The sequence below is a fragment of the Pinus tabuliformis genome, chromosome 6 (assembly GCF_031772625.1).
Source record: "Pinus tabuliformis cultivar Carrire ecotype Pingquan chromosome 6, CPIR1, whole genome shotgun sequence".
In the NCBI taxonomy this organism is placed as follows: Eukaryota; Viridiplantae; Streptophyta; class Pinopsida; order Pinales; family Pinaceae; genus Pinus; species Pinus tabuliformis.
The window spans coordinates 1,233,480,941-1,233,553,029 of record NC_142292.1 but is presented as its reverse complement, the minus strand read 5'-3'; the positions used below and the strand labels follow the sequence as shown (position 1 = coordinate 1,233,553,029).

Below are 72,089 nucleotides of genomic sequence, written 5' to 3'. Positions count from 1 at the left end.
TCATATTTCCCTTGACTAGATCCACAAATTACCATGGGTAGGACATCATGCCCAAAACCATGTGCAACCCATGCACAAAACCACAGGTAGGTTTGCACACCATGTTTAGGTCTACCCCCCATCCTTTGGTTCGCCCAACTATTATTGGGTCCGCATAAAATAAAGTTAAATAAATTAAAAATTAATATATATATATATATATTCTTGGGACACTGCCCTGGACCCCATGCTATACTGCCCCCCTGCAAACCCTCTGAAAACTAATCGTGGAAAGAACATAACACATACCCAACAATTCTTATGCATTGGTATCCATAGTTTTATTCAGAAGATACATTGATGGAGTATTACTAAGATTCCTTCCTTGGGAAAGAACACCTTTGAAATCAGTAGAGAAATGCATGAAGGCATATACGGAGGGACTTTTGCTTCTATTATGATAGTTCATAAACTTCTTAGAGATGGAATTTATTGACCTAAAGTTTTTAGAGACACTCATGATTACATAAGGAAGTGTCTCTCATGTCAAAGGTTCTCAAAAAAACAAAAGAAAATTGTTATGTTTCTAAAAACTATTTTTTTATGTGCTCCTTTCACTCAGTGGGGATTGGATTTTATTGGTCCAATCAATCCCACATTAATAATTGCTCATATTTACATCATAATAGAAACTTATTAATTTAATAAGTGGTCAGAAGTGTTATCCTTAAAGCAAGCTAAGACAAAGCACATGATGCAACTCCTAGAAGAAAGCATCCTTGCAAGATTTGGTATGCCAGAGAAGTTTATCACAGATAATGGATCTATATTTATTGGGTCCAAATTTATAGAATTTTGTGGAAATTATGGAATAATTATAGGACAATATTCTAATTAGTACACACAAGGTAATGGTTTGGCTAAATCAACAAACAAAATTGTGATTGATATTTAAAAAAAATGGTAGTAGAAAATCAAATGAATTGGCACAAAAAGTTGTTAAATGCTTTGTGGGCTTGCAGAGTTATTCCAAAAGTAAACATCAACCAAAAAACATTTGTTTAGTATATGGGAAGGATGCAAGGCTACCTATACATGCATAAATCAATGAACTAACCATATCATAAGATATGTAGGATTAAGTCGGAATCACACCTATCCAAGTAAGGCGTCATCAACTAACTCAACTGGAAGAACAAATAGAACAAGACTGCAGAAATATTCAGAGTATACAAGAGGCTATAACCAAAAATTTCAATTAAAGGGAAACATGAAAAAAATTCTCAACGAGCCAACTATTTCTATTCTGGAATAAATCCAAGGAAAATCCCTTATTCCATAAGAAGTTTTATGCCTTATGGATTGTGTTAGGTCCCTATAATATTGTTCTTGTTGTGCCCCATATAAGCCCATTATTTTTATTGTTGTGCCCTTACATTATTATTGTTATGTAGGCCCTAATTATATAATGACCCTTTAGACTCCTATATATACCAAGGAGGTATTTCCATTTGAATCATACAAGAATTATTCATTTATGTGATTTAAAAGGAGGTTTCCCCCTTGAATAGGCTTATTTTCAAGTCGTTTATCTAGCTTTTCTTTTGTTTTTGTTATCTTGTTACATAACATTTCGTATTAGAGATTTGGATCCTAGGGTATTGTTGTTTCAAACAAGATATCTTGGAATTTTAGCTATAACTTTTTTTTAAAGGATTCGGAAACTAAAAATGTTACCATGTCGATTTGAAATATTTTTAAACTTTGAATAAAAAATTTAGATCTTGTTTCAATATATTTTCAGAGATATGGTCCAAGGAATTTAGAGTTTTTGCATGCTCGAGAATTAAGTCTCCAACAAGTGACCTAGGGAAAATTGTCATAACTTTCTTTTTCGTTGATAGAATTTGAATTGTAGAAAAAGTAGTTTATAATGTACAGACTACAGTTCCTTAGGGATGATTTTTAGGGCCAAAAGTGAAAACAACGACACATGGTAGTCTGTACAAGTTTGTTATATTAAACTTATCCATAATCAAGTCATCGTGGGAGATTTGGTGTAACTTTTTCGTGAAGAATCCATTTCAGCCTAACTTGTGAGGTTGGAAATAAGACACAGAAAGCTACCTCAGGAAAAAAATTCAAACTTTGGGACGTTGAAATTATAGAGATACAACACATTCAAGATCGAACTCCTAAAAACAAGAAAAAGGTGTGTATTATTTTTTAAATTATAACTTTTGTTTGAACAATTGGTTTGAATTGATTCAAATGGCATATTGAAACATAGATATCATTATTGGGTACTAAAATGCCTCAAAACAAAACAAAACAAAAAAGGATGCACCCAGTAAGACAACTAAAATATATACTATGACGCATGAAGAAGAGGAAGAAATGCAACATGATATATCAAAATTATGAGACCAAGTGCAACAAATTTCGCTCTCGCAAAGATTAACCAAATATAAATTGGAAGTGATGATGAATGTTAATATGGATATTTTAAAAGCAAAAACAAATAGGGACACATTTGTTTTGAATTATGGTTTAAAAGCATACATGGAAGAAATGATGAATGTCAAGATGGAAGGGTTGAAGGAAGGTTTGAAAAATTTGTTGCAAGAAATCCTTCCCAGTGGTGAAAATGTATTCCATGAAAATAAGGATGAGGACAAAAGGAATATGAATTATGATTTTAGAGACTTCAATAATGGGTTGAAGACTAACCACCTTTCAAAGATCAATATGAGGATGTTTGATGGCAAGGATCTAATAACATAGATACTATAGATAGAGCAGTTCTTTGATCTACACGATGTGAAACACACACAAAAGGTATGCATTGCATATTTATCTTTAGAACCCAATCAATTTGTATGGTATCGATGGATTTTTTCTCATAAAGCACTATTCACTTGGACCATTTTTACAGATGAATTGATAACACATTATGAGGATACAAAGAGAAATACATTCTTTAGCCAATTAATAAATCTCAAACAAAATGGTTCAGTTGGGGAGCACATTGAGGACTTCCAGATATTGAATATTAAGGTAAATGATATTCCAGAGGAGCATCTAATTGATTTCTTCATAGGGACTTTAAAGAATAGCATCCAACATGAGTTTCACCTTTGGGAACCTAAGTCATTGGAGAATGCATTCAGGGTGGCAAGAAAAGTTGAAAGCAAATTATGGAAACAAGGAGGTCTACCACTCACAACTATAAAGATGGAAGTGTTGTTGTTCCTAGATTCCCACAACCTACAAGGTTGACACCACAATAACTAGAGGAAAAAAGAGCAAAAGGGATTTGTTACAGTTGTGATAGAAAATACACTAAAGGTCATAAGTGTGCTAAGAAGAAATTATTTTGCATAGATTGTGAAGAGGAGGAAGAAAAGGAAAAAGAAACATCAAAAGAAAAATATATACACCGGGAATCAACCCTAGGGGCCAAAAAGGAAGAAATGGATCCAGCCATATCTTGTAATGGATTGGCGGGAATTACTAATCCTCAAACTCTCAATATAGAAGGATATATCAAGAAGAAAAAATTAATAGTGTTGATTGATTCAAGTAGTACTCATAATTTTATTCATTTTAAGATATCCAAGGATTTTAATTTCTTTCTCTACCCAACACTAGAGTGTCAAGTGATGGTTGCAAATGGAGGAACTATAAATTGATCAAGGAAGTTCCATAATATAAATCTAACCATGGGGGGATATGTATTAAACAATCCAATGCTTTCCATTCCAATGGGTGGTGTGGATGTTGTATTAGGAGTCCAATAGTTACAATCTTTGGGGACGATAGCTTTTAATTTTCAATAACTATTTTTTATTTTTTTCTCGGATGTAAAGGAACTTGAATTAAGGGGTATCGCAGGGAAACCTAGGAAGATAATTAACTCTAATGTCATGACAGATATTTTGAAGAATGAACAATGGGGGGTAATTGCAAAATTATGTTCACTAGATGTTCAAAAGTCTAACTCACCCATTTATCTATATCTCCAAAGAGTCCTTGACAATCATTCCAAGGTATTTGAGACTCCCAAAGGCCTCCCACCTATTTGTGATCATAATCATGCTATTCACTTGATTCCATGAAGTGTTCCTCCAAACATTATACCTTACAGATATATTTATGCTAAGAAGAGTGAAGTTGAACATATGGTTGTAGAAATTCTAGAGAAAGGTATAATTCAACCTAGCCAAAATTATTTCTCTTCCCCATTAGTATTGGTGCACAATAAGGATGGATCATGGCATATGTGTCTAAATTATAGAGAGCCCAACAAGATCAATATTAAAGATAAGTTTCCAATTCTTGTCACTGATGAATTGTTGGATGAACTACATGGAGAAATTTGCTTCATGAAGTTGGATCTTCGTTTAGGATATCATCAAATTAGAATGAAGATAGAAGACATTCTGAAAACAACATTTAGAACTCATAAAGGTCATTATGATTTTTTGGTCATGCCTTTTGGACTTACTACTACACCTTCCACATTTCAAGGTTTGATGAATTCCACTTTGAAACCCTTGCTTAGAAAATTTGCGTTAGTATTTTTTTATGATATACTAATCTATAGCAAGTCCTAGAAAGGTCATGTTCAACATGTTTATAGGGTGCAAACTATTGGAGGAAAAACAATTGTCTAGAAAATCCTCCAAATGTTCTTTGAAGCACATGAAGTGGAATATTTGGATCATATTATATGCCATGAGGGTGTTAAGGTAGACCTTAACAAAATTAAAGCCATCAAAGAATGGAAAATCCCAACAACCTTAAGGCATTTTCGAGGATTTCTCGAGTTGACAGGGTATTATCGTAAATTTGTTAAGAATTATGGGAAGATAGTAGAACCTATAACAACATTAATGAAGAAAGATGCATTTTTTTGGACTCTGAAAGCAACGAAGGCCTTTGAACATCTTAAAGAGGCAATGTGTCGAGATTTGGTATTAGCTACACCAAACTTCACAAAATCCTTTATTGTGGAATGTGATGCTTTAGGAAATGGAATTGGTGTTATTTTAATGCAAGAAGGAAGACCCATTGCATTTGAAATTCATCCAATTAAGGGACAGTATTTACATAAACCTATTTATGAGAAGGAAATGATGGCAAGACTACATGCACTAAATAAATGGTGCCCTTACCTAATGGGAAGACACTTCAAGGTAAAAACAGATCATAATAGTCTTAAAAACTTCTTGGAACAAATATTTATTCTGAAGAGCGCAAAAATGGGTCACAAAGATGGTTATGACTTTGAAATCATCTACAAATAAGGGAAGCAAACTTTTGTTGCAGATGCATTCTCAAGGAGAGATGAGGATGTAGAAGTATAACTAATTGGATAACTAAAGCAAGGGATGAATGGAAGAATGATGAAGAGGTACGGACACTCATTCAAAAATCGTAGCAAGATCCCAGTGCCTCTGATTCATTTATTTGGAAAAATGATTCATTGTGGTACAAATATCACTTATATCTATGTAAGAACTTCCAACTTAAACAAAAGGCTCTTTTCGAATTGAACAATTCTCCTATAGGAGGCACTCGATTTTTTTTAGAACTTACCATGGGGTCAAGAAGGAATTTTTTTGGGATAGACTTAAATATGATATCCAGAATTTTGTGGTGAATTGTTTGGTTTCCAACAAAATAAATTTGAGATAGTGAAGACCCCAAGTCTTTTACAACCATTAGTATTTCCAACTCAGCATTGAGAAGAGGTCTCAATGGATTTTATCGTAGTTTTAACCATGTCTAAAGGAAAGAGTGGCATCATGGTCATATTCCATAAACTTACCAAGTATGCACACCTTTGTGCACTATCTTATCCTTTCAAAACCAATACAGTCATCACTACATTTATGGAAACAATTCAAAATCTACATGGAAACCCAAAGATAATTATAAGTGATGAAGATCCCATTTTCACAAGAAATTTTTGGAAAAATTATTTGCTTTTCTTGGTACTCAATTAGCTTATATCTCATCTTATCATTCTCAATCTGATGGGAAAAATGAGATAGTGAACAGATGTTTGGAAGGATATGTTCGTTATAAACAAACACAATGGATCAAGTGGTTACTCCTGGCAGAATGGTGGTATAACACTTCCTTCCATGCCGCAGCAAAAATGACCCAATTTATGGTGCTTTATGGATATCATCCACCATTCATCACATTGTCTTTAAGAGACAATGGTAAGGTTCAAACAATGGAAGATCACATTGAACATCAACAACAAGTTCTTCAACTCATAAAGGATAACCTGAATCTGGTGAAAAATCGAATGAAACAAAAAGCATATTTTCATTGCAGTAAAAGAAGTTTTGATGTGGGCAATGGGGTATTTTTATGACTACAATCATAAAAAAAAATGCCCCTCAAGCAAGATAAGAAGGATAACAAATTACCACACAAGTACTATGGCCCATACAATGTGTTTCAAATGATTGGTATTATTGCCTTTACAAGGTGTTGCAAATGATTGGTATTATGGCCCTTACAAGGCATTGCAAATGATTGGTATTATGGCATACAAATCGGAGCTTTTTGCATCTTCGTGAGTACACCCAACTTTCCATGTTTCATGCTTAAATAAGGATATTGGTGACAAACTTCTAGTTCAATATATATTTCTAGAACTTGACAAGGAAGGAAAAATCCTATTGGAGCCTGAATCAATCATAGATAGAAGAATCAGGCAACTATGGAACAGATCAATTTCAGTGTGTCTCATTAAGTGGAATAACTTACCTATTGAAGACTCCACATGGGAGGATGATTATTTTATTCAAAAGCATTTAGAACTACTCAAGCGTTGAGGACAACACTTTTTTGAAGGAAAGGGGCATGTTAGGTCCCTATAATACTAGTGTAGCCCCCATATATTTTTTGTTGTACCCCATGGAAGACCACTATTGTTATTGATGTGCCCTTACATTATTATTGTTATGTTGGACCTAATTATATTGTGACCCCTTAGACTCCTATATATACCAAGGAAGTATTGTCATTTGAATCATCCAAGAATTGTTCATTTACATGATGTAAAAGAGGTTTACCCCTCAAAGAGGCTTATTTTCAAGTCATTGATATATATTTTCTTCTATTTTTATAATCTGGTTCCATAACAGATTGTATCATACATCATTGAAAAAAGTAATGGTTTAAATTCATATATTTTGAAGGGAATTGATAATCAAGTGTTGATAGCACCTTTTAATAGGAAACATATCAAACATTTATTTTCCTAGAGGTCTTGAAACATCTTCTTGTATATATAAGTGTATAATCTTGTACATATTCGCCTTGTTTCTAGTTTCATCCACTTGTAGGTTTTCACTTCATAGCCCAACGGAAGAGGCTACTTGTCATGTTTAGGGTTCTAAGTAATTTGTAGAGTATCACTATCCATAGTAGGATCCAAATGTTGATCAAAATTTTATGCATTATAGTGAAACTCCATACTTAGTCATTTCCTATGCCCCTGTGTGGAGAAACAGTGCATAAGTTTTTAGCCACGCAAGTTTTCACTCCACACACACCTTCTCTGCACTCTTCATACTTAGCCAATTTTTTGTGTGTGGAAGTATTTTTCTATTGATTTTCCCCACACAATTAGGCCTTTTCACATCTTTAGCTCCTCACAACCTTTTCTTTCACACAATGCAACTTTCCAAACACCCATTCCTTCAGCATACATTGACTCCCATGCATGATAATTCTCTATACTTGACATTTCAAGAGGCCACCTCATTGAATTTACTTCCATCGTTTAAATAAATATTCCATTTTCTAATTTTGAGCTTAAGTGAAATCTCATTGGAGGAAATCTAATCCTTGAGGTAAAGGAAGCACTTTATATGGTACTGTGTGAATCTCTCTTCAAGTGTTTGATATTGTACTACGTGAATTACTCTCTATCACCTTAGTTAGAGAGTGGCCATAAACATTGAATTCCCATTATTGTTTCATATGGCCTAGTGGAAGTGGTATAAAAGAAGGTAAAATCTTATTAATTACACTAAAGAACAGGGATTTAACAGCTAAGCTCCACTAAAGCTTCATTGATCTTTCATGCATCTCTAAGTACATTGAAAAAATGTCCACCAAAAGAACGAAAGAGATAGTTTGAGATGATATAGCTAATTCACCTACTCACCAAGGAAAGAGTTTTAATTAGTTTAATGCATACAAATGGTATTTGAATCTAAACCTAGAAGAAAGAAAAAGCAACAAAATTTGGACCATAGCACTAGCAAATACTAGGTAGATCAAGTTGTCTAAAGCCAATACTTTTCTCGATTCTTAGCACAATCTTTACACACAAATGACCCATGCGCTTTGTGTGGTACATACACATATTATTCCCATCATTGTCCTCAGCTCGACTATTTTCATGATTCCCTTTTAGTTTTTTGTGAAATGGATGTCACTCATAGTGACCCTTCTCCTTTTCTACGTGTGGACCCTGGCACCAATTTTTTGCCAAGGTATGAGGCTACTCAATCCACTATCGTGATTCCTCCTCCTGATGTTGAAATGACAAACAACTCGGTACCCATTCTTTGCATGGCATTATCCATGGGTTCGACTTCTTCAAACTCCTTGGGAGCTTCTAAATGTGTTTCTTTAGATCCATCCTCTAAAGACTCTTCAGTCTCAACATTGGTGGATTTTGCATCCACTTTTCATCCATCTCCCCTTCCAGACGATGTATATGTGAACCTTGTCTCCTATGGTAATGCTTTAGGTGCTTTTCCATCAACATCATCTAGTGGCTTATCTTCCTCTCACCCTCCCCTTTTCCATTCTAATGAATACATCATGGAAGCCATGACCATGCCTAATTATCCATGGGACGATATGCATCATGGATCATATTTATTCCCGCAACAAACTCATGATCAATATGTTGTGAGTCGAAATACTTTATTCATGGTCAAGTAGATTGGTTCAAGAATCCTATCCCTGTGCTAGATGCTTTCGAAGAGGGTCACATGGCTAACATTTTACGTACCATTGAGATTAACATTTAAAATAAACTATATTTCAAAGAAAACACCATGTTTGAGGCACATTTCACCCCTAACGAAGTAGATTCTTACATTGAGTTGTTTAAAGAATTTCATGATATTTTCACCTAGTATTATTCTAAAATGACCGAACTTGATCCAGCCATTGTTGAACACCATATCTACACATGGCCAGATTCCATTCCTGTCTTCCATAAACAACAACCTATTCACCCTTCCAAACATGATGTCATTAAGGTTGAAATCGATAAGTTGAAATAAGCAAGATTCATTTAGCCTATCGAGTACACTTCCTGGGTCTCTAACCCAGCTCCCATTTTGAAGAAACAAGGCACCATTCATGTCTAAATGGAATTTCAAAATTTGAACAAAGCTCGTCGTAAGGACTATTTCACCTCACATTTTATTGATTAGATTATTGACAAGTGTGCAAGACATGAAGTCCTTTCATTTATGGATGGATTTTCTAGATACAACCAAATTAGTATCTACTTTGCAGATCAACATAACACTGCTTTTCCTAGTTTGTGGGGAACTTTCACTTATAGGGTCATGCCTTTCGATTTAAAAAATTTGGGGCCACTTTTCAGCACACCATGTCTTATTGTTTTCATGACTTGGCCCACATTATTCTTATGTAGCCAGATGATCTCACCACTCATTGAAATTACGGTTGTAACACCTTAACTATCTATGTACCATGTTTTTACAATGTTGCAAGTATAACATACAACTTAATCCCCTTAAGTGTGTATTTTGCATTCATTTCAATCTTGTTTTGGGCTTCATCATATCCAAATTTGGGATCTCTATCGATCCTCTTACAGTTCAATCATTTCTCAAACCCCCCCACTCACAACCTATGCCAATTACAAAGCCTTCAATGGAAATCCAACGTTTTGCATAGATACGTTCTTGACTATTCTACCACTTCTCATGGGTTCCTTTGTCTCCTACGATCTAACATTCCTTTCATTTGAGACGATATATATTAGCAGTATTTCAATGCTCTTAAGCGTGCTCTCACATCTGATCCTTTGGTTATCCCACCTAAATTTGAGAAGGATTTCACCTTGTACATTTCAGCCTCCACCTATGCGGTGTTTGGGGTCTTAATACAGGAAGACGGAGTTGGAAATGAACATGCCATTTACTACGTGAGAAAGAAACTCAATGGAACTGTTGTGTCATATTCCCATGAGAAAAAGTTGGCTTTGGTTGTTGTGTTCTCCATTCAGAAACTTTTCCATTATATCCTAATGCGTACCACCAAGGTTGTAACTAATTCCAACCCCATGGATTTCTTGTTGAATCATCGGGTCATCAATGGGAAATATGCCCATTGGATTGTCATCCTCTAGGAATTTGACTTGGAATTTCTAACACCAAAATGTAAGAAAGGATTGTCTCTTGTCGATTTCATCTATGACTTTCCTATTGGTACGCAAGACTCACCTTTGAATGATGATTTTACTGATGAACATTTGTTTTCCATATCATCTAACGATCCATGGTATGATGACATCCTCACTTGCTTGTGAACCCAAAAATTCACCCCCTATCTCACTCATAATGATCGACAACAGATTCACTACTAAGCCCCTCATTACCTTCTTATAGGGAATGATATTTATCGTTGTGTTGTCAATAACGTTTCGTTTCGTTGTCTCACCCATGCTAAATTTGAGCAAGTCCTCAATGCTTGTCATGGTGATTCTTTTAATGGCCATATTTTTGGAATGATCGCTACCTATAAAATCATGTGTGCCATTTATTTTTGGCCTTCTCTATTTAGCAATTGCATTGAGGTAGTCAAACATTATCCCAATTGCCAATTGTTTGTCCCTAAGGCTAGAGATCCACTTGCTCCTTTTCACCCCATTATCATAGTCAACCCTTTCTACAAATGGGTTATTTATTTCATGGAGTGTAAACCCACATCCTCCAATGGTCATAATTACATTATTTTGGTTTTTTATTATTTCACCAAATGCCCTGAAGCCATGCCTACGTTCAATAACATCGTCCTTATTAAAGTCTTCTTCTTCTTTAACCATGTCATCGCTCATTTTATGGTTCTAAAACAATTGGTCTTTGACCATGGAGGACACTTTGAAGATGATATTTGGCATCATTTTTAGGTTTTATACACCAATATTCATAGTCTTATTACCCCCAAGGGAATGGACAAATTGAAGTCGTCAACAAGATCCTCAAGACTATGCTTCAATGGATGGTGAATAAACACAAGACCATTCTGCACATAATTCTCTTCTCTACATTATGGGCCTACAAAAATTTTGTCAAGACCACTAGTAGGTTCACTCCTTTCCACCTTGTGCATGGAGAGGAGGCAGTCTTACCAATCGAGTGTCAAACTCCTTCCCTTCACCTTGTCGTCGAACTCCTCCTGAATACTCAACCTCTCAAATAAAGGCTCATTATGCTGGAGCACACCAATTAAGACTATTATGTTGCTTTAAAAACCTTTGAAGTGGACAAAAAGTGCACCAAATCCTAGTATAACCGTAGGGTCCACCCTCGTACTTATCACAAAGGTGATTTAGTCATCATCTATGATCAGGCTCATGATATCATGGGGGATGGAAAATTCAAACCATTATGGCATGGCCCTTACATCATCCATAAATGTTTGGGAAAATGGGCATATCTTTAGAGGGTCCTGATGGATACCTTCTCCCCAACCCTCATAATGCACTCTATCTAAAGAAATTTCACCCCTAGGATTCCCTCTTTGAATGTATATCTTTGTTTCTTTTTGCATTCCTTAGGTAGGTTGCATCCTTCATCGTATCATCATTTGTCTTCTTGTGCCTTCCAGATGGATTCATCATCCACACTATATATCGGTTATGCCTATGATGCCAGTTGCTTCTCCGAGAATCTAGCCTCGACAACTTGGGCCATTTTTACCCCTTGGCATTTGTTTGTTCACTCCAATAGCATATGCATTGGATCTTCCACCAATAAGTAGGTTGAATATGATGTCATGATAGGTTTGTTAGCTAATTCCATTTCTCATCGCATCCTTCACCTTCATGTTTTTCTTGATTCCATGTTTCTCATCATGTGATTGAATGGAGTCTATCATGTGTGTAACCCTATCCTATTTAGAAAGTATCTACGAGTTAATCTTTTGGCACGTGAATTTGAATCCATTACATTCAACCATATTCCTAGAGCTCAAAATAGCTATGTAGATACCATTGAAAATAGCATTCTAGATTGGAATTTATCACGTGCATCTATAAGCATACAATCATAATCATAAATGGCAACATCACAATAACATTCATAATCATATTATGTATCAAAATATCCATAGCAAGTGTTTAGAGTCCATTATTCTAAATACATCTAGCATGTCCATAGCATATTTTAACCATACATACAAAAATGGGGGGCACCTATGCCCCTACATCTACTCATCATCCTTTGGAGGATCTCATGCCAGTGGGACCACTCCCCTAACCTCTAGGTCTCTAACAGCCTGATCGACCATATAAGCACACCTCAAAATAGCCCACCAATCAGAGGGAAGATTTGTGCACACATCCATGTACTGATTTTCCAACTCATTCCACCCATGCTAATTCACCGCACTCAGTGCTACGTCCATCCTATGCCTAATGCCCTCCATAAACTCATTTATCTCTCGCTTCCCCTAAGATGAGAGCCTTTTTTAATATAAAATGATAATTGTTTCCTTTAAAAACAAATTACATAACCAAGTGTCGCTAAGGTGCACAAGTATAGAATTTGAAATCCCTTTTAGAGAAAAATGGAAAAAATAGATGTCCTAAATAGGCATAGATACAAAAACTAAGAAACCTTTGTCAAAGTCGACAGTCAAAAAGAAAACATATCAGCGATTGTTTGAAAATCATGTATTTTCTATCTAAAAATCATATACAGTCGATATACTATCATAGTGCTATAGTATTCATAAAAAATTTAGATCATATATTAGAAGAGATATTTCCATGGGGAGCGAATATGCTCAATACAACGACCCTCTTTTGTTTCTTTAAGTTGCCAGCTTCCTTTTTCCATGTCCAGACCCAACTTGGAGAGGCCATCTGCTATTTGATTTTTATTCCTATAAACATGATTAAAAGAGATATAGGTGGAAGAATCCAAAAGATAAAATGCTTAAAAAAGATGGAACAACTAATGCTACCTCAATCAATGAATGCCCCTCATCCAATTGATAACAAGAAGAGAGTAACCATAAATATGAATCTGAGATATGTTTTGCTTGTGTGCATGAGTCACCACAAAAATTAGATTATAAACACAATAAGAAATAATATTTTATATTTATAAACCTATGTTCCATTACCCAAATTTCACCCACTTTTTGGAACAAGGAATTCACCGTAGTGTACCAACCCTTACAAGTATTGAGTTTCAAATAGGTGGACATAAGAAGCTTCTTACAATAAGAAGGAAAAACAGGGAAATATATTATTTGGTGAACTAGAAATATGTTCAAGATTTAATAGACAAGGGAGAATTAACCATCCACAATCCCCGCCTCATGAATCAAGTCCTTCAAGCGAAAATTCTATGGTGGATGATATTTGAATGTTTGGAAATGTGGAAGGAAGTTATTCACAAAAAATATGAGTCAAAATCGACTTGAAACCTTGGATAGACCACTTCCTCATACATCAAGCTCCTTTGTTTTGATACACTATTTAATCTTATTACTTTAAAAGTAACGCACATCATACATTTAGTTATATCAAATTAGAAACCAACATCTACAATGAAATCAATGCATCTAGTGCAAGCAATCAAATAGGATTAGAAATCGACATATAAATTGAAATCATTGCATCTAGTGCATCTAGTGCATTAGAAATAAAAATCTACATTGAAATCAATGCATCTAGTGCAATCAATCAAATAGGATTAGAAATCAAGATCTACACTAAAAATAAATGCATCTAGTGTAAGCAACCAAATAGGATTAGAAATTAACAACTACATTGAAATCAATGCATCCAGTGCAATCAATCAAATAGGATCAGGAGTCAACATCTACATTGAAATCAATGCATCTACTTCATTAAAAAACCAAAATATCCATGCCTTTCTAAATCCAACTTCTTTTACCTTTTGTATAAACCTTACTTCCTCTTTCTCTATGGTTAATAATGTTCAATATCATATAATACTATATAATATATGTATTTGTTTGTGCTTCTCTTTCTTCTTCCCTCTTTCTCTCCCCTCCATCTTTGTGTCTATCTCCCTCCCTTTCTCCTCTCTCTCCCTTACCCTCCCCCCCTCTCTCTCTTCTTCCCTCTCTCTACCCCTACCATCTATGTTTATGTCTCCCTCCCAAATCTCCTTTGTATCTCTATAGCAACCCCCCAAATATACACTCTCTCTCTACATACATATTTATCTCTCCCTCCCTCTCTCTATCTCTCTCTTTTTCCCTCCCCCCTCCATCTATATATCTATCTCCCTTTGTCTCTCTATCTCACCTCCCAAACATGCACACTCTCTCTCCATATCTATCTATCTCTCTCTCCCTCCCTCTTCCTCTCCCTCTCTCTATCTTCCCCTTCTCTCTCTCTCTCTCTCTCTCTCTCTCTCTCTCTCTCTCTCTCTCTTTCCCTCACTCTCTCTCCATCTCTCCCTTGTCACCCTTTCTCTCTCTCTACCTTTCTCTCTTTATGTATTTTTTCTTCCCTCTCTCTCCCCCCCTCCAACTCCGTCTCTCTTTACATCCCTCTCTCATTCTCTCTCTCAAGTCCTCTCTCTCTCTTACTTCCTCTCTCTCCCTTTCTCTCCCACCTCCCTCTGTCTCGCCCCCCCCCCCCCCCCATTTCTCTCGAACTCTCGAACTCTACCCTCGAACTCTATCATTATTTTCCTCCCTCTTGTTCTCTATCTCCCCCTCTCTCCCACCTCCATCTCTATGTCTCCCTCTCTCTCTTCTCCTTCTCTCTATCTTCCCTCCTTTCCTCTCCCTCTCTCTTCATCTCTCCCTTGTCATTCATTCTCTCTACATCTATCTATCTATGTCTTTGTTCTTCCCTCCCTCTCTCTCCACCCTACATCTCTATCACTATCTCCCTTCCTCTCTCTTTATCCCCCCCCCCCCCCCCACCCTCTCTCTCCATGTATATGATCAAGAATTGTCACTTTGTGTAATCAATGATATATGTAAGGTCTAACATATTTTACATTTTAATTTTTTATTGTGAAATGAGTTATGGTTTTGGGCATGTGGTATTGATAAGCCATGGTATTGACCCAAAATATTGTAACAAAACCTATTTATAAGTTAATAATATCCATGGTAAAGTGGGGGTGAGTATCCATCATCAAGAGTCATGTTATATTGTAATTTTATTGTAAGTATTAATTTTTTATTTTATTTTAAGTATTAATTTTTTATGTGGTTATTCATTAAATTTAAATATGATTATTTAATCATTATTAGTCCTTGCCAAGGCCGGACTCTAACAATCAATTTGTTTGTTGATCACTATTAGTTTAGCTTTGATCAATGCAAAATATAATGTTAACTTTGAAAAAAAACAAATATTTTTCAATATTAAAAAAACAAATTTTCAAACATTTGATTAGATCATAATTTTAAGGTCTTATTGCAGCGTTTGCATAATATAATTTCATGTGGATAAACTATCTTACATATTTCATGCCATAATTTATGGATATCGTTGCAATATTCATGCATGATTTTTAGATTTTTTATGGTGATCTTTTATTCTTAAGCTTTGGAGGAAGACCATCTAAAAATAAAATCCTTGAAAATAGATTATACTCAAGTAAATAACATATTTACCATGTGTTAACATAATTTAAGCAAGTATTTCATAAAAAAGTAAACAAATATACTTATCATGAGCAGGGGTTAAATTTGATGGGTGACTCTACCTGTCAAGGAATTTTTTTATGACGTTTTTATTTTTAAACTGCCCATCATATGACTTTTAATATTTATTTGTACAAGCTTCATCTAATTCCAAATTGTACTCATAATTGTTGCAAATTTTCCATTCTCTATTTTACCATTCGGCTCAAGTCTCATTGCTACACTTTGTTTTGAGACCTGTTGATCAAACTTTTTTGCAAATTTTCCAGATTGTTGAAATGTTCTAAGTTTTTTTTTTTAAGATGGAAATAGTGATAAAATAGATGGGAAATATATATAGAAACAACAAAAAATAATATTATCAAGTGAAAAAATATATATTCATAATTACTCTCACATGAAAATAATGAATGTTAATATTGTTGCAACAAATTTGACAAAAATAATTCACTCACACATACCATGTTTTCCATTTAAGTCACTACCATGGTAATCCCATTAAAAGAACAATGGTTGTGAAATAATTTTCAAACCAAAAACATAATGTGCATGAACTATGTAAATGTTCAAAAATTAGATTCAATATCATCATGTACACAAACTAAATTATGGATAGTTTCACCAAAAGAGGTAATTGTCAAAACGCCACCATTACAAACATAAAAATAAAAGCAAAAACTTCAAATATTTAAGATTCTTCTTTCTTTAGCATCTTTCCAGATGTCAAATACCCTATCTCATTCCACCATCGATGAATCAAGCCCTGTTAGAGACACCCGCATCAAGGCATCCAATGCAACTACTGATAGCTTTGTTCTTTGGACATCCTTTATTATGTTTTGTCTTGAGAATCCTCTCTCACAAGCAACTGTACTTGCAGGAATAGTAAGTATTGCTTGCCATAATTCTGACATGTTAGGAAAATTTGTATGCAACCTTGTAACATAAAAAATCCTCCATGCATCTTTCATGGATGATCCCTCGCAATTAACACGAAGAGTGTCAACAAATGGATGCAACTCTTTCAAACAAGCCTCAAAATCAAATGTAGTTGTTTTCTTCGCTTTGATAATAAGGATGTTGTAAGTGTTGAAAAATCTTTTCAAGCCAACGCTTTGAATTTCGTTCTCTGCCATGAACATCCTCTAAATAATGGCAAGGGATAAACAACCTTGCTGAGTTGAAAAATGCAAGATCAGAGAATATTCCGTTCAAATTCTCTATGAGAGCTTGAACATAATCTTTTGCAAGTTGTTTGCAACTTTCTATTGAACCTTCAATACACGGTTTCCATGATTTTTTTTGTATATCAACACAATCAACATATGCATGTGGAATTGCTACAAATTGTAAAACATGCTTGTGAACAAGCCCCTCCTTATCACAAATTTCTAGAAAGCCAAATTTAGAGGCATCTATAAATTTAGATAAATAACATGTGCCATCTGCAAATGTGTCGCTTCTTAAGAACCACTTTTTCAAAGTGTTTACCGTGACATCTATAGCTGCCCCTAAAGCGCTGACATCAATGTACTCTTCTTGGAATTGCTTGTTCAACTTGTTTAATTCACACATTATATCTACAAGCATATGTAAACAAAATTGTACTGAAAAGATTCTTGCCTTATCATACCATGAGTCTTTTCTTTCATTTTTCCACAATGTTAATATGGGAGGCATAAGTACAACAAGTCTTTCAATGACTTGTCCCCTTGAAAGCCATCTAACTCCATGGATTTGAAGAGCTTGAAGAGTTTCAAGTTGCATAAGTTCCTGTAGAGCAATAAGTTGACTATTTTTTTCGAAGAATTTTGCACCCAAGAATATACCTTATTTGCTAATTTCTCAACAAATAATAATTCAGGTATTTTTTTTGAAGCATCTGATGCAGCTAAGGCTTCACGATGAGCAATGCAATGAACACCTACAAGATTAGGTACATCTTTCTTCAAGAAAGTGATAAAACCATTTTCATTACTAACCATTGAAGAAGCGCCATCTGTGGAAACTCCTATCAATCTTTCTATTGAAAGGCCCCTTAATTCCATTAAATGTTTGATTGCATCATAAGTTGTTTTCCCTCTTCTATCGCAAACATTTATGAGTTTTAAAAACTATGAAATTGGTGGACCCAATCCTTTTGAGTTTAAAAACATGGTATAAACCACAATATGTTTTTCTAAACTACGGTCTGTACTTTCATCTAACATCAATGAAAGAAAAGGTCTATCTAGAATTTTGGAAATTTGTAGCTCTTCAAGATACTGAGATATAGCAAAAAGGAATTCTTTTGCAGCCATGTGATTTGTATATGATGTATAATCTTTGTTCTTTGGCATATTTGGCGTGTGTAAAGATATTGTAAACAAACAAAGAGATTCATATTTTGAGAGTGGTAGATCCTCTTGCACCATCCAATATACTAATTTCATAGTAGTGATGACTCTTTCTTTGTTCATATCATCAATGCATGCAATGTGTTCTGTAATAGACTTCGCCTTCTTCTCATTTCCACATATCCACTTTGCCTGTGAGAGTTTATGAATGCTTGAATTAGCATGAATAATTAGAAAATCATGATGCAATGTAGAGCAACCAGTCCCAATTCCCCATGACCCCATTGCCTTATGCATTTCACAATATATGCATTTCATAATTGTTTTTCCTTCATGCTTTGCCTCTCTCAACCACTTATACTTAGTTTTCCACTAATCACGAAACTCTCTTTTTACTTTCATTTTTCTTTTCTTTTGGGTGCTAGGTTCTCCGTGGTGAAATTCTTCATCACTTTCTTCATTATGCTCCAAGATATCATATTCTTCATTATGCCCCAAGACATCTAAATCTTCATTTAGATCAAAATCATGATCTTCTTTATCGGGCAATGAAGCTTGAGATGTAGTAGACCATCCAAAGAATTTTTTGATAGAAAGTTGATTCCCTTTTTTTGAAGACATTTTTGATATATAATACCTATATAATAAAAATAAAGTATTTAGTATATATGAATTTCATTTCATCAACTAAAACCATATTAAAAAAATAATCTTGCAGTGATTCAAGAAATGATATTAACCAGGGAATATACCTATTTATTCTTTATAATATTTAAAAATATACCTGTTAATTCTTTATAATATTTAATAATTTCTCAAGAGTAGCTTTCACAGATGAGGACTGAAACTTCCACGGTGGCCAGAATAAACTTGGACCTTAAAACTCCGAAATTATAAGACAAATTAGCTACCCGAAAAAATGGGAAGAAATTGGAAATATCAGGAAAAATCAAAGATATCTCCAACACTAATTAGTATATTTCTGTATATGAATGAAACTAAAAGCAATTTCTCTTTTTCGCGTTGTGTAAAACTCCATTTCGAATCTGTGAAACGCTATTGAACAGAGATTTCTTCTTGTTGTAACAGTTCGCCTCTGTATTTTATTTCCTGTGTCTGCACTAGATTCTTTGCCTGTGTTTGGAATGCTCTTCTTTTATCATAACAGTATCAAGTTATATGATCAAAGCAATTACTTACCAAAGTATGATTTATTGAATATAAAAATGCCCCTGCTGGAAAATTTAAGTAAGCAACTGTCATGGTTGTTGCGATATGAACGTAACATTTACAGGATAGAAACATTACAATTAATCCCTAGTTGGAGATATTTATCAATAATAACAATAGGTGTCAGTCCATGTTTCAGAAGGCATTACAATAAGCACTAAGAAACTTTATTCTATTTCAATCTGTTGGGGGGTTGCCTCTTCTTCAGATTTCAGTTTGGGGTCTTGTTCTTCACCTAAACCTGCAGCTTCAGTAGTCCTCGCAACCCATTCTCTTAGAGGATCCTCCTTCAAGTCAAGCCTTAATAATCCCACAAACACCCCTCCAAAAAAGGCAATTGGCTCTTGTTTATCACCAAATTATACACATGTATCCTTCAATAAATATTAAATCTATACACACACATACCCATGTCAATGGATGAATATTACTTCAATAGGTCATATGACCCACCTGATGAATCCAGCTATGTGTATGTAGGTAAGATATACCATTATCAAGTTTATTAGCTACACCCAAATGCTTTATACATGTGCAGATGAATGAAAATTCACACAAGCTAATAGATACATACAGATTTATATATGTTTATGTTTCCTTTTATGTTCTTTCATACCTAACTGGTTGCACCAAGAGAAGCAAGGTGCTTTACAACCCTGGCAGGTGAAGATTTTTGTATCTATCTTTCTGTGTGAGAGATATTAAAAATACACTAGCATCGAAAAACACTTTACATACACAGATGCACATGTCTGTAGATGCGTTTGCAGACACTACTAGTATAGGTCCACTTTAACACTGAATTGATTAATACTAACATAGATCCACCTTAATCCTAAATTAATTAAGTAACAAAAGGTTTGCACATAAAAAAAAAATATCTTTCTCAATACTAATAATTAATAAAACATTTTAGAAACAACACATGCCCCTCTCACTTGCACTTCTAAAGAAAATTAATTGAACCTCTCCCACACACCTCTCTCTAACACAACGTGTGAGAGAGAGTATTTAAGCACACTCACAGACAACACACAGGCCGTCAAACAGAAACCTTGAGCCATAAGTAATCATTCATCCATCTCAGTATACTTAATTATGGAATTGGACCATATCACACATTCACAGAGAGAAGGCTCAGCAGGAAGGGTGAAGCATACCCTTGCATTCATCAACTGAGTCTTACTGTTAATAAGTTGTAATAGTTACAGTCATAATCAATTATAATCAGTTTCACCCAAATGATTTATATCTATGTAGTCTAAGCACAACATTCACAGACACAGATACACAGGGGATAATAGGGAAGGTTGAACCACGGCTTATCATTCTTTCATATCAATATAGATAGTAATGGATTTGAACTGGATACATACAGAAGGTTCATTACAAAGGCTGAATTAAATCAATCCTGTCATCATATGGATTTTACTTGATTATGGGCCAGAATAGTTACAATACATAGCCAAGTATACACAGCAACATCCGAATGTATGTTTAATGAATATACTTCAGTCTTCCTGATGATCCTACCATTATACACAAAGATTCACATTGTAGGTTTATCAGCCAGGCTGAAGTGTGTATATATATAAATAAATTGGGTATAGTTGATTATGGTTTGGGATCTAACCTTGATAGCTTTTTGCACAATGGGATCATCAGGGGGATTGAAGAAGGCATTTATCCGGTGTCGTCCTCCTGCTACTCTGACTGAAACCCCTGATTGTGGATATGGTGGTTTTGATATCCCTCTCAAATGCCTATTTGACCCATTTACACCGATTCTCTGCACAAAAGAAAGGGAAAAATCGAATCTTTGTAAAGAATGACAAAAAATGATACAGTTAAAAAGTTGCAGAGGAAGTTCCACCAATCAAAATACAAAAAGCCAAGTAAAGATAGAGAAAAATTCAATTTATTAAAAATTAAAAAACAAAACACTACTACCTCATAAAGATATCTAGCTACTAACTAGCATGCATAGAAAAACGAATACAGATATATCCAACAAGCATGCATAGAAAAATGAATAGAGCAGAGCATCTCTCAAATATAAGTAGTGTGAAACACTATCTATGGCTAATAGGCTATCACTTACTAGTTACTTGGTCGGCTAAGTTCTGGTTTTGTAGCATTCGAAGTTCCAGACTTTGCAGAGTTTTTCTTGTGCCCTGCTCCTCACCAGAGTCACCACATTCAACAATGAATAACTTACAGATTGTTGTTGATTAGAATTTGATACGAATTGGAAGTTGCAACTTGCAAACGAATCACCATAAATTAGTAACATAACTCGGCAGTGGGTAGCTGGGAATTAATTACCAATAATACCATACCATTTACCTATTGAAAATTAGAAATTGATATTTATGAGTTAGTCCAGAATCCGGATAGTGGTCACTTGGGAAATTGCGATATGGGTGGATTATTAAATTAGATATTAATAATGTTAATGAATCACTATTCACAATGATTCACTCTCCATTCGCAAGGTTAAATAAAAAAAATTAAATAATAATAAAATTTCATTTTTAAATATGCCCATCATATTGACGTTCTTAAAAATTATTGACAAGTTACACATGATGTGGAGATTTGGAACTAGAAAGTATTTTACGTGTAAAAAGGCCAAATACGGGTATACAGACGTCAAATTTAACCCCTAATCATGAGTTACTTCCCACCATTATTTATGTTTTTCTCAACACTTATGTAGGAGTAAAGCTGTAGTGACTACTATCCACCAAAATTTATGCAAGTTTTTCACATAATTTCTGCCAAAGAAAGAATATAGGATGATTTTTCTATCGATCACTATTAATTTATTATTGACCTATGTAAATTATAATTATTTACACTATTTTCCAAATCATAATTTCCAACTTGAAGTGAAAGGACTAAGTTACGCTATAAAACAAAATTACAATATAACAACTTGAATTTTATTACTTTTATTAATTTTAACTTTTTATTATTAATTGAGTCAACATTTAAATGTTGCTCATTTACAGACACTACATCTCCCCTATATTTTGTGTTTACAAATATTTACACCTATACATATCCCCCTATATTGGGCTATAAAGCACCTCTGGCGCAATAAGACAACTAAATTCACCCATTTTTGCATTAATGAAAATTTTGTTTTATTTAATTTTATATTCATAATAGTAGTAATTTTTTGTTGTTGGTGAGAGGTAGTGGACTTTTGCGACTAGGGTTTCAAGATTTCTGAATACGACATCCTATATATGGAGGCGTGGGTAGGAGTTTTAGCGCTAACATGTTTAGATCAAGGTATAGCCAATAAGCCAAATAGACTGATCCGCTCCATGAATGGCCCCTTGGGAAGGGGAAACCCCCTCTTATCACAACGTAGCAACCAGTTCATTAAAGAAGCCAAATGGTGCAACAAGTTCATCCAAAGGAAATGAAGGGCTCAATGGAAAGCCAGCCAAAAAGGGAAATGCCGGAAACCTCAAATCCTAAATTTGTCACAATGGGTTAGAGAAATCTAGGTAGTTTATGAAGGAGCATGCACTAATATGCAAGTTCATGGGAATTTTGTCCAAGGAATAGGATACTGTAAAGTGGATATATCTAAAATGGCAACCAAACAGATTAGTGGAGCTGAGTTTGAGGACCAAGGGTTTTTTTCATTGTTATTTTTCATGATCTGGAAAACAAGAAGAAAGCCTTTGAAAATGGCCCCTACTTCATGAATAATGCAGGTCTTTTTATGAGATTCTAGGAGGAATGTTACAATCAAGAGAGAGAAATTTCTAGCAGTTCCAATTTGGGTTCAGCTTTTCTCTCTATTGGATGACTTATAGGAGCCAAATATCTTGGAGGGAATGGGCAATGTCATTGGGGAATTTGTAAAAATATCGGATATTACGAAAAAGAGAAGGCATCCCTCTTATGCCAACATTTGTGTATACATGAATATTTCAAAGCCCCTATAAAAATCGATAGATCTTAAATACTATGATGAAATAGGTACAAAACCTCTAGACTATGAGCATGTCTCTTTTAAGTTGCATCAATGCTATGAATATGGGCACTTGATAAGGGATTGTCCACTAATAATAATCTAAAATACAAACTGTAAAATTGCAAAAATCATCCCAAAAAAAAAAGAAAAAAACAAAACAAAACAAAACTTTCAAGAGTTTCAGAAAAGAAAGGGAGATCAAATTGGCCTAAGCAGGGAAAACCCTGGCAAGACAAAGGGGGGGCTGCTAACCAAGTGGACCCTGATATAAATTTGTTCGCGATTCTGAATCAGGAGAACCTTGTCAGTGAAGCCATGAAGCAAGAGGGAGACAAAACATTAGAATGGCCTATGGACGTGGAGGATCCAATGGGATTGAAAAGGGATAAACAATCGAAACGCAAGCCAATGGATGAATCGATCAATAACTCTGATCTCAAAGTATTGGCCATCACGACCTTAATTCTAGGAGATAAGCTCAGGGCGGAAGATCGACAGGAAAATCTAAATGTAGATGAAGAGAGAATGATTGAGTTCTTCGCAGTTGGGCACGTACAGAGGCAAAAGAAATATTGATTGAACAACTTCAACACTTCCTACATATATCCATCCGGACGAAGGTCCCCCATCGTCGCATGTAGCAAAGAAGAGGTCGTCTGAATTGCATAAATCCAAAGAATAAACCACAAATGATTGGAATAGGAAGGGGCAAAAGACTTTGTTAAGAGAAATTATGTGGGAAGCAGGGGAATTCCTATTGAACTCAAGCCAAGTTAATAGGATTACGGAGTATCTTCTCCAATTATCTACCAGTGCACCATGAAAATAGTCTCTTGGAATGTTAGAGGGCTAAATAGTATGGGTAAACAAATATATTTGAGATCCATTATTAAGAAAGAGAGACCAGAGATCGTATTACTTCAAGAAACAAAAGTATCGGGCTCGAAGCTAGCAGACATCATGGGTAGATGTTGAAAGGGAAGCGTAATTGTGGCATTAGACTCGAGGGGTAGTGTTGGGGTCTCGCGATGATCTAAGATCCTCGTTGGATCTCATTCTAGAATTGGATTGTCAGTTCTAATATCTTGACTAAACTTTTCAAATGCTTAGGTTCTGAGGAAGTAGTGTGGCTATCGGCAATTTATGGGCCCTCAATCCTAGGGAGAAAAGAAGGTTTTCTTAAAGAATTGTGGGACTTCCGGAAATATCTTCAGGGGGGTTGTTGGATTCTCGGACGATACTTCAACTTGATCCAGAGTCTCGAGGAAAAGAAAGGTGGGATAGAGAGGTTGGAATCGGCAGCGATGTTATTATAGGAATAGATCCAGGAGCCAAGGATGGTCGATGTGGACAGAGTCAACGGATTGTAAACATGGAACAAATGACATGGCGTCCAATTTTTCCTCTCTGGATCATTGATGGCTACATATCTATTTGGGAAGTAGCCATTTTTCCCAGCATGGGTCTGATCACTGACATGTTAGGCTATAAATTTATTTGCCTCATAATAGGCCATTCAGATTTGAGAATGTTTAGCTCAAAATAAAGATTTGTTGTCAAAGTTGGAAGTGTGGTGGAGATTTCGAGATAAGGAGATAGTCAAATGCAAGCATTTTAGATTAAATTAAAAGAATTAAAACTTCGAATTAAACATTGGAATGGAGAGGAATTTGGTAATATTTTTCCAGAGAAGCGTAAACTAGCGGAACACATGGAGGAAATTTAGGCTATTATTATTAAGGAAGGTCGGACTTTTTGTTGAAGAGGAAGAGAAATTGATTCATAGCGTTAAGACAAGAAGGAAACAAGAGGAAATTCATTGCTGCAAAATATCACGTATTCAATGGTTGCAGGAGGGCGATAAAAATATGATATTCTTCCATAAAGCTTTAATAAATCCCAGACAACATAACAAGATCTTCTCTCTGGATTCAAGAGATGGATCTAGGTTAATCGAGAATGAATACATAGAGGAAGAATTTCTCTCTTATTATAAAGATCTCCTTTTAAAGGATAAGTTGAATAAAGAAGAGGCCATCTCGAGGATCTTGAGGCATAGGGCTACAATTGATAAGCCCTCAACAAAATGTCATCCTCAACAAAATGTTCTCCTTCCATTGCAAATTAGGTGGAGGAAGTGTAAAAAAAATTCCTAGCAATAAAGCACCCAGCCTTGATGGCTTCACTTCTAATTTATTCAAAGCTTTTCAGCCATTCATCGACAACTGGATGTTCATGCGATGGTGGAAGAATTGAGGCACCTCTATCAGGTATGGTCTAGCCTTGATGCTACCTTTATTACTTTAATCCCCAAGACCAACAACTCTTGTTCTTCCAATGGTTTTAGACGCATTTCTTTATGCAATGTAATCTATAAGATTATCTCCTTGGTTATAGTGAGAAGACTCGAACCTTTGCTAAAGAACCTCATAGCACTGGGACAAACTGGCTTTGTGGAGGGTAGACAGATCCTGGATGGGAATATCATAGTCCATGAGGTTGTTCATTCTCTCAGGAAGAGAAAGAAGCCAAGGATGGTCATCAAACTTGATCTCTCCAAGGGCTATGACAGGTTAAACCATAGCTACTTGCTTAGAATATCCGTGGCCTTCGGATTTTCTTCTAATTGGATACATTAGATCCACTCTCTAATCTCTACCCCTTTTTTCTCCATTTTGGTGAATGGATCACCCTCTCGTACCTTTAGAGTGTCAAGGGGTCTCCGGTAGGGGGATACCCTCTCACCATTTCTCTTTATTCTTATCGTAGAAGGTCTAGGGAGATATATCAAGGTTGCATTTGATCAAAGTCTTTGCAAAGGCTTAAGACTATGGGGTCAATACTTTCCCATCACCCATCAATAGTTCATGGATGACATCATGTTATTTGCGGAACCAACTATTTAGGAGATCAAAGCTTTAGAACATATCCTCTCGGATTTTCAAAAGGCCTCTAGCATGAGGATCAACGGTGAGAAATCTAGTATGTTCTTTTTTAACACAAACACGCTGGTGCAAAGGAATCTTGTGAGAAATCTTCGTGTTCAAATTAGATCCCTGCCAGTGAAATATCTTGGTATCCCCCTTGTGGCTAACTCTTTGTGGGTTTCCTATTGGACAAAGATCAAAGAGAATATTTCTAAGAAGTTGGGAAATTGGATATTTAGAGCATTGAACCTACCCTGTCACATTACCTTACTTAAGATTGTTCTACAAGTGCTCTTGATCTACCAATTATTTGTGCTTCGAGCACCAAAAGGAGTATACAAGGACATTGTCTCTTGCTTTCGCAAATTCTTATGGAAGGGGGTGCAACAAACCCAGAAGTGGACCCTCGTGTCCTAGGAGAAAGTGTATTTGTCAAAATGAGGAGGCGATCTAAGCTTAAGGGACCCAAAAATTATCAATAAAACTATGGGCACCAAGCTATGGTAGAGATGGTTACAGGGAGGTCAAGAGTTATGGAAATGAATATGGACAAAGAAATATATCTTGGTTAGCACATAGGTGGAGAAGGTGAGGTAGGAAGAATATCCATTGGGATCATCAATATGGAATCTTGCAATGGAACAAATATCTCATATATGAGCACACGTTCTAGGAAATTAGAGATGGTGCAACAGTGAAATTTTGAGAAGAATCCTAGCAACAACTGCCAAGGTTGGAGAGCAAGAAAGAGATTAGGAATATAAAATAATACACCACGGGGATGGGAGCGATAGTGGTCATTGATTTCTAAACAAATACATCATATCATAATCAATGGAAAAAGTGGAAGATGCAAGAGCACTGGAATGAGGGGTGGTTCTCCCAAGAATGGCAGATCTTAAATACCCAACTAAAACACAAAAAAATCAAGTAGTAAGAGGAGACAAGTTGAGATGGGGACGTCAATCCCAATGTATGTTCACTATCAAAGAGGCTTATGGTATTATGGAAAATCATTTAGAACTCACTAAGGAGCCTTTTTGGAGCAAGGTTTGGAAAGGAAAGCTCTAGCCAAAGGTGGCAAGTTTCTTATGGTTAATTAGAAAGCAGACACTGCTAACATGGGATCTCTTGCGAAAAAAAGGATATGTTGGCCCATCATGATGCCTTATCTATTAGCATCATGAGGAAAGTTGTGAACATCTACTTAACAGTTGTATGAACATGGAGAACCTTTGGACCAGGATCAATAGCCTTTTTGGTCACCTCGACCGATTTCTTGTCAGTATGACGAAGACTATTAAATCTTGGCACCCTACACCATTCAAAAGTCTGATTGTCAATGGGGCCTAAGGATTGGTTTTAGACTCCTATTGAATGTCTAGAAAGAACAAAATCAAATAATATTTAAAGATACAAAGGGTTCAAAAGATTATATCTAGTAGACTACAAAGCTTAATATTAAAGAATCGATTCTAGCAGAGAAATGGGTTGAAGAGGATTGGAAAGTGGAAGTCGAGGAACCCTGCATTTGACAATTATTGGAGGTCTCCTATAATGGAGAACACTTTTTGATCCAATGATACTATCTCATCTTTGAATTTTGTTTCCTTCCCTCCCCAAGGATTTATTAAGCTCAACTTCGAGAGGCAATCAAAGGAAACCTAGAATCGATCGGGTATATAGGCCTATTCCACGATGACCAAGGTAATCTACTTCATTTCTTTGATGGATATTGTTGTCACAACAACAACAATGTGGTTGAATTTAAGGCCAAAGAAATAGGCTTATCCCTAGCGCATGAAGCAAGTTACACCAAGTTATAAGTGGGTGGAGACTCGCAACTAGCTATAAATGTGGTCAAGAAATTGATCAATGGATCCCCAATTCGAAAGGTAGTTAAGAGTTGGCGCATTGATATATTGATAAACATAATCCAATCACTGGTTCTCTCCTTTCCATAAGTCATAACAACACACTCTAGAAGAGCAAGGACTAAAGCTCGAGATTTGTTGGCCAATTGGGGTAGTCAGTGTCCTAAGCTAGAAACCATGCAAATCTAGACACAGCGAAACCCCAATAACTGGACAAAGCAATTGAGTAGCATCATTGAGAGGGAAAAAGTAACCCCGATGGAGATGGATGAAAGGAATGATGAGGGGAATGACAGCGTGCACTACCTCCTCCTTGAGAACTGAACCTAGGTACAAATGGCATGTGCCATACATGCAAACACAACATGGTAGTTTCGTGATGAATGGAGTTAAATTATATGTGCAAAGGTAGGTGAGTGGATATTGTTAGCAATTCTTGGCATGGGCAATTGTGAAGGTGGCAGAGAGAACAAAGTGTTTATGCAAGTGGGCCAACCTAGGCAAACTTATTTGCGCGTGGCTCTCAACGATACAAGTTGATGTTTGTAAGGAAGGATTATTGTTGGAGGCTACCAGTGACAAGTCTAGGACCCTGGAGAGGAAGATAACTTGAGGCTATGTTGTGGAAGGGATAGAGGGATGCAAGAGCCAAATTCACACAATTGGTTTATGTGAGTAGTGTCACAGAGCTAGTTTTTGCATTCAAACACCCTGGTAAGTCCACCAAATGTGTATCTCATCTTTCATAGTGTGATTTTGCATCATTTCTAGGGGGACGTGTTTAGCAATTGCTTTGGTCTTTAGATTTATCCACTCCTTGCTAAAGGCAACCTAGGCTTTCAAGTTGGCCACGCATATTGTAGTAGCGTTGGTGGTTTTGTTGTTTTTATCTAGAATTTGGGGTTAGTAAATTTGGAGGGGGAGGAGGATCGGAGTCCTCAAGGCCTTGTCTTTGTGACCGACAATAGAGGGGGGTATGATATCCAATGTGATGTCCCCATCTTTTTTTATGGTATATTTTTGCATAAGGGTTGTTGTTGGGAGCAGGTTCCCAACAAATTGGGGTTGATGAGGTGTCCCTAGGTACCAAGAACCCAAATGGGTGGCGAGTGGCAAAATTGTTAAAAGAAAGTCAAGGTGGTTTTTCAGTGAGAGGAAGGAAATAAGGCTAAGCGAGGGCCCTTGCTAGAGGTAGTCACCCACAAAGGTGGTGCGAAACTTGCAACCCTAGAATTTTATAGTTAAGTACCAGAGGGTGGTGAATTACTCGATTTGTGGTGCAGCAAAGGAGACTTGGAGCTAGGTTCAGTGGTCGGGAAGGGTGGCGATGATGTTTAGACAAATGGGTAGAGTGAGAAGAGGGATTGGATCGTGGGGGCAAGGGGCAAAACATGGTGGTGAAGCAGTCGCAATGAAGGGATAAGGGGTCCATGATACAGAGCTTGATGAGGTGGTGGCCCATATAACCCTGATCAACCGCCCAATCATGTCATTCTCCCTACCTCTTTAGATTCCCTCGAAGCACAAATGCAATAAGTCAAAGCACCCCTGGAACAGCCAAGTCAAAATAAGCACAATGATTGCAATGAAATGATAAACTTCATGAATGCCTTGCAACGCAATGAATGGAACATGTGAGATCGACTAATGTCACTCTGACAACACCAAAAGACACTAGTTGAACATATGGAGCATCTGGAGGGGCATCTAACTCATGTTGAATTTCATGTTCATGGAGAACTTGGACATCCAAACTCTTCGAATAATGGTCTAGATCATCCTCCTTTTCATTGATACATCCTCCTTTTCATTGATACGTGTGGGTTGTGTTTTTATCTTCGGAGTCTTTTGGGCATTTTGGTCTTTCCACTTCTCAGTTTCGAGAAGCATTTGGCATTTTGCAAATAGTTGTTGTGTTGTTCTTTTGGCCAATAAATCTAATCAAAATGAGGCAAGAAGAACAAAGAATTTTGGAGAACTTATAACATTTTGACGAATTAATAGAAACTTTTGATCGATAAAAAAATGACATTCCTAATTCATTTTTTTAAATTAATATGTTACAATTTACTTTTATTTTTATTATTTTGAATAAAACTGTACATATATTTAAATAAAAATTTATATATTACCAGTTCAAAACTCCCATGGGTGCTTAGGTTAGTCTTAACTAAACAAACAAATAAACAAAAAATTATATATATATATATATATCAATTGGGGTTATTCCAAATGGCTGGGAGAAAGGAATAGAATCCTCACTGCCTAGGTTCAATTCAATTTTTGCAAGTGATGTTAATAATATTAACCATATATGTATATTTCTCATGGAATGTACAACAAACCTCGGTGATTTTATATTTTAAAATAACATAACTTAAAATTAATAAATAATTGTCTTTCAAAATTTACCTAAAATATATTAAAATCTTGTAATATATTTTACATTTTTTAATCAAACAAGTAATTAAGGGTTTCAGGTGAAAAAGTAAGAAGAACTAGCTTGCATTGAGAAACAACCCTGTAATAAATCAAATCCTACACCTGCAATCAATGGAGACACTCTATGCACCATTGATATTTCCATGTCTTTTTGATGGTTTCAATTTTCAACTTTACTTGCAATTTATTAATATTGTAATATTATGACATAATGTCTTGCATAATGAACCCTTGGTCAGTAAACTTTTTTATCTAATTAGTGTACAGACATTTGGGACAAAAGACATTAACTTTTTTCATTGATCCGATTTTCAGTGTAGCACACCATCTTTAAGAAATTTGATATTATGTAATCTGATTTCAGTTGTTTTTTTAGTTTAAGAAAGCTTTAAAAAAACATTAAGATATTTTAATATTATGTAATCTGATTTCAGTTTAATAAAATGAAGTGTTTTTTTAGTTTAAGAAAGCTTTAAAAAAGCATGAAAGAAAAGAAAAAGTGTTTTTACCGATTTAAATTACAGCTGATAAGAATATGCATCCCTCTCTATCCACTACATTTGTAAGTATCTTTCAAACACGTGCATGTACATATGCATGGTTGGTGCATCCCTCCCGCGCTATCATTGTCAAAGACCATTATTGCCTCTTGACCTTTGAAAAAAAACTAAAGCAAGGAAAAGTGACCTACTTAACCCTACCATGGAACTGTTAAAATAAAAATCCACGGCAGCAAAATAAAAAAATTTGGGATCAAACATTGTTATTATTACTGGTGAGAATATTCTCGGTCTAAGACCTCGTGACAATTTTAAGGGGGAGCGAGAACAAATGACCTTAGCCATTACATCTTTCCAACGTCCAATAGAGTGGATAGTAACACAACTCAATCTCCCCACCTACAGTAAAGGCATCTCCTCGACCTAATAGAATGAATAGCTAGACCATATTGTTGCCGTAACCTATACAAGCTGTCGGAGCCTCGCTTGACCACTCTACTGTCTCTACTACTGTGGCTATAGAGCATGAAAACTCAACAACACGTGGTTGTGAACATCAATACTTTTTTTAGCTAAATTAATTTTTTATTTCTTGCTTTTATACACTAGTTTTTGGCTAGTGTGATATAATTTTTAAGATGTATTGTCATTTGTCAATGAAGTCATTTTATTTTATGTGGATGCTTGACATTCTCCATTTTACCAGGAAAAGCAAGTGTGAAATAAATTTAATGACTTAAATAGATATGTCAATATAAAAAATTTACTCTGTTACAACGCTTTGCTCGGCACAAGGAAAAGAGCAAAAGATTCAATAATACCCATGTGATTCTGCAACCACTATTGGACAAAACTTCTAATTATGTTTTGAATGGAAAATTTGTAACACAATACTGAAGGGAAAGGCCTTCATGCTTGCTTTCAATTTGTCTTCATGCTTACCTCCCCTTTCAGTGCAGTTTGTCCACGACGCTCTTTTAATACAAACACCTAACCGTTACTGTGAAAAATGGGTGAAGCATCTTTTGGAGTGTTCCCAATGGCATTTAACCTAATACCCAAAAAATATTTGCAATTTCATGTGCCTTAACATTCCACTATTACCACACCTTCCAATTTTTGACCTTACACTTCCTGCTCCACAGAAAGCATTAACACAAACTGATTATTAAACATTCTACTTCATTCAAACTACTGACTTGTAATTTGCATTCCCTTCTTAACCAGATGCAATGCAACTTAGCAACAAAGGGCAGATCATTACTCCTGAACTTCTACCAGGGATTATATTTGGGTTTCAAGAAAGAATTGAATCAGGATTGACGGTATATGCAAGATCCTACATGTTAGGATGCCTCGCACATACAGAACTGGAGAAAAAATTTGCATCGTCACCTTTGACCGAGCACATAAGCAAACTTTCGCATAGACTATTATACAGCTAGGAGATATTTACAAACCAGTTCACATGCTAAATAAGAAGTATAAGGGCAATTTGTTTACCGCTGCTTTCAATCAAGAAACAATACATCTTATCAACCAATGTTTTTCAGAAACTAGATCAATTAAAGATTAAGGTACAGCTAAGCATCACTCCATATTATCAATAACAAGTTTAGCATTGAACATGCATAATAGCAGTCTCAAATAGAATGGCTATCATAATCAAATAGCAGCGCTTGACACTGCAATCATAGATATTTCAGGTATACTGTAGAATAAAACTTCCAAAATCTACACAAGCAGATTTGTTTTAATGTGCATTGACTATGCCCTAACAGATGCCACTCCCATGCTCAACCCCAAAACTGACACAGAGTTAGCCTCCACAACAGGAGCCACAAGCAGGAGCAGAATCTGTAAAATTCAATTTTAGTGTTAGATTCATCATTAAAGCTTTTGAGCGAGATTACCAAATAAATTTACTGCAGTTAAAAGACTCACTGTGATCGATCCCTCGAACATTATCCAAGCCACGAGGTGGTCGACGAGGACCACTTCCATAGGGGCCCCCACCAGAACCTCCACCCCCTCCAGGACCACTATCCCAGCCACCACCACGAGATCCAGACTTCTTCTTATATGACTCTGTTGCCTCCATCTACACAACAAATTGAACAAAATGACACAACCCAAAACATGACATCGTGTCCTTGGCAAACAGCAATTAAAATAAGGGTTTTTCATTTTGATACATCTCATCATTATTTAAGATGAACATACTGATAAAAGTACGGCAGCCAAAACAAACTTGAACTTCTGAGAAGGCCCATTAGAAGTTCATTTCTACATCTTCTATGTGCGTTCATATGTAAAGCCATTTCCTAAATCATACTATCTTTGGATAGATTAGTCATAAACGAGGAAACTTGAAAGAGTAACCGGGGTGCAATCCCCGGCACCTTCCCCGCCATATATTCATTTTCCAAAACAGTTCCGAGAATGCAGTATTTCCATTATATCAATTAAACTTGCGACTTTCATAAGATGACACTCACAAGAGTGTGGTCTATCCTGCAAACAAAAATCTAAAATTGATTTTCCTGGATGTGAGAATCAGCCAAATACACACTTGAATTTAAGATAACACTAATACTGCTAATAAAAGACCAATTAACCTGATGTAATCAACTTGCTGATGATTCTCCCTTCCCTATACTCAAAAGACTAAAATAGATTTTACTGAGCCATGGGGATCAAAGGCCTCAATAATATTGACTTTTCATAGTTATCTTTTCTAATTATGTCAAATACTTTCCACTTGCAAAATCAAACGCACTGATATGTTTTCTTTCCTTCTTGGTTCTACATATCTACTTATGTGATAAGAACAGTTCACTCTAAAATTTATCCACGGAATTCAAACAAAAAATATATGTATTCTTTAGGATGCATCCTATAGACGTTCAGAGATCACACTTTTGTTTCCCCTTTTTCCCTCTTTCATTAGCTACATTCACGAGGGAATTGCCCGTTTCATTGGTGAATGCAAAGAAAATAGCAAATAAAGAAATAAAGAAACAAGAAGTTGACACCTACCGAGAACATTGTTCTAATGAAATTTGCTATGAGATTCACTACAGCCCAAAAGAGTTCAACAATAAAACTCAACCTCCACATAGAACGCTTTGCTTTCACTGTCCCTGATGGCAATCAAACATCCAGTCCAGGTTAGTGATCTTGGACATAATCGATTAAAGGCCCCACTAGAATCCAAATTATCATCCCAACTTTAGTGATTCAGAAAAAAATAATATAAAAGTGAATGTTAAGTGACCGTCAAAATCTGTCTAACAAAAGCTAAAAGGCACAAATCAGACCTTTTTACAATTCAGGTTCCAACTTAGCAAATTAAAATGATCTATATCTTGTATAATATAACATTTGGTGCAAACTGTCCCTTCCGCACAAGGCAATACTTTAGCAGAACTCAATAACCTCAATATGGTCACGAAGAGAGTTACAGAAACAAAAAAGAACATCCAAGGTGTTAAAATATTTAATGTCTATTTGTGTAGAGATCAGAATAAAATTAGTTGTTGTTTATGTGCTTTAAAAAAAACAGATGTTAAAGGTTCTGTACATGCAAGTAAACCTAGAAAACTTAAATGCTATTTTATGACAGGACTGTTTCTGAGGACATATTTTTATCTTCAGTCACAAATTCTAAAACAATCTTGTTAGTTATATATATATATATATATATGCATCTTGATGGGGTGGCAGGAGAGGGAGGGATTCTCATTAATCCCGAAGGAATCATTGAATTTAGTTATGCTTGGGGGCTATGCCAAAAGACCAATAACCAAGCTGAAGCTTATGGAATGCCACTGGGACTAATCCTAACACATAGAAATGGGATAAAAAAGATTCAGGTGTTAGGAGACTCCATGATAGTTATAAGGCATATTATTAACACTTCAAATGCTAAGATCTCTAACCTGAATCAAATCATTATGAGAGCCCAGAACTTAATCATTGCTTTCGACCGGTGACTTTCTATCATGTCTTGAGGGGAAATAATCATGATGCTGACAGACAAGCCAATAAGGCAAGCCATCTAGAGGAGGAAAAATGTGTAATCAACGATGTCATGAGCATGACAAAAATTCCTTAATAAATTGAAGAGTATCATATGTAGGCTAGAAATAAAGCCTCAGTGGATAGATATGGAGGTGGAAAAGTTGCAACTATCATTCCATAATGAAATGAAGCCCCACCCTTCTCCCCCTAGCTCTCTCCTGTCATCTTCCCCCCCATCCTCCCCCTTCCTATCCTTTCCCCCATCCCCCCCGCCTCCCTTCCCCTTTCTCCCATTCCCCCTCCCCTTCCTCATTTCCCTCCCCTTCCCCCTTCCCTGTGGCCCCTCCCCTTTCTAACCTCCACCTTTGTGTTATAACCTCTGCCCTAGGCTCCTCCTCCCCCTGTCACATCACCCTCTACAAGCTCCTGCCAGCCATGCGGACTCGTGGCAAGCCAGACACCCAGACTCACTCGAAATGTGGCGTCCCATGGAAATTTTGTACCACACCTATTTCAAGAATAAGTCACAGCGTGCGGCCTCATCGTTTCGGCCCTAGTTCTTGGAGAATTGGGTGGCGCAACACCTCGGGTGCCTGCAAGGATTTGAGTTTTACGGAGCAAAATTTAATTCAAGACCTCAGTGAAGTTGGGCTCGTTCGTGGGAGAATTGTGGGAATGACTGATAAAGATCAGGAGCTTGGTGGGAAATTAATGGAGGGTGGATTTATGATGGAGTACTCATGGGATCTTGATTGCAGCAATCTCCTCGCTCATCTCTACATCACCTTCAAGTCAAATAGCAAGTATAAAGTGCAAACAAATATGTGGATTTTGTATGTTCTAAGGTTTGAGAGTGGGACGGTGGCCTCTACGAAACCCTAGTGGCTAGAGCCAAGGCTGCTGTGTATTAGTTTTTGTGTCACAGAGGTTGGGCGTTATGTTGTGAAGAGTCATAATGAGGGAAGGAAGGTTTGTCTGTCTGAGGTTTTGAAGAAAAATCAAGAAATTCTTAGCATAATTGGAAGGTTGCAAGTGTTGGGCTTGGGTTGTCTAGAGTGTTTGCAGTCGGACTGGATTTGGGACACCGGGTGGGTTAGTAATTCTCTCTAGAAGAGGGAGGAGAATTGGAGTCGGAGTGAGGTTGGACAATGCATTCTCGCCGAGGAGCAATGTAGTTTGTTGTGGGCGCGAGAGGGTGCCTGGCTATGGGAGATCGGGGAAAACAGTGCCAATTTCTAGAGATCGATAAAAAGTGCGGTTTTGGAAGCCAACATGCAGGGTTCTAAAGACAGTTCTTGGTTGGGCATGTGGGGAAGCCACAAGCCAAGGTCTGGTGGGCTGAGAGCCAGTTCCTCAGTGCAAGGTGGCAGATACAAACCCTCCTATCTCACTTATGTTCAAGATCATTGGGACCTGCGGGAAGCATTGTCAAAACTCCAACGCAACATGCATCAGCAAATGCATGAGAATATGACCATGCAAGAAAGGGAAATTGAGAAAAAGGAATGTATCAAGCAACTTGAGGACGCACTGCGTCATCAGCTGGAAAATTTGAAGCTCAAAGTGGATGCAAAAGAGGGTGGTTTGGAGGCAAATGTGGAGGGTGTGACAGACCAAGAGAATTCCAAAGACTCAGAAGAGGCCTCCCCGAGACTGGATCTAAACAGCCCAGCCCCTATGGATATCTGACCATCTCTGCATCGGTTTTGTTTTTGTTTTATCAAAACGATGAACTGTAAATGTATCTATCTCTTATTTCAATTCTATCAAAGTTATAGTTGTAGCCATCCCAAAATGGGAAATTTTTGTAAGCAGGATAGACATAGCTACTGCAATAGTCTAGATGGACCAAGAAATTTTTATCAGCTTGTTGAAGCAGTGATAAATCAATGTAAAGACCCGATTTTGTTGCGAATGGGCGCGACTTTTTTAATATAAACTATACTCATTCCAGTTAAAAGATATATATATATATGCATCTTGTTCAATAGGAAATCATGAAATTGAGGGAGATTCTTTTTTCAATCTGGAGCTTTATCCTATGCATGTATGCTCTGATATAATCCAACAATGGTATCAAAGTCATCATCAAGGCTAGGCTTGTCAAGAAGGTGAATTTCAGGCTGGGACGGGGGCGGTGCAGAGTCCAGACCAACAGTTGGAGAACACCAAACCTGCTCAGAAACATAAGAAAATCATTATATGTTGCAGGATAGAGAATTTTTTAGCATCACAACTGAGTTTCCAAGTGTTTGAGCTTAAAACCTACATTTTACAGGCCCAATAATCGGGTTTTGATGACTGTCTTGGTTTTCATGCTCAACCAATTGCCATAAAAGCTAGTTTTGTGTTTCTGAAGGCCAGTGATAAGACACTGATGTCTGACTTTACGTTGGAGAATACTAATGTTAAGTTATCAGTGTCTGACTTTGAGTCGCAAAGGTTTAACCAGGCGCTGAGCCGTGTTCTAATGGACCTTCTGATGTTACAAAATGCTGAGTTTGATACCCAACAATCTATTGGAGGGCTGATTTCATGTCCAGTAGAACTTTTGGAAAGCTTATTTTATGTCCAATATTGTTATAGAGGGCGATATTGTGCCCATCATATGTCCTGATTTTGTGTACCTTAGAAATATTTTCCAGAGTTTATTATCAGTCACTTCCTTGGGAATTTATATTATATGGCCGGAATTGTTCAAGGAATTGGTGTAAAATTGAATACACACAAGCTTTATGGCAAGAACTATGTTGTTTGAACTTTGCAGTCAAAGTCAAAAAACAAGGGTGTTGGGAGCGGAAGCCAAGTGCAAAGTGGAAGTGCCAATTTTCAAAAGACTTTCTCTTGCGAGCACTTTTATATCATATATGTCTTAATATATTTTGATGCCATATTCCAAAAAAGCATGCAGTATGTCAAATTCGTTGCAAAAAATATAACATAGATTTTGCATTACATGTAGAAAATTACTACATTTAAAAGAAGCTGCAAATGTAATCCATGGTAGATGAACAATAATCATTAAATCCTCAACCATCTAGCAGTTATAACTTACTACATTGTCATCAATTAATCAACAATGACATCAACCTTCACTGTTTCAAGTTTCAACAAATAACATTTTCATCAATAAACTGTAACAAATAGCATCAATCATGAAATGAAACATGGTCGCATCATCATGATCAACAGTTCAAACTAAGGCTATCATATAACATTGACAATGTATGCCATAATAAAGACCAATGATTCCAAGTTCTAGAACCTAAACTCAAAAAGACAAGTAATTCTCCTATCTACTAAAGTGTCCTCTTGCAGCTTGCCACAAGCAACTTCAAATTTCTTTTCCTGTAGGAAGCGGTTGTGAAACACCTGGGACAAGGTAGACAGCCCCCACACATCAGTGGAAGTTGTGAAGCTAACGCTTTTACATTCGGAATCCTGCTAGTGCCAACAATGGTAGTGGATGGAGATGGTAGCTCTGCTGCATGATCAACACTATGAGCTCCATTAGCCAAAGTTCAGCATCCAAGATCTCTAATACAATGTCTCCATCATCCAAATCATCCTCCTCTAAATTGTTGTTCCAAGCTGTACATGTTCTATCATTCTTCGCCACCTCATAAGAATGGGACAACAACCTCAAGTTGTGGTGCACATTAACCAAGCTTTCTGCCCGATTTACATTCGAGTTATTTCTCTTCACTATAGATACCCCAACACCTATCTGCAGAAGTGTCATTCACAACCAGTGGCTTTCTCCCAGCCAATTTATTCAATTCTGTGGTAGAAGTCGGAACCTCCATACGTGCTCCACCATTCTACAGGATTCTAATTTCTATTCTATTTTAATCTTTAACTGCATGAAAACTGGCAGACTCCAAGGCATTGACTTACAATTATAAACTCAATTCACCTCTTACTTGATCACATTCAACCTCATCGTAAACTAAATTGTCTAATGCTGTTATATACCATTTCTAATCCTCCAGATCCATGTGTGATTTTCTCCTAACCACACCTGCAGGCACTGATTTTCTCCTTTAAGGGAATCTTTTTGGGCATTAACAATATCATGTCAATAGGCTGAATGCAGAACATTGAATGGCATGGCACATACATAAAGAAACCTGCACATTTTTGCATCCACATTTGTCCTTGCTATTATGGTCAAGAAAATCTGCTATTGTTATATGCCATGTAGGGCAAGGATCCACTAGCATAGGGGAATGGGGATTGACCACCAAACATGCTACATGGAGCATCAAAATGAACCTTTGGTTATTTTTGTTTATTTTGTGCTTCCAATTCTTGTTTGTCTATCTTCCTTTGGTAATTTGGCATAGGTTGCAATTTGTAGATGCTTGGTTTCATCACCTGAAAATAACCCACAAAGATGCTTCCTCGGATGGGTATATGAACATATAAAAGCTATCTTACAATGGGAGCATGTAAATTTAGTGGTTCCACCTCCTTTCCCTCCCTCATGCTTTGCCACATACTGCCACAAGGTTGTTAAACTATATTTGTTTTTATTTTCGACATCCTTTTAGCATCATCATATCCTTCAACTTCTTTCTCCTCTCCACAGCCTGGGACATTCACCATGAAGATTCTCCTCTTCTTCCTCATCACTAGTGTTTCTCGTCAACACCATCATAACAAAAAGCAAAAGCATACACACCAGACCCATCATGCTTTTCGAGAAACCTTTAATAGTATGAAGGACAAGCAATAAGAAAGACTAGGAGATGAGAACATTCACCATCAAAAACATACAACACAAAGGGATTAAAAAAAACAAACTTAAAGCTTACCTCTTCAACTCCCTAAGAGAGGTTGAATGTCACTACGGCGATCTCCAAGCTCTCACAAATCCACTCCTCAACAAATAACAAGAATCCCACTCAAACCCTTGGCAAAGACGAGTAAAATGATTGATGGAATGAGACTGAATGGAGTGAAATAAGATTTTTATTCATCCATAAACCATAGCAATGAGTTTTGATGTCTATTGGGACATTCCCATGGGGGGCCCCACATGCAATAAAAATTTTGAAAAAAAAAATTATATGGGAGCATTCACTGAGCACAAGAACACTTTGAGGGAATTTTGATTTTTTAACGGCAAGTGTAAGTTCACTTAAGGAGCCTTCAAATATGTTGTGGAATCACTTCAAGAGCGCTTGGGAAAAATAATTCTAGGATCACTTTCAATAGAAACCCAGAGTGTCCTATTCTTTGTTGAAGCATGCTTTGGGTAATTTAGATCATGGAGCACACTCCCAAAGGCAATTCAAAGGCACCCCTACCTAAAGAGGACTTCAAAAGCAAGGATATGAGGGGGCACTTCAATATAGCTTTCATCAATATATTTGACACAAAAGGTAACTATAGAGTATTGGTGATAAAAAGGAACAACAACCTAAAAACATGGGTGAAGAAGAAGACTATATTGACAATGATAGATATGATATTTTAATCATTGGGATGTCAGCTTCAAACACCATCATTCCACAGCTGTCATAGAAAGAATGATATCTGGTAATGCTGAAGACTAGGTTCTAGTACAAAATAAGGCAAGTCAAAGCCCTTTTTGGACTCTACTCTGAATGAATTGCCTATTTCAATTTTTGTCACACAATAAGTCAATGACAAAAAAGATTAGACAAGATAGTGTCACCCAACACAAAAAGAAAACAAAAAGCATAGAAAACTACAAATGACATTAATACATTTATAATTTACAAAGTCATCACCGTCAATCTTAAAGGCTTTTAAGAGCTTATTCAATTTGCAAGACAAGGATTTTAAAGTCCAAGATTCTTCTAACAAAATTGAAGAATCTAACTCTATTTCTAAAATGAAAGTTATGAACCTAACTTGAGATATGATCAATAATTCTAACATACAAGACCTGACGAATGCAATCCAGATCTAATTCAATGCATAAAATTGTCAAATATCTAAAGATTGGTTAAAGATATTTATATGATCAAAGCATATGATTGATTGTGAATGCCTCCTTCCTGTTAGTGTCAGGTATTTATAGTTGGAAATATATAACTAAATCAAATGCATGTCACATCAACAACTTGGATCTATGGCTATCATAATCACTCCCTGTGCCAGTCTAAATCGTAGGCTCACCTTCTTCATATTTATAGTTGGAAATATATAACTAAATTAAATACATGTCACATCAACAACTTGTTGGCTCCCTTACGCCAGTCTAAATCATAGACTCACCTTCTTCATATAGCATTATTGTTGCAATCAATAAGAATACCAACGAATGGATGTCACTTATTAGGTTAGAAAGAGATCATGCCTCCACCCTTTATTAGAGATGATGACCCCTATCATCTCTATTGCTTCACTCAATCAACTCGACACTAACCTTGTTATCAAGTTGACTAAGTTGCACTAGTATTGACATGAGGATGGATCAAGCCACTCTGTTTTCAATATGATGACCCTCCATCATCTCATCCCTAAAATGTGGATAATATATCTTTGGGGTTATTCTTCTAACAATCATCTGCTATTCTAGAGTAGTTCACCTTTTCAGCCAAACATGATACAAAATTCAAATATCTTGATCTATTTATCATTTGCTTCTCTTGGCCCTAGAAGAGTGCTTTTCTCCAAAGATTCATCATTTCAGGCATCTAATTTATTATGGCTAGCTTCTTGATAGATTCTCTTGTCTTTCCTTCATCATCTAGCATATAGGCTTAAAAATCTTAACCTCTCTGCATAGAGCACAAGGTGTATACCCAACTAACTTGCATGGAAACTGATCCAAGTACAAATCTTCCATCTTTTTTTAAGTCAAGATCTTAAAGCAAACTAGCATGCTAATCCAAACCAATCCACACCTAAACACCCCAACATACCAATTGCCCTAATATGTCATTTCAACCCAAACTAATATCCAACCACGAAATAAAAGCAAAATTTGTAATAGATTGTCATATTAAGTTCTTAAAGTAATAACAGTGCTCCTTTATGTTTCCTTTGCCATACTTTCACTTAAATTTTGAACATTGCCATGTATAATTCTAGAATGTTTGACAGTGATTCCAACATCATTGAACTTCATAAGGAAAAAGTAGAATTCCAGATCCTTATTCAAAATTCAGTAAATTCACAATTTCAACATTTCAACATGTCAAGACTAGCAACATTGAAACATCTCAAGACTAGATTTCTGAGGGTATGGAATTGGCATTTAATCAAGACCACCATCACCTCTATGTACCTCAATGTTTGTTGTGTTGATTGAACTAATTTGTCATGACCTTAGTAAACACGTACCCTTCACTCGAGAAATTAGGCATGTTAAGCTTTCTAACATATTTTAACACTTGGATTAGCCAATTCATCAGAAGTGGAGGGTATTGACTTTTGGATAGGCAGATCCATAAGTAGCACAGCACTAATATTGATGTCCTTGGACGATCACGGCAAGGCTAAAGGAGGCAGGGAGTGCTTCTAATGATGAGAATCCCATATATGGGATGATTTTGACGATATGTATGTCTTTATTGTAGCATGATGTTTTTGGACTCTAGAGGCTACTTAGAGCCATGATGTTTGTGTATTTCATTTCATTAATGTATCACACCCGATGCCATTTTTCTAGATTCACCCTTACATGAAAAATTATTGGATATTTGGCGTCTAAAGGTTTGGATTTATACTGCTGTAAATGGATATATATGTATATGGTAAATTTTGAATATCTTATGCATTTTTTAGTAGATATGGTGACTCCAAAAATGTGTAACTTCCAAGTTCCAACCACTGACCCATATAGGACAGAACCTATGAACTATAGATGTTGTTAGTCATTAGACAAGCAGTTAGACACTTGGAAGAAGAATTAGAGAATGGCAAGGAAGTGTGTGTTGATAGATAGCTTCAACACCTTGTTATTATACAGGTTTCAGTCTGACATGTACAACGCCTGAGTTGGCTACTCAGTGAATGTACACCAAACAGCTTAATAGAAATCAGTAACCTGCAACTATACTAAGTCCCCTTCAAACCATTTATCAACAGTACCTTTTACTGAAGTTTACCAGACCTGGAGACAAGCATACATGGAGTTTTAACTCAAGTAACTCTTGGCATTTTGTTTGAGTATATTCTACTTTGACCCCTGAAAATGTCATAATGACACCTTTTCATAAGATGGGATCAAGCATGCCATTATAGAATTCACTGTTATTCACAAAGTGGTTGTAACCACCAAATTATCCTTGCGGATGCAGGTAGAGTTAGCCACCTGATCATAGAGGCAAATCTCAGCACCAACCCAACAATATCTATTCCTGTGTATCCATCTCCCCATCCTAGAAGGTCAGCAACCGCAGCAAGAAGTGGAAACAAGATGGGGCTCCCAAGATGGGGAAACAAGATGAAGTCCCAAGGATTTAGATTTCATTGATAATCACAAAGTGATTGTAACCACCAACTTCTCCTTGCAGATACAGGCTCAGCCACTCAGGTCAAGAATCAGGTCAACCATGTGGCCACCAAGTTGACCTAGCATGCAACGAGGGAAGGCACAGTTGGCCCCTGATTGTAAAGACGAATCCCAGCACCAAGCCAACAACAATATGTTCCCGTTTATCCCACGAGCCATCCTAGAAGGAAAGTGACCGCAGCAAGAGGTGGAAACAAGATGGAGCCCCCTACAGCCAGATGAACCTCCCAAGGATATTGGTTGGCCCATGAAAGAAAATGATGAGCCACCAACTTCTGCAGCCATGGTTGTTCCCAGTACCTGAGTTAGCAGACGTTTGGTCCTGTTTTATTGCAGTCTTCTAAGCTTTTTTGTGGGCAGTTTATCAAAATTGCTTGCCCTTCGAAAAAAATTAGGACTTTATAACACTAATTTTATAATGGCATTGGTGTTACTTTTATATGATGTGTGCATTAATCAAAATTTAGGCTTAGAGGATTGTAATTAATTAACCCAATTTTCACTCCTCTGTTATTTTCGCAACATGCTTTCTAAATTACTACATATTGTTCCATTAATATAAAATAAAAGCATGATAACCACGTGCAAACCTCTCATTTTCCATGGGAAGAAGTTAAGAACTTGTTACTCCATAGAACATTAGTGATCAAAGTGCATGTTATAGTCCAATATTTACTTGTACTTGAAATGTAGTATTTGAATAACGTAAATGTCAAGAGAGAAGACAAAGCTAAGAGCTCACACTTTTTATCTTGCGGTTAGTTCTATTTTGTTTCCTTATTGCATAAAGTTCACACTTATAGGGACTCTGCATCCCACAGAGATGGGTATCCCTACCTATCAATTTGTTATTATGAGGCCATCACATCAACGAGCACCTCAAAGCATCCTTGTGTGTGGTACTTAGAGGCGTGTCAACTTCTCCAAAAGGCATGCATCTCCCCAGCCATCTAGCCCCTTTCAAGTGATCTGTAGATGTGTCAAGCCCACTCTTGTCATCTAAGTAGGAACTAAAACAAACCATTTGAGAAGACATCTAGGGCACCTAAACTACACTGTTGAAGAGCATCAACCTGAAGATGTCTTCTATATATCACAAGTCTTGGAGTTACAGGATGGCATCATGCACACAAAAACACTAGATGAATGCTCTTAGGATTTCCCTAGGACAATTTCAAGTGAGCTCCCACAAACTTTGGAGAGAGATTGATCATCATCTATCATAACCAAACATGACCAATCAATTTTGCCAAAGAAAAAAAAAAGCATCAAATCTGCAGATGCCCTCTTTACTACAATATCAGAAGTCATTACTACCACCTTTACCAAGACTCAGTGGCTCCTCCACTTTCTTCCACTACTCCGATTAAAGATGCCTTGCAGTCTTCATGGGAGAGGTGCTCAAACACAAATCGCGGTGGTTGACTACCCATCTTGGCCGGAAACTCTAAAGAGGATTACTTCTTACTTCTAAGTTAACCCATTAGATCAAGGCAACAAGCAACAGGAAAAGGCCTAGCACGCTTTAGTGTTATACTTATCATGAAAACACATGAAGAGCAATCACTCTAGGATAGAAATTATGCATAGTAACCAAACTGACAGGCATACCAAATTGACATAGACCCGCAACTAGGCTTCTCTTGAGTTATTGAACAACCTCCCGATAAAGTTTCTTTCCCTCTACCTTGGATGGTGGGAGACCAAAGCTTCTCCCCGCTCTCCCCAAGGTCGTACAACTGAGTGCACTCATTCCTAGTCACTCACAAGAGATACCATCTGCCATGAAATCGCCTGATTCATAGTGATCGCTGACTCTCATAGTGAGCCCACATCTCAACCACCATCAAAACCAACATGTTTTGGCATCACCACTCCCTCTGTGGTATAGATACAAAATATTAAGTCTTGATAGCTATAATTGTATCATATCGTCCACATTATCTTATATTGTTGTTTCTGTTGCACTATTAGTTTATAACTTTATCCCTCTTAGCCTAGTTCTTACCTCCTTTAGCTTCTTTCTTTCCACATTGTTATAGAAGTTGCTTTTGCAATCCCACATTGCATTTGCACAAGATTACCTTTTAGTCGCCATGACCAAATTTTGTGGTAACTTTTTGGACATTAATGAGATTATCTGATCTTATTTTATCTTACCTCTCATATTTTGCGTCTGTTGCCCAATTTCATTGTTTGGCCTAAACTATCATATCGCAAAAGGCTTCTTAAATATGTACCGACTCATTGTATCCTCGAATTAAAATTATATATGTTGCCATTGTTTGCAGATCTTATATATCATAAATATATCTACATATATTAATGTTCAACTGTGCCTACAAAATAGCAAAGAATTTCCTGACACAGAAGATACGTCTAATCTTTTTCTTTTCGTCTAATGGATAGATTCAACATAGTGATCACCATTCAATTGCCTAATTTACGAGGTTAACATATCTCCAAAGCTTGTTCGATATTTGAACCTCCATTTGAAGTCAAACCTAATGCGTACACGTAACCATATCCTATCATATTATGCTAATCTATTTCTGCAATTGACTACATATAATATATAAAAATGGAAAACCAAAAGGACTGCAAATGAAATGAACATGCACGCGTATTCATTAAAACATCTGTTAGCTTATTGCTAAATTTTTCTCACAAAATAAAACATATTTCATTATGTTTTAGAAAGATACATATACAAGCCAGAATACAATCTAAAACTCTCCCCTGGAAAGCATACTCTTCAGCCCGCCAGTGCCACTGGCAGGGAAGGAGTTTATCATTAGCGAGGCATTTTTTTATTCAACAAACAATATGCTTCCATAAACTCGTGAGAAAAGATAGGCATCTTTAGTACGAGAAAGCTGCCAGAAAAATTCCCATAGTGTGCAAAATAATTTCATTTACAACAAACATTTCACCCCAATTGTCTAAGGGATCTTGGTTAGTTGCTGAAACAGGGGTTGTTTCAAACGTCAAAGTGATAATAAGTACAAGAAGTATTTTGTCTCATTAAAAAGCAAACTGAAACTTTGCCCAAACATCTAAGGGCTTTGCTTGAATTCAATAAGGGTTTGTACAAGCACCCTATAGAAGAAAACGGCCTAAATAGAAGGGAGAAGCAGCCACAACAACAATTTCTAAACTGGTTCAAAACCAAGGTATTTATCCCCAGATCGTGACAATTCAAAGTCATAAATCCCGTCTATGTACCAAAACAATTCAAATTCATGGAAGAAAAAGATCGTCACGAAAACAGGAACCCAGTTAGCGGGATCGTAGCGGCGATCGGATCTCCAAAAGACCAAAAACCATGTAATTCATACACATTTCTTTAATTCGATGACAGAGAAGAATTCAATATCCTTTTCGAATTTAACCCAGGAAACACAGAAAACTGCTGATGTATTCCCAGAAAAACCCAGATATGCAGAGATATACAGACAATTACGCAGGGCGTGAATGTTACCATTCTCGATATACGCCATGCCTAGCAGACGGTAATCCCACGCTTGTCTTCCTCCTATTCCTCGACAGAAAGAAAAGAAAGTCTGAAATAATAAATGGAAACGCCAGAAAACTAAAGAAAATAATGAATGGAAGCACCAGAAAAATCCAGAATAGTCCCAACGTAAACGGGATAGGAGGACGACTGGCCGTGCAAGTCACGCTGATTATTATAAATTATTTTTTGCCAACACATCTAACGACTGGGAAGAGTTTAGCTCCTTGTAAGGGTCCCCATTACCTTTTCTGAGCGTGTTCCATTTTTAAACCGATGGAAAGATTTAGTTTAACACCTCTTCAAAAGGTTTATGTGGTGTCAATATTTTCATTGCCTAATTCATATTTTGGGTAAAACTTTGGTCTCCATGGTGGATTTCATTAAGGGGAGGAAAAATTTTATAGATAGTTTTTTTTATATTTTTTTATTTATTTACTATTTAATAAAAATTTGGTGGTTAATTGTGAATTTTTGTATATTATACGACTGAATTTTGATTAATCGATGAAAAAAAAAGTAAAGATAGGTTTTTTTCATTTTTATACTTAATTACTAGCGTTTTTTAATTAAAATTTTAATTAAATAAATAAATATTTTTTAAATTGTGAAACCCTTTATGTTTACAAGTGTCAATGATGAGGCATTGGGAAGTATGGTAAAGGCTCTTCGTGACATGTATTACACAATTGTCAGCCAAGTGGATTACATGTGGAAAGTTTTGAAGAGTCATTTTAGTTTGTATTGTAGATTGATAACATTAACAACAACATAAATAATTGTGCTTTGGAAACCTGGTTGGAGGCTCAAGTGACGACAGTTGGGTACTTTGTGGCATTTATGTTACGATGGTAGTCAGGATTATTATGGATTTCACCTTAGAGTGGCTCCCCTTGTTATTGAGCTCGAGTCTGAGTAAGCTGGGAGATTTTGCGGCAATGGGTTGTGAGGTTATTCGTAAACTAGAGAAGTTGTGTGGTGATCACGGTAGGGTGGTGCGGGATAATGTTAGCCTTGGTGTGTGGGCATCGTTTGTGGCAGTCTTGTGGGTAATTCATACTTGACTTAAACTATTTGGCTCTAGTTACTTCTTTACTCTTGTTGTTTGGATTTTGTGGTGGGTCTGGACAAAGAGGTGTGGGATTTTAGTTTTGAGGATTGTAGGGCAGTGTCATAGCATGCTCTTGTCGCAGAATTCACAGAATTGTTGTGGTTTTGCATGGTTAAGGATGATTTCTAGATTGGTTATGTAGCAAGAGGTCGCTTTTTTCTAGTGGATATAGGGACTTGCCTTCCTGGACTCCTTTCTTCTTTTGTGGGAGGCACAATGGCGGTCTAATATTAGAGGAGTTTGAAGTGGCACAAGGCTATAATGTCTCATATTTGATTCCTGGCATGGACTCCCCAGTAACAACTTATCGAATTTGTTGTGAAATGGCAACAAGAAATTCCAGTTTAATTTGACCTTGAATTAAATTATGAATTAAATTTGGATTCTATCCTCATAGCAACTTAAAATAGTTAAATTAAGTTTATTAAACTTACTTAACTTAGGAAATTCGAGTTGGAAGTATTTTGAAAGTCATGTATATGTTCTCCCTACTTTGTAGGAGTCGAGTGTGAGTTAATTGTGAATTGTAAAATAGAAGACTCAGTTTCAAGAGTCAGTTCAGTTAAATTAGTTCTCGAACTGATTGAGAGAACTAACAGTGGGTTAACAATCAATGGTGACACTAATGAACTCCACCAGTGCTACTCTAGTTAACTAAATATTTACTCATCAGGGACTCATGCATGTTGATTTTGAGAAAGACCCAGTTGAGACTAGAGTGCAGGGACAGTGTACTATTTGTTTTATATTTTTCTAAGTTGCACTGATAGTGCATGCAATCGGGAACTGATCCTTGAGGAATTGCACTATTTTTAGAGGCTTTATTTCCCTTTAAATACAAGCTATCCTTCATAGGAATTACATTGGAATATAGACTTGGAGAGCGTGTTAATAGGCTGAGCTTTGGCCTTGAGCTTGCTTATGAGTTGGAGATTGAATTTGTTGAGTGTTGGGATTGTTCCAGAGAGAACACGCATTGTTATTTCATCTTGATTTTTCGGATTAATACAAAACAGATAGTGGGGTTTTGAGTTGTGGCTTTCCCCGGATATTTATTATGTTATGTGCCATTGATTCTCTTCCTCTATTGATTATTGTTTGCTCAATGTTTATGAACTTTTGCTATAAAGAGTAGAATGTCTCTTGCTTTAGCAAATTGCATTAGCTTGTGAATCTACAAGATTTTCTACATTGTATCGAAGCAAGATTTTTTTTGGGTCGAGAGTTTGCAGAGAAGATCTGAGAATTTATGTACAAATTTTTCAGAGGAAAATAAATAAATATTACAGATCTAGATTCCTTGGGAAAAGATACCCAAATTCAAAAAAAAATCAACCAAATCGGAGTTCGGATGAGGGAGATATTGCTGATTTAAAATCAACTCTTTAGAGGATATTTCGAAGTTTTGAGTTTTTGGGTTACGGGTGAAAATCGAATTTGCAATACATACTTCAAGATTGGCAGATGACATTCCATGGGTTGAGGTTGGAGTATGCCTTCAAAAGCAACTTGAATTTCATAGCCTGGAGGGACTGGACGGAGGTTGTGCTAGAATACAATGGCTTGAAGGAATTTGTTGAACAAGCAATTCCTAGGCCAGCAGCTACTGATGCACAGAACTTGGCCAAGTGGAAGAAGTGTGTGGCGAAGACAAGGAGGATAATCCTTGAGGGAGTTAGAGATCATATTGTCTTGAGTCTCCATGGAAAGGAAACCTTGTGTGCTATGTGGAAAACATTGACAAACTTGTATCAGGATAGCAGTGATCAAAGGAAGTTGGCATTGAAGGATAAACTTCATAAAATCAATATGGAGAAAGGCAAGACAATTCCAAATTCTTGACCAAGTTCACTCAATGTCAGGATGAACTTGGAAGTGGTGGAATCACAGTTGCCGAGGAGGATATGGTGAGTCTTTCTCTTCTTGGACTCCCAAAGAGTTGGCATAGTTATCAGGACTCTGTCAATGGTCGGGAGAAGCTGCTAGATTGGGAACAATTATGGTCGGATTTGATGCAGGATGAGATCAGGAGGAACACCAGGGATGGCTCTTCATCAAAGACTGATGATGAAGAGAATTGTGCCTTAGTGATTAAGGCGAGGAAGGGGAAAGGTAAAATTTCCCATTCCAAATCAGATTCTTATCATGGAGGTAAGAAGAAGGACATGACGAAAGTTAAATGCTTTCATTGTCACAAGATGGGTCACTTTGCTACAAATTGTCCATTGAAGAAGTCCAAGGAGAAGTCCTCGGGAGGAGCAGCGGGTGAGGCTTTGGCCTCCCAATTCGAATTGGACTTTTCCCTCATTGCATGCATGGTGTCTTCAATGATGGGAAGTGTTTGGTACTTAGACAGTGGAGCTTCTTTCCACATGACTGGCGACAAAGAGTTATTCAGTGAACTGGAGGAGAAAGATCTCAAGATGCATATCGAGATGGGTGATGACAGTAAGTATAGTGTTACTAGTGTGGGCACTATTACTTTTCAAAGGGAGCATGCGACTCCACTCACCTTGAAGAATGTTATGCATGTATCCGGACTGATGAATAACTTGGTATCCATTGCCATGCTTGAGGATAGAGGCTATGATGTGATCTTTTTGAAAGGAAAGGCATTCCTTCGACACATAGCCACGGGTCAAGTAAAGAAGATAAGGGTTCGAGTTCAGAATCTCTATAAGATAGAGGTAGCCGATTGTGCTACTTTGAGTTCAAAAGCGGAAAAGATGTTGAGCTGAGACATCGATGAGTTGTGGTATAGGCGATTGGGGCACTTGCATCATGGGGCTTTGAAGATATTGTAGCAAATCTCTATTGGTCTTCCCAAAGGTACACTTGATCAAGTTGATACATGATCCAAATGGATCCTAGAAAACCCTTTAAATCTTCAAAACCCAAAAACTTTCGCATAAGAAGAAGTGTTAGAACAGTCAAATAACACTATCAGGAGGCAAAAACATAAAGAAATCCTTGAAAAACAGAGTATCGGCAGTTTAAAGCAACTTTGAATTGGAGCCGTCGGATCTGGCCAATCAACGGTCTAGATTCGATCGGCAAATCGCAATCAGCGGTGGCAAAGGGAGGCTATCGGCGGAGACCACAAAGAATGCGCAACAGCGATCAGCAGGGTCAATGAGGACCATCAATCAAGCGCACAAATCGATGGCCCAAGTTGCATCGTAGTATCGCTATTGGCAAATGCAAAGGAGCACTTACAACGGCCCGGGGTATGTGCAATATGCGATTACGATCAGTCTCATCGCAATATCGCATCGGTACATTTCAATGGAGCAGGGTTGATAATAATGATGACAGCGATAGCTGGACCTGATAAAACTATGGACGATATTTGATAATATTTCAAGTCCGGAAATAATGATTTTTCAGTGTAAAACACATTTTCGTTAAACAAACAAAATACAAGGGATAAAGCGTCGATGCAATATTACGGACCCGAAAGGGTTTATTAATGTTTTTGAATACTATTTCAAGTCTGATATGAGTGGGATTTCAGCGTTTAATGTATTTTTTAATACAAAGGAAACAGGCAAGATTTCGGGTAGGCCGTGGGCGGTAAATGGTTTGGGTCAGGCTCCGCCCGATCCCATACAATAGCTGCCACGTGTCCAGGCTGAGGAGAGAGAAAACCACCCTCATCGGGTGGTTAACCCCCGTACGAAAGGGCCGCCTGAAATGAACCACAACCGTTGGATCTGGATCTCCCAGATTAACGGTGGAGATGCGATGAGCGGTATAAAGACAGACCCAATAGGAGTATAAGGTGGATTTATGGATATTTGAAGTCCGATAAACAACGTTTGGCGGACTTTTCCTGTGTTTGAACGTATTTCTCTGTGTAAACAGAGAATGGCGATTTCGAAGGATTTCAAAGGCCCGATGACCATTCTGTTATAGTACAAGTGGCCACCATCCCTGGAAGCATTTAGCAATGATTGCTAACACTCAGAAAGGGATCTGAGCGGACAGAGGTCGGGAAGCCAGAGAGCCCGAGAAGGTGAAATGAATAGACAACGCCGATTGGATTTAAAGCCACAGACAGAGAGCAAACAAGGACAAACAGTGCTGAGACAGAGTAACAGAGACAGAGAGTCAATGAGGAGAGTCTATGTACTCATAAGAGACTTGGGGGATCCAAGTAAAGCTTTATTGCTTTTGTATCTATTGTGTGAGACTCAAATTGAGCTCACTATTGTAAAACTCTGTTTTGAAGACATAATAGAGAGGTCACCACTGAAGGCTGGACCAGGAGACGTAGCCCAGGAGTGTTGAGTGAACTACTTATTAAACTTGTTGTGTTTAAGTGCGTTGTCTAGTATGTTTCTTTTACTGCTTCATTGTCTATGTATTTCACAATCTTATCGATCCATTGCACAAAATAACATAGGCATATCCAAGCACATGAGTCTATAATACCTTAATAATTGTCTAAGATCTCATTATCAGATCAAGTGGTATCAGAGCTTTAGGTTTGCTAAGGTTAGACAAGCTTGTGCTGGATTGTTGAATGCTAACTAGGTCAAAGCTCAAATTAGGAGAAGGAGAACTGGTTGAGACTAACTTAGAAATAGGAAGAGTCTATCCTAGGAGGAAAATGGCAAAGGAAATTCCCTTGGAATCAAACTCTCAATCCATGGATAGTTTCATGACCATGAGAGCCATGGTAGAAGAGATGTGTCGAGAATTCAAGAAAGGTCGAAGTGAAGATACTTCAACCTCCAAACAAGACAAAGGAATAGAGGAACCTCTTCCAGATGGCCATTCAGAAGGCAAAGGGAAAGGAAAAGAGCCTCCTCTATCAACACCTCCTTCTAGCCCTTTGATTAAATTAGATGTAAAATTTGATTTGCCAATATATGATGGAGAATTAAATGAGGAAAACCTAGATAATTGGATTATACAGATTTATGTATATTGCAGGGTGCAGAACATTGATTCAGAAAGGAGAAAGATTCAGCTGGCCAACCTTCGCCTTGGAGGAACTACCCTAGTGTGGTGGGAAGGAAGGACACAAGCTAATTTGAAGAAGCATGGTAAAATTCTTTCTACTTGGAGTGAATTTGTTTCTGCCATTAAAAAACAATTCTATCCACTAGCTTATATGTAGCAAGCAATGATGAGTTGGCAAACTCTTCGCCAGCTAAAAGGGCAAAGTGTACAAAGCTATACCCAGGAATTTAGAAAAAGAGCTTTAATTCTAGGCATTTCTCTAGACTCACCTAAAACTTTGTTGAAGTATATAGGTGGTCTACACAGCTATTTGAGGCACACCATTCTCATGTTTAACCCTACTAGCATAGATGAGGTATCCGTTCAGGCTACACATCTAGAGGCTAGAGGCAAGAATGTGAACCCAGAGATTAGGGAATCATCAAAACCCACTACAAGAAAGAACAAGGAAAAGAGGAAGCAAAAATGGAAGGAGAGGAAGACAGATACTGTACAGAAAGGCAAACCTTCATGCACTCACTGCAAGAAGGTTGGACATGATGATGAACACTACTGGTCTTTGCATCCGGAGCTGAAACCCAAGAAGTTCGAGGGCAAGAAGAAGAAGATTGTTGTTGCTATTCAGAAAGATTTGGGGCCAGACTCAGGTGATGAAACAACAGTCATAGCCACAGGTATAAAAGGTAAAAATTCTGAAGCATCTACTAGTAATTCTGCACAATCTATTGATAATGAAGAAAATGAGAGGAAACGACATGAGCTTTTTCATATTAGAGTTATTTCCAAGCATCAAAAGATTGATAATTTATTTGATAGTGGCTCACAAGTAAACTTGATTTCTGAAGCAATTGTAAAGAATTTGGGACTACTAACCACACCTCACAAGAAGCCATATCCATTAGGTTGGGTATGTGATAAAGCAAAGCTACAAGTGACTAGACAATGTAAACTTAGGTTTACTTGGGTCAACTTTTGTAGATGAGGTTGAGTTAGATATAATTCCTTTGGATATATGTGGTATTGTTTTAGAAAGTCCTTACTTGTATGATAGAAAATTCATTTTCTATAGAACTGAAAATAAGTATCAACTCACAAAAGATGGGATAGAATATATTGTAAGAGCTCATCAGCTCAAAAATAACTACACTCTCATTAACTCAGGGTAGATGAAAAGAATTGTAAATTCATGCAAGCAATGTTTACTAATGGTTGTAAAGGAAAAGAAACCCAATAAAACCAATGTATTTGAAGGCTGTGATGCTAAACAGAAAGTTGATTTAGAAAAAGTTGTTTCAGAATATGATTTCCTATTTCAAGAACCTAAAGGTCTGCCACCCAAAAGGGAAATTGTACATGATATTCATTTGCAGCAAGATGCTCCATTGCCTAACATCGAAATGTATAGGTTATTCGCTTTAGAGAATGCAGAGATCAAGAAGCAGGTACAGGAGCTGCTCGAAAAAGGGTTCATAAGGCCAAGCACATCACCATGTGGATCTCCAATCATATTGGTGAGAAAGAAAGATGGTTCGTGGAGGATGTGCATTGATTATAGAGCACTGAATAAAATAACGATCAAGAATCGATATCCTCTTCCTCGCATAGATGATCTATTAGATTAATTGAAAGAAGTTGTTTACTTTTCCAAATTGGATTTGCGTAGTGGCTACCATCAGGTTAGAGTAGCAGAACAAGATACATGGAAGACTGCTTTCGAAACAAAGAAAGGGCTGTATGAATGGCTAGTTGTGCCTTTTGGCTTAACTAATGCTCCTGCCACTTTCATGAGAGTAATGAATGATGTACTCAGGCCTTTTATTGATGATTTTATAATTGTATATTTAGATGACATTCTTGTTTTCAGTAAAACATGGGAAGAACATTTGAAGCATGTAAAGCAAACTCTAGATGTTTTAAAAAAAAGAAAATCTCTATGTTAAATTATCAACATGTGAATTTGGTAAAACATCTTTGAATTATTTGGGTCATATTGTAGGAGGTGGTGAATTGAAGATAAATCCCTCTAAGTTGAATTCATTGTGAACTGGCCTAAACCCAAATCTGTTACAAAAGTTAGGAGCAACACAATATTGGAAAAAGTTTATTGCTAACTTTTCCTTGATTGCAACTCCCTTACATGCTTTAACAGGATTGAACAAGGTGTTTCAGTGGGGAGGCAAACAGCAGAAAGCCTTCAACACCTTGAAAAAAAAGATTAGTACAGCACCAGTACTAGCATTGCCAGATCTTCAAAGACCATTTGAGATTGAAACAGATGCCAGTGACTATGCCATGGGAGCAGTGTTGATGCAACATGGTAAACCCATATGTTATCATTCTGAGACATTTAATTCTGCAGTAGTTAATTATCCCACATATGATAAAGAATTGTATGCATTAGTACAGAGTGTGAAAAAGTGGAAACATTACCTATTGGGCAAAGAAACAATTATACATACTGATCATCAACCACTTCAATATTTGCACTCACAAACTAAATTGCAGCAATCAAGACACTATATGTGGATGGGTTTTCTACAACAGTTTCATCTTGTCATCAGATATAAGAAAGGCATACACAATAAGGTTGCAGATATGTTATCCAGACCAATTATAAATGCATCTACTATACTTAAGCATAATTCAGTATTGCATGAAAGCTACATTGAACAATATGCTCAAGATGTAGATTTTAAAGATGTATATGCAACTTTAAGTCATGGAAAACAAGTAGAAGAATTGGATTATCATGTTAAGGACCAACTCTTGTATCATTTGGGAAAGTTATGCATTCCTCAAATTGAAAGAGTTAACATAATTCGAGAAGCACATACTTCTCTAATATCAGGTCATTTTGGTGTAAGTAAAACAGTTGCACAACTGCAAAGATTCTGTTATTGGCCAAGAATGCATGAAACAGTTTCTAGATATATTAAATGGTGTACCATGTGTGCTAAAAGTAAGCCCAGCAATAGAAAACTAGGCTTGTACACTCCACTTCCAGTTCCTTCTCATCCTTGGGAAAGTGTTTACATGGATTTTGTTGGGGGATTGCCAAAGTCTAGAAAAGGTCATGACTATTTATATGTTATTATGGACAGGTTCAGCAAAATGTGTATTTTAATACCTTGTAACAAGCAGATTACAGTTGAACAAATAGCAAAGTTTTTCTTTCAACGTGTATGGGTTCATTTTGGATTACCCACTTCTATTGTCTCCGATCGGGATTCCCGATTTGTTGGGAAGTTTTGGTCAAGTCTATGGGAGTTAATGGACACCAGATTGAAGAAGAGCACAACATTTCATCCACAAACAAATGGTCAAACAGAGGTGGTCAACAGGACAGTGATCCAATTGCTCAGGGGCTATTACACCAAGAACCCCAAGCTTTGGGATGAACATTTATGTTATGTGCAACATGCTTACAACCATGCTAAACACTCTTCTACACAAAGATCTCCTTTTGAGACTTGTTTTGGTTTCACACCAAGGTCTCCCTTGGATTTTGTCTTTAATAAAGACATAGTAGTTGATGGACACAATGATGTGGACAAAGCAACCAAGTTCATTGAACAGATCCAAGAAATTCAGCAGGCGGTGTAGGAACAACTGGAAAGGAGCCAAGCCAAGTACAAGGCAAGGCATGATAAGCATCGAATTAAGCATAGCTTCCAAGTTGGTGATCAAGTCTGGTTGTACATCAGCAAAGACAGAATACAAGGTGAAGGTAAGAAGTTGAAGCCAATAAGGTATGGGCCTTTCAAGATACTTGAGAAAATTGGTGAGAACACTTTTCGCCTTGATTTGCCAGCTTACATGCACATCTTTCAATAGTTAATGCAAAGAACTTGAGACTATTTGAACCTTCATTGGTTGAAGATCCCGAAGAGCAGAGTCAGTTGCCTTCTATTGATGGTCTGTTGCCTGAATATCTCAATGAGTTGCAGGAAGATACAGTTCTGGATAGGAAGGTGAGAACTACGCGCAGAGGGGATGTTGAGTACCTCTCAAAGGTTCAAAGCAGTGCAAGATGGATAGAGATTGGACAAGTGAGGAAGCTGTATCCTCACTTGATTGATGCTTAAAACCCAACTTTTGGTGGTCCAAAATCCTTTTTAGTGGGAAGGCATGATCCAAATGGATCCTAGAAAACCCTCTAAGTCTTCAAAACCCAAAAACTTTCACATAAGAAAAAGTGTTAGAACAGTCGGATAACACTATTGGGAGGAGAAAACAAAGGAATCCTTGAAAAACAGAGTATCGGCAGTTTAAAGAAACTTTGAAATGGAGCCATCGGATCTAGCCAATCAACAGTCCAGATCTGATCGGCAAGTCGAAATCGGTGGTGGCAAAGGGAGGGTATCGGCGAAGATCACAAGGAATGCACGACAGCGATTAGCGGGGTCAACGAGGACCGTTGATCAAGCGCACAGATCGACGACCCAAGTTGCATCGCAGTATCGATATTGGCAAATGCAAAGGAGTGCTTACAACGGCCCGGGGTATGTGCGATATGTGATTGCGATCAATCGCATCACAATATTGCGTCGGCACATTTCAATGAAGCAGGGCCGATAATAACGATGACAACGATAGTCGAACCCGATAAAACTATGGATGACATTTGATAATATTTCAAGTCTGGAAACAATGCTTTTTCAGTGTAAATCACATTTTCGTTAAACAAACGAAATACAAGGGATAAAGCACTGACGCGATATTACGGACTCCAAAGGGTTCATTAATGTTGTTGAATACTATTTCAAGTCCGATATGAGTGGGATTTCAGCGTTGAATGTATTTTTTTAATACAAAGGAAACAGGCAGGATTTCAGTTAGGTCGTGGGTGGTAAATGGTTTGGGTCGGGCTCCGCCAGGTCCCATACAATGGCTGCCATGTGTCCAGGCTGAGGAGAGAGAAAACCACCCTCATCTGGTGGTTAACCCCTGTACAAAAGGGCCGCTTGAAATGAACCACAGCCGTTAGATCTGGATCTCCCAGATCAACGGTGGAGATGCGATGAGCGGTATAAAGACGGACCTGATAGGAGTATAAGGCAGATTTATGGATATTTGAAGTCCAATAAACAACGTTTGGCAGACTTTTCCTATGTTTGAACGTATTTCTCTATGTAAACAGAGAATGACGATTTTGAAGGATTTCAAAGGCCCGATGACCATTCCGTTACAATACAGGTGGCCACCATCCCTGGAAGCGTTTAGCAACGATTGTTAATGCTCAAAAAGGGATCTGAGAGGACAGAGGTCGGGAAACCAGAGAGCCCGAGAAGGTGAAATGAATAGAAAATGATGATTGGATTTAAAGCCACAGATAGAGAGCAAACAGGGACAAGCAGTGCTGAGATAGAGCAACAAAGACAGAGAGTCAGTGAGGAGAGTCTGTGTACTCAAAAGAGACTTGGAGGATCCAAGTAAAGCCTTATTGTTTTTGTATCTGTTGTGTGAGACTCAAATTGAGCTCATTGTTGTAAAACTCTATTTTGAAGACATAATAGAGAGGTCACAGCTGAAGTCTAGACCAGGAGACGTAGCCCAAGAGTGTTGGGTGAACTCCTTATTAAACTTGTTGTGTTTAAGTGTGTTGTCTATTATGTTTCTTTTACTGCTTCATTCTCTACGTATTTTGCAATCTTATCGATCCATTGCACAAAATAACATAGGCATATCCAAGCACATGAGTCTGTAATACCTTAATAATTGTCTAAGATCTCATTATCAGATCAATACATGCAAGGGTTGTACTTTGGGAAAATACACCAAGTCTTCCTTTGGAGACAAAGACAGTCGAGCATAGTCTATTATGGAGAGAGTCCATTCAAAGGTGTGTGGACCATTCTTGACAGCATGCATGTCCAAACACAGGTATTATGTTATATTTGTTGATGACTATTCTCGTAAATGATGAGTATTTTTTATGCAAAAAAAGGATCAAACTTTCACAAAGTTTTGTGAGTTCAAAGCATTGGTAGAGAAAGATTCTGGTAAGAAGGTTAAAGCTCTACAGAGTGATAATGGTGGTGAGCATGTCTCCAATGAGTTTAAGAACTTTTGTGTGGTGGAAGGGATTAAACGAGAGTTGACGACACCCCATAACCCTCAACAAAATGGGGTTTCCAAGAGGAAAAACAAGCGCATAGTAGGGGTAGCAAGGGCGATATTGCATGATCAGGGCCTACCACTACACTTATAGGTTGAGGCATGCAACACAACGGTGTATGTTCAGAATCATAGCCCATATCAGATACTTAAGATGAAGACACCAGAGGAGGCTTATTCCAGTAAGAGGCTAGATGTTGGTCACTTCAGGATTTTTGGGTCATCAGTTTATTGCCATGTGACCAAAGATGCACGAAAGAAGCTTGAGCCAACAACAGAGTTGGGGATCTTTGCGGGGTACATTGATACACCCCACAACTATCAGGTGTACATGCTGACTAGTCAGAAGATAATGGTTCGTAGGGATATTAGGTTCAATGAGGAGAAGGCCATGCGAGTATCCCTTGAGAGGGAGCTTGAGCTACAGGCATATGAGGAATTTTTAGCTCCTAAGGTTGAGGGACCTTGGATTGATGTGGAGCAACCACATGTAGAGGTTTAGAGAATGGAGACATCCACTCAGGTAGAGTCTTCTAGAGAGGGAAGAAAGCGCACTAGAGAGGCTGACAAATTGTTGGATGATGCACGGGAGAATGTGGGAGCACCCTCTTCTCAGCGCAAACAGAGGAGGTCACCAGATAGGTACACTGGATACATGGAACTTATGGGTGCATGTGTTGTGACAAAGCCATCTTCCTTTCAGGAAGCAATGCAGCAGTCGGTTTGGATTGATGCGATGGTGGAGGAGTATGACTCCATAGTTCGAAACAGTGTTTGGGATGTCGTCCCGAGAGTGGAGGACAAGTCAGTGGTGAGCTCCTGTTGGCTTTACAATGTAAAGCAAGTTGTAGATGGCAGTGTGGAGAAGCATAAGGTTAGATTTGTGGCCTGTGGATTTTCACAGGTAGAGGGGATTAACTATGATGAGACCTTTTCTCCTGTTGCAAGGTACTCATCAATCAGATCTATTTTGGCACTATCAGCACAGATGGATTGGAAGATCCATCAGATGGATGTGAAGGTTTCCTTCCTTAATGGCATGATTGAGGAAGAGGTGTACATAGAGCAGGCCAAAGCTTTTGAAACCTTGGACTATGAGTTACATGTGTACCGACTCAAGAGAGCGTTGTATGGGTTGAAGCAAGCACCTTGTGCTTGGTACACTAGGATAGATAGCTACTTCACTAGGTTGGGCTTCACAAAGAGTGAAGCAGATGTGAACCTGTATCACATAGTGGTGGAAGGTAAGTTGTTGATAATTGTACTTTATGTAGATGATCTTATACTGACAGGTGATGAGAAGCTCATCAAATATTGCAAGGAGGACCATGCAAGAGAGTTTGAGATGAAGGACATGGGGCTCATGCATTACTTTCTTTGCATGGAGGCATGGCAGGGAGATGGGGAATTGTTTGTATCTCAGGGAAAGTATGCCAATGAGATACTTAGGAGATTCCGCATGGAGAGCGGTAAAACCATGGAGACTCCTCTAGCTTGTAACTGGAGGAAGGAGGATGCTACTTTAGGGGAAGTAGTGGAAGCTATTGTTTACATGAAACTTATGGGTTCACTCATGTACTTGGTGAACACACGACCGGATATGTGCTATGCAGCTAACCATCTTAGTCAATCAACGGTTAGGCCTACCAAGCTGTATTGGAAGGCGACAAAGCATGTATTGAGATACCTCATAGGCGCTACTCAGTTTGGGTTATGGTACAGATGGACAGAGGGAGTAAAGCTTCAAGGCTTCACCGATGCAGATTGGGTAGGGAGTCCATCTGACAGGAAGAGCACATCGGGAGGGATTTTTAATATTAGTTCAGCGACAGTTTCTGGGTACTGTTGGACACAGATTGTCATTGATGTCAATATGGCAATTTTCAAGAGGAGGAGACAAAGCATATCGGAGCCAAGAGGAGCAGACCATATCGGAGGAGCCACATATATCAGAGCAAGAGGAGCCATATCGGAGGAGTGCCAGAGCAAGAGGAGCCATCGGAGGAGCTATTGGAGCATATCGGAGCAAGAGGAGCCATCGAAGGAGCAAATGAAGCAAACAGAGCCATATATGCCTCATATAACATTATCGGGAGCTGTTCGGGCAATCAAAACCCATATATGCCTTCATTAATACTATCGGGAGTTGTTCGGGAAATGGAAACCCACATATGCATGTATTAATGCTATCGGGAGTGTTTGAGCGCCAAAAATCTACATATATGCATTTATAATAATCAAAGGCCTTTTTCCTTTTTGGTGGAAACAACACAAGTTAAATGTGTTTCGGCACATATGGACCCGATGGCATATATATATATATATATATATATATATATATATATATATATATATATATATATATATATATATATATATATATATATATATATATATATATATATTTCGCCAAATCGGCGATCGGGGAATGGAGAATGGAGGATGCGATATGCGATGGACGCGATATGCGATTTAGCGCTGACCGTCCGATCTGAAGGAATAATGGACGGCGGAGATCTAATCGGCAATCGGCATATATATGCGCATCGGAGGAGTGGAGCCTTTCGGAACCGCCGAAGTGAAAGCTCCGAATTAACGGAGCCGAAATATTATGAAGCCAGTATAAAGTAGATCGGGTCTGGAAAGGGCCTTCAGCAGTGCAAAGTTCCGACTTCCGGAGCCGAGTCCCTTATCAAGTGGAGTGTAAAATCATATCGGGTCCGCAGAACTCTTGTATCGCATCGGAGCAGCGGAGGTAGCGATCGCCGAAATCATCCGGAGCCGAAATCATATTAGAGAGCAGCCTAAAGGGAGATCGGGTCTGCTAAACCTTCGCGTTACAAATCCGCCGAAGTGAACCTGCCGATATCCCGGACCCGAATTCAATATAGAGACGGGAGTATAAGAAGGCGTCGGGTCCGCGTTCCGTCGGAGGATCGGGACTATTGTTTACAGCGAGTGCCGATATACATCGGACCCGAAACCAACATAGAAGGGAGTCTAAAAGGGCATCGGGTCCGCACCTCGTCGGAGGTCAGGACTTAAGAGTTATTGCGACCGCCGAAATCCGGACCCGCCGATAATTGTAAAGGCGGGTGCATAATAATTGAAGTCCGGCATTTGAATTAGAGCGGGGGTTTATAATGTTTTCCGTGTATTATATGATACATGGCCGCGGGGTTAAGGTATATATTAAAGCCTGTGTGATGGTTGATTAATGGCTCGGGTGGTGGCTTCCGATGGTTGATTATTGATAGAAAGCGCCGAATAAAAGGTGGCTTCCGATAGTCGATTAAAGCACTCGGTGATGGTTGATTAAAGCGCTCGGTGATGGTTGATTAAAGGCTTGATTGGTGGCTTCCAATGGTTGATAAAACGCTCGGGTGGTGGCTTCCGATGGGTGATTAAAACGCTCGGGTGGTGGCTTCCGATGGTTGATTAAAACGCTCGGTGGTGGCTTCCGATGGGTGATTAAACGCTTCCGATAAAGCCTGTAAGGTATTAACCACAGGTCAAGGGCCGAGTTTTATTTAAGAAAGGGGAGTTTGGGTTTTTCTACTCAGATTTTGGAACACTTGTATAGACAGAAGAAGCAAAGGAATGGAAGCCGAAGTATCAAAGCAATCAAGTGAGGAGGAAGCCAAAGAGCCAGCATGTAAGAGGAAACGAATAGACAGGGGCATGGAGCATATAAAAGCAGCAAAAACAGAGAACTGTAGTTATTTTTTTGTGGACGGTATAACCTGAGCATGAGATAGTGGAAGCAGCAGAAGAAAAGGGGGCAGCAAAAGCAGTGGAAGCTGAAAAGAGCGCAGCAGCACACCAGTGTATACCAAAGAGGTTGGAGCCTCAGAATTGAAAAGGATTGAAGTCCTTGGGAGTTGGTGCTCCTAAGTCCAAGATTAGTGTCCTGGCAAAATAGAGTTGGTGCTCAGGAGGTTGGAGCCTCACCAAAGTCCAAGTTGGAGCTTGGCAACCAATTGTGACAATCTATTTATTGTATTTATTTTACTGCACAGTTATATTAATAAAATCATTTATTCCTGCTATTCATTTTGTGTTCTGAACATATATGTTTTAACTAGTAAAACAATAGTGAGAAAAAGAAATACTGATTCACCCCCCTCTCCGTATTTCCAACAATTGGTATCAGAGCAGGCTTCTTCATTCTAGCCTAACAGCTTGAAGAAGGATCAACAACCATGATGAGAAATCACGAAGCATTAGGAAAACCTCCTCTGTTTGATGGCACTAACTTTGGGTTTTGGAAGAAAAGAATGACTTACTATTTAATGTCCCTTGGACCTGAAGTCTGGCATTTTTGTCAAATTGAATACCGAGCGACTTCCACTCTTCCAACAGACCAAGACGAGAGGAAAGCCTACATTGCAACTGCAAAAGCCATGAACTCTATCACTAGTGGAATCACTGATTCCGAGTTTACAAAAATCATGCACTGTAACTCTGCCAGAGAAATGTGGGAGAAGCTAGTTAGCTTGTACAATGGAGACTCAAAAGTCAAAAAGGCAAAGCTTCAAACTCACAGAAGACAATTTGAAAGTTTGAAGATGGAAGAGGAAGAAGATATTGCAGCATACCTCCTCCGAGTAGCTGAAGTGGTAAATTCCCTGAAAGGATTGGACGAAAAGATTGAAGAAAGTACTATTGTACAAAAGGTATTAAGGTCCCTTCCAGACGGATTTGACTCCAAAATAAGTGCTATAGAAGAATCAAAGGATCTTGACACCCTCAAAATGGATGAACTCCATGGAATTCTCACTGCCTATGAAATGAGGAAAGGTGGACCTAGCTCCAAAGATGCAGCATTCAAGGCCTCAAAGTCAAAGAAAGGGAAAGAAAGGAATGACTGTAGTGATGAGTCAGATGTGGAATCCGAATTGGCTCAATATGTACGAAAGCTGAAGAGAGGATCTAAGCTTAAAGGCAAGTATCCTCTTATCTGTTTTAAATGTGGTAAAATAGGTCATTATGCAGCAAAATGTCCTCATAAACAAGACAGTGATGATGAAAGAAATTCTAAAAGAATGACATACAAAAAGAAAGGGTTCAATAAGAAAAACCTTCTCTCCAAGCAAGGTGAGTCTGATGAGGATGAGTTTATGGTCATCAAAAAGAAATTAGATGAGGAAAGCGATCATGATGAAAGCCAAGAAGCATTATTCATGGCACTCACAGATGATGATGACTCGGGGCCAGAAGGAAATGTGGATGAACTGTTAATAAGTGCCATTGAAGAGAACGAGAAACTATGGAACAAAATTATCTCTCTCAAAGTGGAAAACGAGGAAATAAGAAGGAGAGAAGATCTCTTGGAAACAAAACTTAAGGAAAAAGAAGAGACTTGTGAAGAACGTGAGGCCGAAGTAGTATCTTTGAGAAAGGAGTTGGAGCAAATTAAAAAGGGTTGTAAAAGCTCTCAAATACTTGATACTATTATGAAAAATCAAAAACCTCAACATGATAAGTCTGGAATAGGTTTCAAGGGAGAATCCTCAAGCACTAAGAATAGTGCGAAAAGCTATGCCGATGCACTTTCCTGCAACCCAAAAGATGAAAAAGTATCTTATCAAAAGTGCATCCCAGATTCCAAGAATAAAGAAAGAGTTATTCCAAAGAAGAATGTGGAGTTGAATCATGGACACTACAGCAAATACAAATTTGTACCCCACAAAGGGCCCATCAAAAATCCAAAGGACGAGGGAGGAGTAATTCTCAGAAAGGAAAGCGAATTAAACCATGGTTACTTCAAAACCATATTTCTTGGACACTATTTTCACTGTAAAAACTTCGGTCACCAAGCTAGACACTGTATGGCTCGCATAAGTGAAAAAACAACGCAAAAGGACCGAGTAATCAACTCATATGCTCCCAAAAGACAGGGACAAATCAAAACCTTCAATTCATTCGATCCCTTGACTAAATTTGATCTGACTTGCTCTTTTTGCTACAATAATGGACACTATGAACAAAACTGCCCACTCAAAGGAAGAAAGACGAGCAGCAAGATCTCTGCAATGGACAAATGCGGCCTGGCTCTATTTGCGCAAAATAATGGAAACCAGTGGTTTGTGGATAGTGGGTGCTCCAGACACATGACAGGAGACAGAAGGAAATTTATCTCACTGAGCAAAAAGGAAGGGAATGTGTCCTTTGGAAGAAGAACTGGCAAAATTGCAGGAAGAGGAACAGTTACTCTGATCAATGGAAAAGGAAAATCTCAATATGCTCTGTTGGTTGACGGACTCAAACACAACCTTCTGAGTGTCAGCCAAATTTGTGATCAAGGACATAAGGTTGTGTTCAGCACCAAAGACTGTGAAATAAGGAACTCTGTCTCTGGGAAACTTGTGGCAAAAGGAGTAAGAACACCAGACAATATTTACGTTCTGAACAAGATTCAGGAAAACAAATGCTACTTGAGTTAGGCAGATGAGAGTTGGTTGTGGCACAAGAGACTTGGACATACCAGCTTCGAAAATCTGGTCAATATCAGCAAAATCAAAGCTGTACAAGACATCCCAAGGTTGTCCAAACCAAAGCAAGCAGTGTGTGGTCCATGTCAACATGGAAAACAGACCAGAACCAGCCACAAGACAAAGGAACACTGTACATCAAAGCCCTTGGAGATCATCCATGCTGATGTGTGTGGGCCAACTAGAAATCAAGCACTCCAAGGAGAAAGGTACTTTGTGTTATTTGTTGATGATTATACTAGAATGATGTGGATATATTTCATAAAGTATAAATCTGAAACTTTTGAGTGTTTTAAGAATCTAAAAGCCCTTATAGAAAACGAAAAAGATTCAAAAATTAAGTGTCTCAGAACAGACAGAGGAGGAGAATTCACATCAAACGAGTTCAGTGAGTTCTGCAATATTCATGGAATTAAAAGGGAATTCTCGGCTGCCAGAACACCTCAGCAAAATGGGGTAGTTGAAAGACGAAACCGAACTGTCCAAGAAATGGCAAGAACCATGCTGTTAGCAGCAGACCTACAACCTAAATTCTGGAGGGAAGCAGTAGGGACAGCTGTCTTTACATTGAATCGGACTCAATTAAGACCAAATTGTGACAAAAATCCTTATGAGCTATGGAAAGGAAGACCTGCTTCGGTGAAGTACTTCAAAATATTTGGAAGCAAGTGCTTCATAAAAATAAATGATGGTTCACCTGGAAAATTTGATTCTCGGGTTGATGAGGGGATATTTCTTGGATACTCTCCACGGAGCAAGGCTTACAAGTGCTACAATTATCGACTGAAGAAAATAGTGGAAAGCATCGATGTAAAGGTTGATGAAGATCTTCCAGAAAAGGAAACTGAAGAACAAGAAGATGACTTCCTCATTGAAGAAGAAGAATCTAAAGAAGAAGAGATAGATGATGAAGAAGAAGAAGAGGAAAGAGAACCATCCCATACCCCATCAAAGATGAAGTATGTAGAAAGATACCATCCAGAAGAACAAATCATTGGCGATATAGATAAAGGTGTGCAGACCAGAAGAAGGATAACCACCTCACCCAAGAGAAAAGCCATTGCCCTCCTATCTATGATAGAACCAGAAACATTCACAGAAGCAAGTAAGGATCCTCATTGGGTAAAAGCAATGGAAGAAGAAATGTCCCAAATTGAGAAGAACAAGACATGGGAGCTGGTACCTCGTCCAAAGGACAAAAACATAATAGGAACCAAATGGGTGTTCAAAAATAAAATGAATGAGGAAGGACAGGTTATCAGAAACAAGGCAAGACTTGTCTGCAAAGGCTATTCACAAATTGAAGGAGTTGACTTTGAAGAGACATTTGCACCAGTGGCCCGTATGGAAGCTATCAGGATGTTCTTAGCATTTTCTTGCTCGAAAGGATTCAAAATCTATCAAATGGACGTGAAATCAGCATTTCTAAATGGGGAACTCAAGGAGGAAGTCTACATGGAGCAGCCAGAAGGCTTTGATCTGACAGTAGGAAAGGACCTAGTCTGTAAGTTGAAAAAGGCTTTGTATGGGTTGAAACAAGCTCCTAGAGCTTGGTATGCAAGACTGGATAACTATCTTCAACAACAAGGCTTCAAAAGGGGAGTGGCTGGAAGCAATCTATACATAAAGACAGATCAAGGTAAGTTACTAGTTGCTCTTGTTTATGTCGATGATCTGATTTTTGCTAGTAATAATGATGAAATGAGCCATGAATTTTCTCAAAGCATGGCAAAAGAATTTGAGATGTCAATGATAGGTGAACTGTCCCACTTCCTTGGACTTTAAGTATCTCAAACCAGAGCAGGATTGTGTATATCTCAAGCCAAATATCTAAAAGACATGCTCAAAAAATATGGAATGGAGGACTGTGCACCCATGAGCACTCCCATGACCACAAACTGCAAACTGAGCAAAGATGATGACTCCCCTCTAGTAGATGCAACCCATTACAGGTCAATGATTGGAGCCCTTCTTTACTTAACAGCCACACGGCCAGACATAATGCAAGCAGTACGAATGGTGGGAAGATTTCAATCGGCTCCCAAACAATCTCATTTATTAGCTGTAAAAAGAATTCTCAGATATTTGAAGGGAACTTCTGATTTTGGTCTCTGGTACCCAAAGAGTTCAACATTGACTGTAACTGCATACACCGATGTTGATTGGGCTGGAAACATAGATGATCGGAAAAGTACTAGTGGGAATGCATTCTTCCTAGGAGACTGTTTGGTATCCTGGCTCAGCAAAAAACAGTCATCCATATCATTATCCACAACCGAAGCCGAGTATATTGCTGCAGCAGACTGTTGCTCTCAGATACTTTGGATGAAGGAAGCGCTAAAAGATCTTGACATATGTACAAATCAACCAATTATCGTCTATTGTGACAACACTAGTGCTATCAGTCTCAGTAAAAATCCAGTGATGCACTCAAGAACCAAACATATACCAATCAAGTATCATTTCCTTCGTGAGAAAGTAGCTGAACAAAACATCGCTCTGGAATATATAAGTACTAAGGAGCAGATAGCTGATATTTTCACTAAACCTCTTCCTCGGGAAGCATTCGAACACCTGCGACAAAAGATGGGGGTTATTTCTTTATCATCACTCAAGTCTATTCATAAAGATGCAGCAGGACATGGGGAGCAACTTGACAGAGGGAGTTCGTATGCATTCCTTTGCCATTGATGTCAAAGGGGGAGAAATCAGAAGAATATTGCCATCAATAACAAAGGGGGAGATTGTTGGACACAAATTGTCATTGATGTCAATATGGCAATTTTCAAGAGGAGGAGACAGAGCATATCGGAGCCAAGAGGAGCAGACCATATCGGAGGAGCCACATATATCAGAGCAATAGGAGCCATATCAGAGGAGTTCCAGAGCAAGAGGAGCCATCGGAGGAGCTATCGGAGCATATTGGAGCAAGAGGAGCCATCGGAGGAGCAAATGAAGCAAACAGAGCCATATATGCCTCAGATAACATTATCGGGAGCTGTTCAAGCGATCAAAACCCATATATGCCTTCATTAATACTATCGGGAGTTGTTCGGGCAATGGAAACCCACAGATGCATGTATTAATGCTATCGGGAGTGTTTGAGCGCCCAAAATCTACATATATGCATTTATAATAATCAAAGGCATTTTTCCTTTTTGGCAGAAACAACACAAGTTAAATGTGTTTCGGCACATATGGACCCGATGGCATATATATATATATATATATATATATATATATATATATATATATATATATCGCCAAATCAGCGATCGGGGAATGGAGAATGGAGGATGCGATATGCGATGGACGCGATATGCGATTTAGCGCTGACCGTCCGATCTGAAGGAATAATGGACGACGAAGATCTAATCGGCAATCGGCATATATATGCGCATCAGAGGAGTGGAGCCTTTCGGAACCGCCGAAGTGAAAGCTCCAAATTAACGGAGCCGAAATATTATGAAGCCAGTATAAAGTAGATCGGGTCCGGAAAGGGCCTTCAGCAGTGCAAAGTTCCGACTTCCCGAGCCGAGTCCCTTATCAAGTGGAGTGTAAAATCATATCGGGTCCGCAAAACTCTTGTATCGCATCGGAGCAGCGGAGGTAGCGATCGCCGAAATCATCCGGAGCCGAAATCATATTAGAGAGCAGCCTAAAGGGAGATTGGGTCCGCTAAACCTTCGTGTTACAAATCCACCGAAGCGAACCTGCCGATATCCCGGACCCGAATTCAATATAGAGACGGGAGTATAAGAAGGCGTCGGGTCCGCGTTCTGTCGGAGGATCGGGACTATTGTTTACAGCGAGTGCCAATATACATCGGACCCGAAACCAACATAGAAGGGAGTCTAAAAGGGCATCGGGTCCGCACCTCGTCGGAGGTCAGGACTTAAGAGTTATTGCGACCGCCGAAATCCGGACCCGCCGATAATTGTAAAGGCGGGTGCATAATAATTGAAGTCCGGCATTTGAATTAGAGCGGGGGTTTATAATGTTTTCCATGTATTATATGATACATGGCCACGGGGTTAAGGTATATATTAAAGCCTGTGTGATGGTTGATTAATGGCTCGGGTGGTGGCTTCCGATGGTTGATTATTGATAGAAAGCGTCGAATAAAAGGTGGCTTCCGATAGTCGATTAAAGCACTCGGTGATGGTTGATTAAAGCGCTCGGTGATGGTTGATTAAAGGCTCGGTTGGTGGCTTCCGATGGTTGATAAAACGCTCGGGTGGTGGCTTCCGATGGGTGATTAAAACGCTCGGGTGGTGGCTTCCGATGGTTGATTAAAACGCTCGGGTGGTGGCTTCCGATGGGTGATTAAACACCTCCGATAAAGCCTGTAAGGTATTAACCACAGGTCAAGGGCCGAGTTTTATTTAAGAAAGGGGAGTTTGGGTTTTTCTACTCAGATTTTGGAACACTTGTATAGACAGAAGAAGCAAAGGAATGGAAGCCGAAGTGTCAAAGCGATCAAGTGAGGAGGAAGCCAAAGAGCCAGCATGTAAGAGGAAATGAATGGACAGGGGCATGGAGCATATAAAAGCAGCAAAAACAGAGAACTGTAGTTGTTTTTTTGTGGACGGTATAACCTGAGCATGAGATAGTGGAAGCAGCAGAAGAAAAGGGGGCAGCAGAAGCAGTGGAAGCTGAAAAGAGCGCAGCAGCACACCAGTGTATACCAAAGAGGTTGGAGCCTCAGAATTGAAAAGGATTGAAGTCCTTGGGAGTTGGTGCTCCTAAGTCCAAGATTGGTGTCCTGGCAAAATAGAGTTGGTGCTCAGGAGGTTGGAGCCTCACCAAAGTCCAAGTTGGAGCTTGGCAACCAATTGTGACAATCTATTTATTGTATTTATTTTACTACACAGTTATATTAATAAAAGCATTTATTCCTGCTGTTCATTTTGTGTTCTGAACATATATGTTTTAACTAGTAAAACAATAGTGAGAAAAAGAAATACTGATTCACCCCCCTCTAAGTATTTCCAACAGGTACAACAAGAAACAAAGATCGGTTGCACTCAGTTCGACAAAGGCAGAGTACATGGTTGCAAGTCAGACATCATGTGAGGCTATATGGATGAGGAATATCTTGGTTGGTTTGTTTGGTCAGCAGATGGATCCAACAATGATTTATTGTTATAATCAAAGTTGTATCAAACTCTCTGAAAATCCAGTCTTTCATGATCGGTCCAAGCATATTGATATCTGGTATCATCATCTCAGAGATTGTGTATTGAGGTGAACCATGTTGTTGGCTTACATTCCCACGGAGGAGCATGATGCTGACATCTTGACAAAGGCATTGTCAAGATGTAAATTTGAGTTTCATAGAGACAGGATCGGGGTAGTTGATAATCCCTTTCTTGTTGATAGGGAGTGTTGAGAAATGGAAACAAGAAATTCTAGTTTAATTTGTCCTTGAATTAAACTGTGAATTAAATTTGAATTCTATTCTCATAGCAACTTAAAATAGTTAAATTAAGTTTATTAAACTTACTTAACTTAGTAAATTTGAGTTGGAAGTCATGTATATGTTCTCCCTACTTTGTAGGAGTCCAATGTAAGTTAATTGTGAGTTGTAAAATAGAAGACTTAGTTTCATGAGTCAGTTCAATTAAATTAGTTCTCAAACTGATTGAGAGAACTAATAGTGAGTTAACAGTCAATGGTGACACTAATGAAATCCACTAGTGCTACTCTAGTTAACTAAATATTTACTCATAAGAAACTCATGCATGTCAATTCTAAGAAAGACCCAATTGAGACTAGAGTGCAGGGACATCGTACTATTTGTTTTACATTTTTCTAAGTCGCACTAATAGTGCATCCAATCAAGAACTAATCCTTGAGGGATTGCGCTATTTTTAGAGGCTTTATTTCCATTTAAATACAAGTTATCCTTTGTAGGAATAACACATTGGAATAGAGACTTGGAGAGCTTGTTAAGAGGCTAATCTTTGGCCTTGAGATTGCTTACGAGTTGGAGATTGAATTTGTTGAGTGCTGGGATTTTTCTAGAGAGAACAAGCATTGTAATTTCATCTTGATTTTCCAAATTAATACAAAACAGATAGTGAGGTTTTGAGCTATGGTTTTCCCCGGATATTTATTGTGTTATGTGCC

The 72,089-nt window shown here is 37.8% G+C and overlaps 1 protein-coding gene across 1 annotated transcript; it reads right to left on the bottom strand.

Moving 5' to 3' along the window:
* Positions 1 to 32,801: 32,801 nt before the first annotated feature.
* Positions 32,802 to 47,428, bottom strand: LOC149263149 (glycine-rich protein). The gene is made up of 4 exons (XM_089425827.1): positions 47,235 to 47,428; positions 34,276 to 34,379; positions 33,181 to 33,337; positions 32,802 to 33,093 (listed from the first exon to the last, which is right to left on the bottom strand). The coding sequence occupies exons 1-4, from the start codon at positions 47,251 to 47,253 to the stop codon at positions 33,056 to 33,058; spliced, it is 318 nt and encodes a 105-aa protein (XP_089281953.1). The 5' UTR covers positions 47,254 to 47,428; the 3' UTR covers positions 32,802 to 33,055.
* Between the last annotated feature and the right edge of the window lie 24,661 nt (positions 47,429 to 72,089).

Bases quoted from the DNA above. Each gene is read 5' to 3' on its own strand.
- LOC149263149 (XM_089425827.1), bottom strand. The intron at 33,338-34,275 runs GTAGGTGTCAAC...TTTGTTGTGTAG, and splicing joins TCATTAGAACAATGTTCTCG to ATGGAGGCAACAGAGTCATA. The intron at 33,094-33,180 runs GTGAGTCTTTTA...TGAATTTTACAG, and splicing joins TGTTCGAGGGATCGATCACA to ATTCTGCTCCTGCTTGTGGC.